The sequence below is a fragment of the Martes martes genome (genome assembly GCF_963455335.1).
Source record: "Martes martes genome assembly, chromosome: 16".
Classification (NCBI taxonomy): Eukaryota; Metazoa; Chordata; class Mammalia; order Carnivora; family Mustelidae; genus Martes; species Martes martes.
Genome location: NC_137904.1, coordinates 23,343,281 through 23,413,347, shown reverse-complemented (window position 1 = coordinate 23,413,347; position 70,067 = coordinate 23,343,281). Strand labels below are relative to the sequence as shown.

The 70,067-nt window shown below is 52.6% G+C and overlaps 2 protein-coding genes across 3 annotated transcripts in view; both read left to right on the top strand.

The window, feature by feature from the left end:
* The first annotated feature begins 20,345 nt into the window (after positions 1-20,345).
* On the top strand, positions 20,346-43,606 carry SLC13A2 (solute carrier family 13 member 2). 2 transcript variants are annotated; one of them, XM_080826567.1, is made up of 12 exons: positions 20,346-20,509; positions 35,146-35,274; positions 36,217-36,353; positions 36,468-36,682; positions 37,445-37,622; positions 37,735-37,857; positions 39,624-39,842; positions 40,063-40,151; positions 40,412-40,533; positions 41,660-41,821; positions 42,434-42,571; positions 42,877-43,606. In XM_080826567.1, exons 1-12 carry the CDS (start codon positions 20,408-20,410, stop codon positions 43,042-43,044), a joined length of 1,782 nt encoding a protein of 593 aa, XP_080682693.1. In that variant the 5' UTR covers positions 20,346-20,407; the 3' UTR covers positions 43,045-43,606. The 2 variants fall into 2 exon arrangements, with proteins under 2 accessions (XP_080682693.1, XP_080682694.1); XM_080826568.1 differs by having other exon boundaries at positions 20,354-20,509; positions 37,484-37,622.
* Positions 43,607-65,715: 22,109 nt separating this feature from the next.
* FOXN1 (forkhead box N1) overlaps positions 65,716-70,067 on the top strand; it is a 14,188-nt gene continuing 9,836 nt past the window's right edge. The window contains exons 1-3 of the mRNA XM_080827469.1: positions 65,716-65,961; positions 66,353-66,811; positions 69,157-69,270. Coding sequence (XP_080683595.1) covers positions 65,839-65,961; positions 66,353-66,811; positions 69,157-69,270 — 696 coding nt within the window. The 5' untranslated portion in view covers positions 65,716-65,838. The remainder of the gene's footprint in view (positions 65,962-66,352; positions 66,812-69,156; positions 69,271-70,067) is intronic.

The following is a 70,067-nucleotide window of genomic DNA, read 5'->3' as shown; positions in this document are numbered from 1 at the left end:
TCCAGAAACTTCCTTCTCAGCACACACACATCCATCCCCAGCTTCCTTGATCACAACTCCTCTTTGATCACAACTCCTCTCAACCCCTCCAGACCTGACTGCCAGTATTTCTCCTCCAGATCCTGTCAGCCTTTGGTCCATCACCTGCAATTTTCAGCACCCCCGTATTAGGCACGACCAGAAGATAGGCTATTTGTCATTGTCAGAGAGAAGAAAAAGAAGGAGGAGGAGGAAAAAGGGAGGAGGAGAAGGAGAAACAGATATTTCACAAAAGACAATGTTCAGATGTTGGATAAACATGAAAAATTGCCCATCTTCACTTGTCACCAGGGAAGCACAGACTGAAGCCACAACATAGTATCACTACAGACCTGATGAGCTCAAAGGAAAAGGAAATAATATCAAGCCTTGACTAGGGTAGCCAACCATGTGGAAACAACTCAAATATGTGTCAGGAGAGCAGAGAAGTTGTGGGTATTCACAGAAGCAAATATTAAAGAGCAAGCACTACAGATCCACGTGACAACAGAGTGAAAAAAATCAGATACAAATGAGTACGTACTGTGTGAGTCCACCTATGTGGCCTTCAAAGAGCCAGTAAGACAAATCTATTTTGTTAACTGTCCGCACAGTGGTTCCTCTTGGCAGGGTGGTGGCAGGAGGTGGTAACTGGGAAGTGGTACTGGATGGCGGGAGGTGGTAGCTGCGAGGAGCTGCTAACGTCCCTTCATGTGAGTGGTGGTTACATGGGTTCGATCTGTGGCAAGTCACCCCACTGCACACTTACAGTTTGTGCACTTTTCTGTATGGATATTTTATCTCAAGAGAAAAAAGTGTTAATCCCCTTTCCTCTATTACTTTGATGTCTCTCCATTTTTGCCTCCCAAACCTCTCCTCCCCCATTCTCCTTGACACCAGTCACCCACTTGGGGTCTTTTCTTTCCTCCCTCTCTCTTTCCACCACTCTAATCTTATTATCCTTTCCCCTCTCCCAGATAAAATCACATCATTCCTACAAAACTCCCCACACCACCTCCTTGCTTCACTCATTGATTTCTCTAGTTTTCACACTGAGGCCAGGGGCTGGAGGGAAGAGAGATACTGACAAGGTAGTCCTCCAGGGACAGGGGAGAAGGGAAGAAGCTGCAAATAATTTTGACATTTTGATAATTTGCGTCCTTTTAACAAGTCAGGAGTCGGGGCATCTGGGTGGCTCAGGCAGTTAAGCTTCTGCCTTTGGCTCAGGTCCAAAGGCGGGATCAAGCCCAGCATAGGGCTCTCTGCTCAGTGGAAGACTCCTTCTCCCTCTCCCACTCTCCCAGCTTGTGTTTCACCTTGCTCTGTCTCTCTCTGCCAAATAAATAAAAAGTCTTAAAAAAAAAAAAGTAAGGAGTCATGTTCTGATGTTTAACACCCTTATTGAGACCTTTCTACCAGTTGCCTTTTGTTTGTTTTATTTTAGGCAAAAGGAGAAGTTATTGATTCATCACAGAGTAAAATGTGGGGGTAGCATGCTTCAGGCATGACTTGATCCAGAGGCTCACAGACATCTTCCAGACCAAGTATCTTTCCATCTTACTTTTGTTTTCCTTGGTGCTGATTTCACTGATGAAGGCTTTGCACACCTGCTAGCGGCAGCCCTCAGCTTAGATCCCGAGGGGTGCTTCTCAGTCCACCCCTGGAAGAAATAGAACTCCTCTTCCAACAAAAGTTGCTTCCGGCAAAAGTCATCATTAGTCATGGGTTATGGACCTGTGAATTCACCTCCTCATTTAAATGCATTTATAACCCCCAAAATCAATACCAGGCACTTTCACCGTGCTTTCAAGGTCATTTGTACACATGTGTGGAGATGAAAATTTTGAGTCACCCATGGGGACTGCATAGTGTGGGCGGGATAGTGGATTAGATATGTTTTCTGTAACCAGTACAACCCAAATAAAGCTTGGCAACCTTTGTTTCTCTTTTGCTTCCAAAACAGAAGAAAAGAAAAAAGATTTTTGAGTCACCGAGCACACTGGTTCCCAGCTGAGATCCAATGAGCCAACACTCTCTTGTCTTGCTTTTGCTCATCCTGTAAATAGCTGCCCCTTTTACAGTCTATTTAGTGCTGTGTTTTGGGCATTGCTGTGCTTTTTCTTGCTGATTTCACTATTTTAAATGGACCCAAAGATAACACTGATGTACCGTCTAGTGTTCTGAACCACAAGCAGCCTGCCTCTAATGTACCTTAGGGAGAAAATGCATGTGTTAGAGAAGTCTCCCTCATGCATGAGTAATAGTGCCATTGGCTGTGAGTTCAACCTTAGTGAATCGATGATATATTAAATAGGATGTCTAAACAGAAACATATAAATCAAGATTATGTATTGATTGGTTGAGGAAAATGTGAGCAGAGGCTTATAGGAACCTAATCTTTTATTTCCCCTAAGAGCAAGGGTTCCTTATTTGCTAATTTGCTGTTTCCGCTAACTTGATAGAACATAATGATCCCAGATAAAGAGAACTGAATGTACTAGCATTAAGTGTCTTTAACCAGGCTGGAGGGGTGTGCTGTGAGTACATCACCTGAGCAGGAGGAGGGAATGTTCTGATTGGCTAGGCCTGCATCATCCCTGGATCTGTCCAGTGGAGACTGCTTCACCCCAATTGCAGAGGCTGAATGGGTGAGGGTGGACAGGTTCCCAAAAAGGAATCAAAAGGAGAGGAGTGGAAGCAAGGCAAACAAAATGACAAATGCCCACTACTCCCAGCCTCTGTTTTGAATTCTGTCTTACCTTACAGACCGCAATTTACATTAAATGATTGGGTCAAAAGTAGGAGTGAGGTAGGTATGAATCTATTGGCAGCAATAGATACTGATTAGCTAACTTAAGCAGAAAGGCTCTGGAAGGTCATTGAGGACTTCAGAGAACTGAATTCAGGAGGAATTTAGGAGACTGGAAAACCAGGCTTGGAAAATGATGGAACTGCAGCCATGGCTTGCCCCAAGAACTGTCGGGTTGGGACCCAGCTGGTCACTGCTGTGGACAGGACACTGATAGACATGGACCTTGCTGTGAAATACCACGAGTGGACATTGATCCCATGCACGGAAATACACTCTGCTTCTCTTATCACCAGACATAAAACTACATAAGTGGCAAAGACTGTAAACTTGGTTTACTCAGTACCATTCCAACCTGTTTCTCTCTTGCCTTCCTATATTACAGAGGCCGGAAGAGTTTGCACTTTCTAGACTCCCATGCAACTGCAGTGATCTAACCTCCCTCCAGCACAGGAGAGCAATGAGCTAGGGGTCCGAGGCTGGGAGTCTGGAAATTCTCCAAAGCACAGTGGTGCACCTATCTTTTACTTTTGGGGAGTAGCTAAAGATGAGGCTCCAGGGTTCAAACTTCCCATCAGCATGTGAAGCAGGTACCATATTTTTAAAAGTCTGTTAGCCCTATATTCTCATATACCTCTACCCTCTTCTACTTACGTCAAATAAATCAATACATATACAAATTCAATACAAAATTCAGAGGACTGGCTGAACATTTATCTATGCTGATTAGAGGCTAAGAAACCCATGGGGCGCCTGGGTGGCTCAGTGGGTTAAGCCTCTGCCTTTGGTTCAGGTCATGATCTCAGGGTCCTGGGATCCAGCCTCGCATCGCATGGGGCTCTCTGCTCAGCAGGGAGCCTGCTTCCCACCCCCACCCCGTCTCTGCCTGCCTCTCTGCCTACTTGGGATCTCTCTCTGTCAAATAAACAAATAAAATCTTTAAAAAAGAAAGAAAGAAAGAAACCCAGAGAATAGAATAAAATTTGAAGTCTACTATAGGTCTAATCTGGAAGCTGGGAGCAGAGTCTAAAGAGAATGAAAAGAGACCATTTTTGAAGAGACATGGGCTGAGGAGTTCCCGGAATTCAGAAGGACACAAACCCTCAAAATCATAATAAGTTCAATTTAGGATAAATGATCCCCAAAGCAGGTATGGGATGGAAGAAGGAGCTGAATGCCAATAACGGGCAAGAAAACGTGTCAAATCAAAGCAAGCATTAACTGTATGTACAAAGCAATCTTATGATGACAATGTTTAATTTGGGAGGAAGGTTGTAAAAAAAAACCACACACAAATCAAATAACGAACGACAGTTACATGTATGAGAGGAGGGAATGATTGGTGTTAAGGAGAATGGTAGAGATACTGAACAATTCTCGATTTTATTTTTTTAAAAGATTTTATTTATTTATTTGACAGGCAGAGTTCACAAGTAGGCAGAGAGGCAGGCAGAGAGAGGGGAGGAAGCAGGCTCCCTGCTGAGCAGAGAGCCTAATATGGGGCTCGATCCCAGGACCCTGAGATCATGACCTGAGCAGAAGGCAGAGAGAGGCTTAACCCACTGAGTCACCCAGGCACCCCTAGATTTTAAATAAAGCATGCCTGTTAAATGGTTCACAGTCTTAAAAAAAAAAGGGAAATAAGAGTTTATAACTTCCACATGAGAGAGGGGGAGAAGAGGTATTGATTTTGAGAAGTTACTTACTTCCCGGTTAAAATGCAGATCCAACATATACAACTAATCTCACCTACACCAAAGTCCCGTTGGCAGGACAGTCATTATATTTGAAAAGATAACTCGCTTTTCAAAAGTAAGGAAGGGGGTAGAATTCAAGAGGAGGGAATACCAACAGCAACATTCCCAAGACAGTCAGCACGTGAACCAGGTGACGACAGAAGAGAAGCAGTAGAATTCTGAGACGGCAATATGGGAAGCAACCATATTTTCACTGTAGAATCCTCCAAATCGTTCCTAATCAGAAACTGCAATTACATCTGGAATTGGAGAGGAGGTAGGAGGGAAATTTAAAATAAGGAGAATTGGGGAAAAGCTAAGCAGTCAACACAAACCCAGCAGATGAATGGGGGGATTATTCTTAGTCAAAGGACGAATGAACAGTCTTTGCATGGAGGATGTCTTCTGCTACAGCCGAGAACTGTACTGAAAGGTGGAATTATGTATTATAGCCAGGAATTACGCATACATGCTGAAAGCTGAGACCTCCATGCATTCCCCCTGACTGGGTTCCCAGAACGCTAGAAGTAAAACCTACAGCCTCTAGGCTGAAGATTAGAAGAATCTTTTCTGAGTAACCTGAACAGCAAAGAGTAAAGATCAAACGATAGAAACACTTTGGGATTTCCAAGCAAATGACCGATCCAGGTCACCGCAGCAAAACTTACAGTGGACTGAGATCATCCAAACTGCTCTTTGTTTCCCCACTCTTAGTCATAACCAAATGCATCTGAGATCACCAGCTTCCAAGAAAAGCCTCTAACATTGATGACAGAGACTAAAGCAAACAAACAAACAAACAAACAAAGACTCGGAGGAAATAGGAACTATTTCCAGGGAAAGAAAAGAAAATTCTAAAAAATCCCAATCATGAATATCATCAGAGATATGAGAAGATACTGTGTCCATGAAGCAGGAACAGGATGTTATGTACAAAAAAAAAAAAAAAAAGGCATTAAGGAAACAAAAAACATGAGAGTAGAAATGAAAGCTCAAGAGGAAGTTGAAGAAAGCCCCAAGACCCTAAAGGAAAACAAGAAAACAGAAAATATGAAAGAAAAGATCATAAACTTAGAGAGACTGCCCAGAAACCCCCAAAATCAAATAACCTCAAAACAGAAAATAGAGGAATTTTTTTAAAGATTTTTAAAATTTTTTAAATTTATTTGGCAGACAGAGATCACAAGTAGGCAGAGAGGCAGGCAGAGAGAGAAGGAGAAGCAGGCTCCCCGCTGAGCAGAGAGCTGATGCGGGGCTCGATCCCAGGAGCCTGGGATCATGACCAGAGCCAAAGGCAGAGGCTTAACCCACTGAGCCACCCAGGCGCCCCAGAAAATAGAGGAGTTTAAAACATCAGTAAATTATTTAAGAAAATGTCTCAGAATCGGGGGATGTGCGCTTATATATTGACAAAGCCCACACAATACCTGCACAATTGTTAAAAAAAGACCCACTCCAAAGTACATTATTGTCACATTTTAGAGTCTTAGAGACAAAGAAATGACCTATAAGTTTCCAAAGAGGAAAAAAAACAAAACAAAACACAATTTTCTTAAGAAGGCCAGAAATCAGGGGGCACCTGGGTGGCTCAGTTGCTGAAGTCTGTGACTCTTGATCTTGAAGTCAGGTTGTGAGTTCAAGCTCCACTTTGGGTGTAGAGTTTCCCTAAAAAAAAAAAAAAAAGATCACAAGTAGGCAGAGAGGCAGGCAGAGAGAGAGAGGAGGAAGCAGGCTCCCCGCTGTGCAGAGAGCCCGATGCGGGGCTCAATCCCAGGACCCTGAGATCATGACCTGAGGGAAGGCAGAGGCTTAACCCACTGAGCCACCCAGGCGTCCCTGACTTTATTTTTTTTAAAAGATTTTATTTATTTATTTGAGAGAGAGAGCACAGAGGGAGAGGGGGGAGGAAGAAGCAGACTCCCTGCTGGGTGGATAACTGGTCACGGGGCTCGATCCCATGACCCAGAGATCATGACCTGAGCCAAAGGCAGACACGCTTAACCGACTGAGCCACCCAGGCACCCCCAGAACGACTTTAAACGTCTCAAAAGACTCACTCGAAGCAAGAAAACAATGGAGAAATGACTTCAAAATTCTAAAGGCAAATGATTTCCTACCTAGAATTCTATAACCAACCAAGCTGTTGTTCCAGTGTGAAGGAGCAATCGGGCATTTTCAGATATGCAAGTTCAAAAAGTTTACTTCAGGGCTCGCTTCAGCAGCGCATATACTAAAATTGGAACAAAAAGTTTATTTCATATATCCTTTCTCAACGAGCTATGGGAAGTTGTCCTCTACCAATAGGAGGACGTAAATTAAGAGACAAGAAACGGATACATGAAACAGGAGATTCGACACCGAAGAGGAAGGAAGGAAATCTCCAGAATGATGACATAGGGAGATTCCAGGATGACAGTTGTGCCCCAGATTATAAAGGGCAAGCCCTGGCCCCATGGGTGGGGTTATGATCACCCTCAATAGAAATGCCTCGTGAGTCACCCTATTGAGGGTGGTCATGAACACGCCCTCTGCTGGCCAACGTGCGCCACCAAAAGAAGGAAGTAAATCAAAGAGGAAAAGCCTATCACCCAGCTCAGGAGAGAGGCAAAGGAAACACCAAGAAAACCACAAAAGAAGTCCCAGGCAGATAGCTGTGCAGCAGGGCTGGAGAGCCACTAGCCTAGCCTGAAGGAGACTGGAATTTCTCCAGGATGGAGGAGAATGAAGATGTCCAAGAAATGATGTGAAAGTGACTAATCACCTACTGTGAATAGCCTTCGGGAAAACTGTAGTTAAGAAGAGGCTTTTAGGTGGCATGAGAGGGTGAACAATGTGTACAAAGACAACTATGCTAACAAGGCACGTATTAACTTTAATAGAAATAAAGGAAACATAATCATCATACACCACAACGCCCAACTGTGAGTATTTGCATAAGCATTCTAAGGTAAAAACTAAATATTGATTCAAAATTTTTTAAGATTTTATTTGTTCATTTGCCAGAGAGAGAGACAGAGAGAGAGAACAAGTAGGGGAAGCAGCAGGCAGAACGAGAGGAGAAGCAGTTTCCTCACTGGCAAAGGGAGCCTGATGAGGCGCTCGATCCCAGGACCCCGGGATCATGACCTGAGCCAAAGGCAGACGCTTAACTGACTGAGCCACCCAGGTGCCCCTGACTCAATTTTAAATTATAATATAAACAGGGGCGCCTGGGTGGCTCAGTCAGTTAAGCGTCTGCCTTCGGCTCAGGTCATGATCCCGGGGTCCTGGGATCGAGCCCCTCATTGGGCTCCCTGCTCAGCGGGGAGTCTGCTTCTCCCTCTCCCTCTCTCTCTCAAGTGAATAAATCTTTAAAAAATTATAATATAATCACATTTGATTTGAGAGAGCTAAATATTCTCAATATAGTTGTATTATACTGAAATGATTCTCTAATGGGAAGCTGATGGATAACTTTCAAAATTGATGAATAAAATATGATGTATGGGTCACCGGGTGGCTCAGTGAGTTAAGCATCTGCCTTTGGCTCAGGTCAGAATCCCGGGGTCCTGGGATCACGAGACCTACGGTGGACTCCCTGCTCAGTGGGGAGACTGCTTCTCCCTTTCCCTCTGCTGCTCCCCCTCTTTGTGCATGCTCTCTCTCTCTGTCAAATAAATAAAATCTTTAAAACAAAATAAACTAAAATATGGATGTATGCATTCTCTTTAGAAATAAGGATTATATAAATGCTCAAACAAATGGCTAAAAGATTTAAAAAGGTCTGATGCTAAGAAGGGATCTTAGGGGAGTGAGAAGGAGTGGGACCAGAAACTTCTATATTTTTTATCCTTTCAGAATATTTGGCTGTATGAATGTATTATATTGTATTTGGCTATTGAGATGTGGTATTTTGATAAAATAAAAATTAGCTTAGAAATGCCATTTAATCCTAAAGAGACCAGGAAAACATAAAAACAAAGCACAGAAAAATCAAGAAAAAAGTAATTTCGAAAATAAGAGGAATATCTCCAAGTAATTGATTAGAGCAAGCAGATACTAAATCAGAAAGCATACAGCTGCCGATTTGCATAATACTAACAACTGACTTAACCTGACTGACATTTATAAAAAACACAATCTACAACAGCTGTGAAATACACCTTCTCTTCAAATACACACAGGATGTCCACCAAGGTAGACCACAATCTGGGTCATGGTCTATTTGATTAGAATCAGCAAGTTTCAGAAGAATTCTGTTTTAAAGATTTTATTTTTTAAGTAATCTCTGCACCCGACGTGGGGCTCAAACTCATGACCCTGAGGTTAAGACTTGCACGCTCTTCCAAATGAGCCAGCCAGGCAGCCCTTTGGAAGACTTTTTAAAACAAGGGGGTGGGTAAAGTCAACATGATGACCCTCCCAGGGAAATATATAGCTTTAAGTGCCTATATTGGGAAACAAAAGGGTTTATCCTAAACTAGATCTTAAGCTAAGAAATTAGAAAAAGAACAATGTGGGGCCCCTGGGTGGCTCAGCCATTGGGCGTCTGCCTTGGGCTTGGGTCATGACCCCAGGGTCCTGGGATGGAGCCCCACATCGGGCTCCCTGCTAGGGAGGAGCCCGCTTCTCCCTCTCCTCACAGCTCGTGCTCTCTCGCAATCTCTGACTCTCTCTCAAATAAATAAAAAAAATATATTTTTAAAAAACACAAAAAGCCCTTCATATAGACAATTAGTACCATCATCCCGTTGGAGACCAGGAAATCAAGGTCCACAGGAATGAAAATGACAGGCCAGAAGCAGGGTGCAGGTGATGCTTGCGCTGCAGGACGTGTCCCGCGGATGGGAGGCACAGGAGCCGGGCCTGGTCTGGAGGTGTGGGACCCAGCCGCTACCAGGAAACCCCACTGGCTGGGCCTGCCTACTCTCAGCGGTCCTGAGCCAGGGAGCTGCCCTGCAGCATTCCTGAGGACTCTGAGGCCCGGTTTGCTTGTTATGCAAAGCAGGGCCATAGTCTGCCGGAAGGCCAGGGCCCAGGACAGTGGCCACCATCAGTGGCACCCAACATCTCCAAGGGGCCCAAAACCTTACCCTTAACTCTCAGCTGGGCATGGGTGCCAAGACCCCCCAAGCTGCCTTCCAGGAGCAGCCTGGAGAGACTGCAGGCCTGGCGGAAAGGGTTCTGAGCTGGGGAAGCCAGTAGAAAGATCTGGATCCAAGTCCTAACTTGGCTACTGACTACCTGTGAGGTCTCAGGCCAGTCACTTCCCGAGTTGGCCCCTCTGTCCAATGAGAGTAATACCAATCTCAAGCAGCATGGTAGAAATAAAATGTGAGATTGAATGTCAAAGTCCTGGCTAGATCCTGGTCCACATGATGGGGTTCTGGAATATAGGTGAGGCGGGGTGGGGTGGGGTCTGGAGCCCATGGCCGAGGAAGAATTCTCAAGACAGTCTTGGTGCAAAAAGGTGGTTTCGTAAAACCATGGGGACAGGACCTGTGGGCAGAAAGAGTTGCTGTCCCCCAGAGTTGTGAGGGGTGACTGATTACATATGTGGGAGTTGGGGGACATAAGGAAAAGGGAGGTTTCACAAGGATGTTAAATTCACAGGAGGATGTTAGACTCACAGGATACTGGAGGCCTTGCCACTGTCAAGTTGAGGTTGTTTTTCCCTCTAGCAAGGTATTAACATTAAGATAGTGGGTGGGCGGGACATCTGGGTGGCTTAGCTGTAAAGTGTTTGCGTTCAGCTCTGGCTCAGGTCAGGATCCCAGGGTCCTGGGATCGAGCCCCACATTGGGCTACCCACTCAGTGGGAAGCCAGCTTCTCCCTCTCCCACTCCCCCTGCTTGTGTTACCTCTCTCTTTTTCTTTTTTTTTTTTTAAAGATTTTATTTATTTATTTGACAGACAGAGATCACAAGTAGGCAGAGAGACAGGCAGAGAGAGAGGAAGGGAAGCAGGCTCCCCACTGAGCAGAGAGCCTGATGCGGGGCTCGATCCTAACACCCTGGGATCATGACCTGAGTCGAAGGCAGAGGCTTTAACCCACTGAGCCACCCAGGTGCCCCTTGTGTTGCCTCTCTTGCTGTCTCTTTCTCTCTCTCTCTCTATCTCAAATAAATAAGTTAAATATTTTTTAAAAGGTAGTTGGGGGGCTTCCCAGAGGAATGTCACACGTATCCCACCCAGGGGTTGGGAGAGGGGGTTAGGTCGCAGCGTGTCACTTTGTGCTTTGTCCTCAGCTGGGCTTCTGCTCCCTCATCACATGTGGAGTGTGAAGGGTGTCAAGGTTGGGGACACACGGAGGGAGGTCCCATCTCCCCTAGAGACCTGTATGCTTTGCAAATTCAATAGTGAGGAGCTCTCTCTTGACATCTTGTTGAGGGAATGAGGTCAGTATGTGGGGGGAGAGGGGGTTCTGGGTGTTTGATAAAGGAATCCAGTATCTGTCAGCCATCACGGTCTCTGAGGACTCTGTTCTGAGAAAAGTGCTGGGCTACACACTAAACAAGTAACCAAAGGGGGGCAAATTGGATCCTGGCTCTGCTCACCGGCCTCTCACCATCCAGTGAAACACACCAGGGACAAACAGTACCACCAAAAGTACCGTCAGCGCGGGAAACCAGAGCAGCTAACGGATCCCCAAAGGAGTTCTGGGGACCGTGGTCAAGAAGAGCCATGACAGGGTGACAAGTGGGGCCTGGTCTTGTGGGATGGGGAGAGTTTTCACGGAGTGGAAAGGGAGGTGGGCAGCACATTCCAGAAGATAAGGCTCTATTGTGCCTCTATTGTGGGGGCATGGGGTGCCCTGAGGATGTTCAGCCTTGGAAGGGTATTTGCTCCCCGCTCCCCCCGCATCTGCAAGGCCATCCCCACCATCCCCATTTGAGAGCCCAGCAGGAAGCAGAGACTTAAGAGGAAAGGGAGAAGGAAGGCAACCTTGGCCTCCTTCAGGACCTCCTGTGCACCCCGAGTCCTCTCTCAGAAACCCCACACCAACCCTTCCAGGCAGGTTTTTCTTGTGCTCATTTTACAGGTGAGGCAATTGAGCCTTGCAAGGACCACACGCTGGTTGCGCAGTTGGCGAGGGTCACAGCTGGGATTGGCAGCTGGGTCCCGAACCACAGCCCCTCCTCCCTACCCTTGGGAGCTACTTTCTAGGCTTTGAAAAGTGGAGAATTCTTTCGCAAGAGGGGAAGATGGTTTCTCCCCAGGAGGACCAGTCAGGCCTCTCTCCTCTTCCGGGCAGTCTTCCAGATGCTCTCGGAGTCAGAGAGTTCTATGATCCAAACAAACACTGTCACCAGCCCTATACCCTTATCGCCACTCCCCACCCAGAACAATCTGATTAAATACTGCTGTCGTCAGTAAAAGGTCTTTTATAAAAAAAAAAAAAAAAAAAAGTCTTTGCTTTCCTCTAGCACAGCCTCCTTGCGGGACAGAACGTGCTCCCTGCCTCCCAGCCTTCAAGGTCAGGACCGAAGGGAAACTTTGTTACTGTCCCATCCGGGAGAGGCTTGATCAGACAGAGTCCTGCTACATTTGTCAACAAGTAATGATCCCCTGAGCAACTAAACTGAAGTTGGACCCTAAGAGAGCCTTGGTTCCTTGATCCTGACACTCAAGGGACCCTGGGGAATGGTTGTGTTACCCAATACTAGCCACCAAGAAATAATAATGGCTGCCTTTAGGGAGTCCCCACCTCTGTGGGCCTGTTTGCCCACCTCCTAGCTCTTCCCACCACCCAGCAAGGTCAATTCAAGTGTTCTCCTCTGGCTACATTTTCAGTTTTTCTGCTTTATAAAGACAGAACGGAAGCTCAGTGGGTTGTTCTGTCCAAAGCCATGACGGGACTAAGCTTACAAAGAAAGGCAGGATTCAAACCTAGGTCTGTTTGATTCCAAAACTCGGCCATGCTCCTCTGTAAGTGTTCCCTGAATGAATGAATGAGTGAATGGATGGATGGATGGATGAATGAATGATAATGAATGGACGGGATCAGGTTCAGAAACCCAAAGATTGGAAGCCAGCATTCGTCTTACCATCTCCTCCTGACTCCGTGGTCTCTGCACAATGTTTAGATAGGTGAAATCAAGTTAAAACAAATGCCAAAAGAAAGTTTAAATGAGAAAACAGGTCTCAAAAGAGCTGGGTATATGTATCTAAGGACGTGGACAGCAGAGTGAAAAGGCACCCTGTGGAATAAAAGAAAAATACTCTCATATCAATATTTGACAGGGGATCAGTATCCAGCATAAATAAAGGACTCCTACAACTCAGCAGCAACAAAAACAACAACAAAAACCAAATAACTTGGGGCGCCTGGGTGACTCAGTGGGTTAAAGCCTCTGCCTTCGGCTCAGGTCATGATCTCAGGGTCCTGCCCTGCATCGGGCTCTCTGTTCATTGGGGAGCCTGCTTTGCCTCTCTCTGCCTGCCTCTCTGCCTACTTGTGATCTCTCTCTCTGTCAAATAAATAAATAAAATATTTTTTCAAAGATTTTATTTATTTATTTGACAGACAGAGAGATCACAAGTAGGCAGAGAGGCAGGCAGAGACAGAGGGAGAAGCAGGCCTCCTGCTGAGCAGAGAGCCCGATGTGGGGTTCGATCCCAGGACCCCGGGATCATGACCTGAGCCGAAGGCAGAGGCTTTAACCCACTGAGCCATTCAGGTGCCCCTAAATAACTTGTTTTAAAAATAGGGAAAGGGGGATGCCTGGGTGGCTCAGTGGGTTAAGCCACTGCCTTCAGCTCAGGTCATGATCCCAGGGTCGTGGGATCGAGTCCCGCATTGGGCTCCTTGCTCGGCAGGGAGCCTGCTTCTCTCTCCAATTCTGCCTGCCTCTCTGCCTGCTTGTGTGCTCTCTTTCTCTCTCTCTCTCTTTCCCTCTGACAAATAAATAAATAAAATATTTAAAAAAGAAATGGGGAAAGGTTCAATAGATATTTCTCCAAAATATACAAATGGCCAACAAGTATATGCAAAGATGCTCAACATCACTTGTCATTAGGGAAAGGCAAATTAAAACCACAGTAAAACGAGACATCACCTCATCCCTGTTAGGATGGCTGCCCTGAAACAGACAAGCAAAAAAACAAAGCAACAACAAAACACAAAAAAAGAAAATAACAAGTGTGGGGAAGGATGTGGGGATATTGGAACCTTGTGCACTGTTGGTGGGAATGTAAAATGGTGCAGCCACTATGGAAAACAGTAGAGAATTTCCTCAAAACACTGAAAACAGAATTAACATGTGACCTAGCAATCCCATCTTTGGGTATTTAGCCAAAAGAACTGAAATCAAGTTTGAAGCGATGTTTGCAGCAGCATTATTCACAATAGCCAAGAGATGGAAGCAACTGTCCAAAGATGAAGAGATAAATAAAATGTGGTATATACATACAATGGAATACCAGCCTTGAAGAGGAAGGGAGTTCTGGCCCATGCTATAACATGGATGAACCTTCAGGACATTCTGCTAAGTGAAATAAGGCAGTCACAAAAAGACAAATACTCTTGATCTCGGGGTCATGAGTTTGAGCTCCACATTGGGCATGAAGCCTACTTAAAAAAAAAGAAAAAAGATGACAATGCAGGCAGCAACCTCTTTGACCTCAACCGCAGCAACTTCTTCCTAGGAACATCGCCAAAGGCAACAGAAGCAAGGGCAAAAATGAACTATTGGGATTTCATCAAGATCAAAAGCTTTTGCACAGCAAAGGAAACAGTTAACAAAACCAAAAGACAACTGACAGAATGGGAGAAGATATTTGCAAACGACATATCAGATAAAGGGCTCGTATCCAAAATCTATAAAGAGCTTATCAAACTCAATACCCAAAGAACAAATAATCCAGTCAAGAAATGGGCAGAGGACATGAACAGACATTTCTGCAAGGAAGACATCCAGATGGCTAACAGACACATGAAAAAATGCTCCACATCACTCGGCATCAGGGAAATACAAATCAAAACCACAATGAGATACCACCTCACACCAGTCAGAATGGCTAAAATTAACAAGTCAAGAAATGACAGATGCTGGCGAGGATGCGGAGAGAGGGGAACCCTCCTACACTGTTGGTGGGAATGCAAGCTGGTGCAACCACTCTGGAAAACAGTGTGGAGGTTCCTCAAAAAACTGAAAATAGAGCTACCCTACGACCCAGCAATTGCACTCCTGGGTATATATCCTAAAGATACAAACGTGGTGCTCCGAAGGGGCACGTGCACCCGAATGTTTATAGCAGCAATGTCCACAATAGCCAAACTGTGGAAAGCGCCTAGATGTCCATCAACAGATGAATGGATAAAGAAGATGTGGTATATATACACAATGGAATACTATGCAGCCATCAAAAGACATGAAATCTTGCCATTTGCGACGACGTGGATGGAAATAGAGGGTATCATGCTTAGCGAAATAAGTCAATCGGAGAAATATAACTATCATATGATCTCTTTGATATGAGGAAGTGGAGATGCAAGGTGGGGGGGTTTGGGGGGAGGTAGGAAAAGAAAAAATGAAAAGATGGGATTGGGAGGGAGACAAACCATAAAAGACTCAATCTCAAGAAACAGACTGAGGGTTGCGGGGGGGAAGGGGGACGGGAGAGGGTGGTGGGGAAATGGACATTGGGGAGGGTATGGGCTATGATGAGTGCTGTGAAATGTGTAAACCAGACGATTCACAGACCTGTACCCCTGGGGATAAAAATACATTATATGTTTATTAAAATAAAAAAATTAAAAAATAAATAAAAAATAAAAAAAAAAAAAGAAAAACTGGGGCACCTGGCTGGCTCATTGGTTTAAGCCTCTGCCTTCAGTGCAAGTCATGATCTCATGGTCCTGGGATCGAGACCCACATCGGGCTCTCTGCTCAGCAGGGAGCCTGCTTCCCCCTCTCTCTCTGCCTACTTGTGATCTCTCTCTCTCCCTGTCAAATAAATAAATAAATAAAACCTTTAAAAAAGAAAAAAAAAGTAGCACCTTTAGAACCAGAAAGTGGAACGGTGGTTGCCAGGGCTTGGGGAGAAGGAGGTGGGAGTTCTTGCTTAATGGGTATAGAGTTTCAGTTTTGCAAGATGAAAAAGTTCTAGAGACTGGTTGCAAAACAATGTGATTATACTTGACAGGACAGATCTGTATGTATAAAACTGATTAAGATGGTAAATTTTACCTTATGTATATTACATTACAATTTTTGAAAAGAGCGAGCCATGGAAACTCAGAAGACAAGGGGACAGGCTTGCTGCTCGGTAATGCAGGGGGGAGGTTCTTGGGCTGACTGTATCCAAATGAGTCTCAGGTTAGCATCAGAACATTCTGTAGATTCTTGCCCAGGCTCAGCTTCCAGAGGAGGTGGGCAGGGCCAACCCTGGAAGGGGGATTCCCTATTGCCTCTTCACACTCTTGATGGTGGTAAAAACCCATTGACTTCTTTGCCTTCTCACCTGACCAACGGCCCCCATCATCCTATTGAAAGATCCAGAGAGCAGCTCCATAACAAGATGGTAAGAGGGCTTGACTCTCTGGCATGAACCTTATAAATTATCACGTGGGCACCCTATCCACCCACACACCCAACCATCCATCCATCCATCCATCCACCCATCCATCCACCCATCCATCCTTCCAACGTATTTGTTGGATATTCGTTCAAGAGGCTGAAGAGGTCTATAGGGACAGTCATACAAGACAGACCCTACCGTCCCCAAACTCAGAGCCTGGTGGAGGAGAACAAAATGCAGTGTCCTATGTGCTTGTGTGGTGATAGTGTCTTCAAGAGCACTCAGCAGGGACCTGTTCCAGTTGGTAATGAACGTTCGCAAAGGAAGTTCAGTCTCAGGCTGAGACTTGAAGGGTAAACAAGATTCAACCAGCCACGCATGGAGAGTGAGCCTGGGAGAGTATGCCTGAGAGAAGCAAGAACATAGGCACCTGCCCGAGATCTTAGTAAAGGCAGGGCCCGGTGAGACTCTGCAAAGAGTGGAGTCATGGCAGGAGTGGTGAGAGCTGAGGCAAAGAGGGGAGCAAATGAGATGGCCACTAAAGGGCCTGCTTTTTGGATGCCTTTATCTGCCTTGAGTCCTCCCAGGACCTACACCCCCAACTTATGCACGCCTTATAGCACAGATAATGCATGTCAAGGAATTAGCAATTTCTCTGGAGCCTTCCAGCACAATGAGTAACATCTAAGGAATGACTTGACGGGGTCTTCGGTCATGAAGGTTTTCCAAGACCACTGACTCATCAAGACCCCTGGCCGCAGGGCTTAAGTGACTTCTGGAGGACACCTAAAGGCTCGTTTTGTTCCTGAATTACTGAGAAGACACATGTGCTGAACCACTTCCCATAATAAAAACCCCAGACCCCAAACAAAGACGAGACTCACTCTCCTTCCTCTCCAGGTCTCCCTGACACTTTGTCTGATCTACGCTTTCCCCACATCTTTAATAAATAGTCTCATTTCCTCTTGGCTCACGTATGATTTCTAACCTGCGCGAAGCCAAGGACCTTCTTGGCTGGTTCCGCGGGACCCCCTCTGCGTCCTCAGCCCCGGCCAGCCTGCAGCACAAAGATGGGGTCTCATAGGGTCATGGAAGCGCCTTCTGAACAGTCCGCAAGGTGCTGTTGGGGGATGGGAACAGGTAAAAGATGAAATGAACATGCCCCGTCGGAAAGACACTAGAAGACAAGGGCCTTTGGAGTCAGATTCTAGGTCTGGGATTCTCAGAGCTCTGAGCAAGTTGCCTGCCCCCCAACGCAGTGTAGGATCCCCTCCATCTCTCCCTCCTGCCCCAGGGCAGGCTAGCCGCCCAGGAGGGGCCCTTCCAGGGCTGAGGCCCATATCACCTTTCACCAGGGGGCCTCAAAAAAGCTGCAGTGTGCCTTCCTACCTTGCTCCCTGCAGTCCTTTCTGCCCAGGAGAACGCTCACGCCCCGTGCTTCCACCGATGGTCTGACGACCACCCTCCACCCTATCTTCTCCCCTTTAGGCCAGGCAGCTCCAGCTCTTATAACTCATTTCTGGGGCTCCCCGCCACATCCAGCCTTTCCCACCTTTCCGGGACCACTTGGATTGTGCCCTTGTTCAGTTCAACCCCCAGTTGTCTCAGGGCCTTTGTCTAAATGCCTGGCCCTGTGTCCTGGTCCAAACTTCCTAAAAGCCACCTTCCTAAAAGCCATCCCCAGCCTTGGCTCTCTCTCCCCAGTGTATCTGCCCCTAGATTCTGAGGATAGGCTGGTTCTTGTAAGTCGGGGACCACCTCCTGTCCGGCTAGGACCTCCTCAGCAGTTCTCAGGCGGCCCTCTCCAGGAGGGTCAATGGTCCAAGTGCAAGGTCAGGGCTCCTCCCTGAGATCATGCAGAGGCCTGTCATGGGAAGAGCCCCACAAAGACTGAAGAAAGACAGTCATGGCATCCTGTCATGGATTGCTTACATGCACTAGGAGGCACGGAAAAACAACAACAACAAAAAGAAAAACAAAAAAACAGAGTTATTTGCTGCAATCATTGAAGGAAATGGAGGGTGGTGCAAAGTGGGCAAAGCCTGGGGGCGGGGCCCCGTGGCTGCGACCACCAGGTGGGGGGAAGGTCCTCCTGTTGTAAGTGTTGAGTGGAGACTCCCCACTGGTCTCAGCATGTTGCCTTGTAGAGGACCTGATCACTGATGGGCCCTGGCTCCTGGGGACACCCCCCCTCCCCATCAAGCTGCTGTGGGTCCTCGAAAGACGCTCGGGGAGGGGCCTGAGGGTCTATGACTTTGAAGGGCATTGCAAGTGTGAAGTGTGGGTTGGGGGTTGGGTTAACTGGGTTGCAGAGGACACACACTGGAGGCCCAGCCCCACTCCCGGCTCCTCTAAAGCCCCGGGCTACAGAAGAGGCCATCTCTGCACGGACACAGAATTCAGGTATTGTCTTGGGTATCTGAAACCCTTTGTCCTGCGCCTCCTGACTGCTCCTCACCTAGCCATAAGCAGGCGGCAGGTTGGCTGAGTGGGAGGGAAGAAGCCATAACCCCTGACAGGGGTATAGGGTGGCCGGTCTGTCCTGTCTTATGGCAGCTTCCCACCAGGCTGCCCTCAGCAGTCGGGTGACTTGATTCCCTCCATAGCTCTCTGCTCTCCTCGCAGAGGACACCAGGGGTCTCTCCCCCACAGACCTCACTGGCTCCAGGAGGATCTCACTGGCAAACCAGCCCAGGCCAGGCCATTCGCTGAACACCCTGGAAGTGTGGCGATCGACTCTCAGTCCTGCCCCCCGCAAACCCATACTCCAACCACAGAGAACCTTCTGTTCTCTGAACTCCACCACAGTTCCGCCTCTCTGCCCAGGCTGTGTTTCCATCCTGAAACATTCTCCCTGACATCCTGCCTTCTCACCCAGGCACACACGGATCTTCAACATAATCGTGGAAATATGGATCGAATTTCTCCTGTGTGCAGTTATGGGCTGGGGGAAGGGTGGCAGCACCGGGAGACAGAGTTTCTGGGTGGACAGACTCCAGCCATTCCTTGCAACCCTCAACCTGCCCCCTCCAACACAAACACCTTATGCACACTCCACCCTCCGGGCCTTAGCTCATTCTTCCCTCTGCCAGCGATCTTCCCTTCAGTACCTGGCAACCAAATTAAATTCAGCTTCCAAGGTTTAGCTCACACACCCCACGCTCCTCGTTCTCTCCTTTCACCTGGTGCCCCCGGATGGGTTTAGACCTCCCCAGGGCATTCAGAAAACATGTTTGAATTCTGGCTGGCTCTGTGTCCTGGGACCTCAGTTGTCCCACCTGTAAAATGGAATAGTCACATCTAATTCATAGTGTGTTTTGTACAGAGTAAATGAACCAGTACTCGTACTGGTTTAGCTCGTACTAAATGCTAAACAAACATTCACTGTTACCAGCACCATCTTAATTACTGCGACCATGGCACTGAACACGGGCTGAGTCTACAGTTGGTGCCCATACTTGTTTGGTGAATGGGATGGGTGAAGGGATGGATGGATGATGGGTAAATGGAGAGATCAAGATCTCTCTGGTCTTCTGTGGCAGTTTGGGGTTGGGGGTGGGAGACCAGGAAGAACTTTAAAAAAAAAAACCTAACCTTTTCTGATCAACATACCATAGGTTGTCTCACTAATGCCTCATAATAGGAAGTTATTCCAGCAGAACAAGGAAGTGGATATTCAGAGAGGTTAAGCCAGTGGCTCAACGTCACACAGCAAATAAGAGACAGTCAGGATGGGTAACTTTGACAGTTTCCTTTGACAGTTTCCTGGATACCTGGAGGGAGGAGGAGGAGGGCTTGCTTCAGATTGGCTGGGCTTGATCTTAGATTGGAAACCCCTGGAGGGCAGGGCGTCTCTGGAGGCCAGACTGCCTCGTGGGGCTCAGTAGGAACCGCTCTGCGGATAACCCGGCTTTGGGGGAATAAAAGGAGAGAGGGGAGGTTGAGCTGGGGAGAGGGCCTGGGTCTTGCCCCGCAGAGGCTGGGTCTGGGGCTTCCCAGACACCTTTCCTTCTCCAACTCCTCCAGCCCTTAGCGGCCTCCGCACCCAGAAGGAGTTAACTTTGGGCTTAACTTCTTGAAAGAACCCGAAGCTTTTATTCCTTGATCTTGCCCGCTCCCTTTCTTTGCAAAGTCCTCCTGATCTTTACACCTCCAGCAGGTCCCTCCTCCTTACTCTCACCTCCTGGACTCCAAAACAGTCTGATTGCCAGGGTGGGTCAATGGTTAACACTCAACCAGCTTTATATAAATTTGCCCTGGCCTGCCGCCTACCTGCCGCATCGCTCCTTTGGCTCCCTGGATCCCGGAGGCGGTGGTTCCTGAAACCCTCGCGGGTCACACCATGGCCACCTGCTGGCAGGGCCTGTGGGCCTATCGCTCCTACCTGCTCGTGTTCTTCCTGCCTATTTTACTTCTGCCCCTGCCCATCCTCATCCCCACCAAGGTAAGCACTCGGGGTTTGGCTCCAAAGGGGTGAAGGAAGGACGGGGGAGGGCAGTCCAGATGAGCGCTGGGTGTCCTTAGGACCAGCGTGGTTTAGTCATCCCTCCCTGTCCTGGAAGTGAGGCTCTGACCTCGTGGTCCTCCTGAGACTGACGGTTAAGAGGCCAAAGGGGGATTTTTTTTTTTTTTTAAGATTTTATTTATTTATTTGACAGAGAGAGAAAGAGGTCACAATTAGGCAGAGAGGCAGGCAGAGAGAGAGAAGGGGAAGCAGGCTCCCTGCCAAGCAGAGAGCCCGACGCAGGCCTCGATCCCAGGACCCTGAGATCATGACCTGAGCCAAAAGCAGAGGCTTAACCCACTGAGCCACCCAGGCGCCCCAAAGGGGGCTTTTGTTTGGCACCCAGGAGTAGCCGCCCAAGGGGAATGGCTTTGGTGCACTTGAAATCTGCTGCCGGGGAGACGGGAAGCCAGTTCCATAAAAGTGGGTGCAGGTGGAGGCAGCTGGGGTTATCTGGCTACCGTGGGCTCCCCCAGCCCTGCCGGGCTCAGTGGGGTGGGAGCGGGGCTGGCTGCTGGAGAAGGGTGGAAAGGGTGTAGGAGGAAGCTGGCTTCAGGCAGTTTGTGCCTTTAAGAGTGTAAACAGAGGGGCGCCTGGGTGGCTCAGCCGGTTACGTCTCTGCCTTCTGCCTCCTGCCCTGGTCATGATGCCAGGGTGCAGGGATCAAGCCCCATGGGGCTCCCTGCTCAGCAGGGAGCCTGTTTCTCCCTCTCCCTCGGCCATGTGCGTGCACGCACTCTCTCTCTCTCAAATAAATAAAACCTTAAAAAAAAAGAGAGAGAGAGAGTATAAACTGAAAGAGAGAGAGCTCACCCTTGATCCCAAGGGCTAAGTCAGCTGAGGGAGAGGGGCAGGAATTGGACAATGGACGGGACCCTGCCAGTGGGCGCCGTAGACAGCATACCCTGGATGGAGGGACAGGTGCCACAGCCTCCTGCCTCCCTTGGCCAAACAGCAGGAACCATAACTTTGGCTCCCATTTATTGGAGCCCTCACCACATGCTCTGGACCATGCATCCAGTCTACCTTCCTCTCCTCTTCCCCCTCCCCTGACAGACCCTTCCTCTCACCTTCAGTGGCAAGCCTGACTGTCCCATTTTACAGATAAGAAAAGTGAGGTTAAGTCACTGAAACCAGGGCAGATCCTGGTTTCACAGAGCTTGGCTATAATACACTTTGGGGGCCCCCTTGTAAGTAAAAAAAGATAAAATGATGAATCTAAAATTATAGGGCTTTAGGGGAGGGTCAGTTCAGGAGGAGGGTCCTGAAGCTCAAGTTTGCCATACAAACAGCAGGTGGGCAGGTCACAGAAAGTGGCAGAGCTGGGGGTGTGGTTGAGCACCAAAGCCTAGGCTGTCTTCTCTCTACCCTGCTGCCCCCTGAAGGCTGACACAGGATCCCCTGGTCCAGCCTCCACCCCACAACCCCAGGACTGCCCAATGAGCCATTTTCATCCTTTTGTCACCAAAAGGGAAATCGAGGCAGGCTTTTTGTTCATGGTATCACAAAGGGGTGAGAGAATGGGGATGCCGTGGCACAGCTCCGGAGCCTCTGACACTTGGTAAGTGACAAAGCCCTGTCTGACCTTCAAGGAGACTCTCATCTCAGGCCAAAGCCAGTGACCTCCCTGTGCTGGGGACCCGTCCGATGGGTTTTGAAACAGGTTGGGCTTTGTGTGTAAACTGCAGGAGGAAGGACAGACAGGGATCCTGATTCACATTTCCCTCCTCAGGAAAGTACAGACCAGAAAGATTCAGCAACTTGCCTAAGGTCACACAGGAAAGCCCAAGTCAGAAGAAGCAGCCAGGCCCCCTGGCAGGAGGGCTAGGGGTTGGGAGCACCGCCCCCCCACCTCCGCCCGTGTGCCCTGGGCCGCACCCCGCCCTGCTGCCTGCTTTGGCCTCACAGATGGTGCTGACCCCGGCCTGACTCGGAGGAACTGTTTCCAATCCTACCTGTGGAGTCCAGGCCCTCCACAGAGGCCCTGGAAACCAGCTCCTCTCAAGGACTTTGCTCCTCTCATATCCCCTCCCCAGCCTCATCAATTTTTCCCTCTCTCCTAATCTCTGCCATCAGCATACAAATGTGCTGTAATCTCTCTCACTGTGAAAAAACAAACAGACCCTCCTTGAATCCCACATTCCCTCCACAGAGGCCTGCTTTCTCTGTCTCTCGAGATGGAAGGTCTTGGAATCTGTCTGCACGGCATGTGTCTTTCCTTAAGACACCTCCAGTCTCCAAGAGGCTACCTTCCAAGCCCCCCTTATTCCCACTCCCCCGCCCAGGTGACTTTGGCTATCTCCATGCTGACAACTCCCCAGTCTTAAGCCCAGCCCTAACCTCCGTATTACCTAGCCAACACTGGACGCTTGCTCCTGATTCTTCTCCAAACAGCGTACGTTTCCACACAGACACGTCCAAAACAACACGGCTTGCCCATCTTTCCCAGCTGGTTCTTCCTGCCGTCTTACCCAGATGTGGTTCAACTTTCTACTTCAGAGCATTTCTTTTTTTTTTTTTTTTTTAAGTAATCTCTACATCCAACATGGGACTCGAACTCACAACCCCGAGATGGTCAAGAGTCGCATGCTCTCCCCGCTGAGCCAGCCAGGCGCCCCTAGAGCCTTTCCCGATTCCTCTTTTCCCTTCATTTCCAATTTCGCCAGCAGGTTCCTACTGACTCGAGACCAACGACATACTGAGTGGAAGTGCTTGCCACTGCCTCCCCAGTGGGTCCAGGCCGCCATCATTCCTCTCCTCTCCCTCTCCCTCCCCAGACCATCCTTCACCCAACCACTACCTGTGGAAGCCCTTCTACAGGCTTCTCATCAAACTCGAAATAAAACCCAGACCTCTTAGGGCAGCCAGGAGTCCTAGGGCTGCACCCCTCAAGACCCCGTGGTCCCCAGCGCCTCATATCTTCCCTTCCCTCTCATTCACTCTTCTCCAGCCTCACCAGCTTTCTCCGTGCTTCTCACGTTGCTCCTCTCCCTGCCTGGAATGTTCTTTCCCAGATGACTGCTTCTCACTCGGGTTTCAGCCTCAATCTACCTGCTCAGAAAAAGCCTTCTCTGACCGCCGCTGGTCACATACTATTAGGAAGCCCTGTTGTTCTAAGTAAAGGGCTTTCCCTAACTGAAATGATGCACTTGTTTATTTTCTATTTATTCTCTGACTCCCTATGCTAGAAGGTAGGCTCCATGAGGGCAGGGCCTTTGTCTTCTTCCATGCAGAATCTCCAGGACCTGGCACATAGTAGGTGCTCAACAAAACACATGTTGAATGAATGCATGATTGTGGGCAAAGAGGACCCTGTGTTGAATCCCTGCTGTCTGGAGTGAGTTCCCAAGCTTACCTCCATGCCCCTGAGCCCCTGAAGTGGGAAGACTGGGGAGTTGTCAGGATGGAGAGTTTGATGAGTCCCAGACAAGGCTCAGACGGATGTCTATATTGTAACAGTTGACATTTATTGAGTATTATTTCTGTGCTAGTCATGATGCCAAGCATGATTCAAAGCACTAACCCATTTACTTCTCACAATAACCTGTGAGTTACTGTGAGGGGACTATTATCCCATTTTACAGACATATCAACTGAGGCCCAGAGTAGTAATTTGTCTGAAGTCCCAGCTAGAGAAAGGCAGTCTAAACTGGAACGTGGCTTTGAGGGTCTCTGCCCAAGGCTGTCCAGGGATACAGGCTGGTGGCCCTATTGTGAGTCACCTCTTGAGCCATCTACCCTCCCGTCCACCCTGCCATCAGCCAGTGCTCCCACTGGGCTGCAGTCGGGGAAGTCTATTGAGCTCCTAGGGCTCTGTGCTAGAGGTTACTGGAAAGGAGTACGGGGTTCTGTCCTCAGGTTGCTGTCAGAGGAACATGTGTTTACACAGAGGTATAGCAAAGGAGCTCAGAGAAGGGAGCAAATTCTTCCCACCGAGTCAGCGGTGAACCCAAAGCAGGTGTTGTTTGAGTTGGGCCTTGAAGGCTGAGTGAGATGCCAACAGTCGGAGGCACCCATAGACTGCCAGCCGGGTGAAGGCGACCACAGGAGTAAAGGTGTAGGGGCTGGAATCATAGGGTGTGTTCCAGAAATACCAATCCTGGAAATGCTCGCCATCCTCTGGTGGTCCCAGGGGAGGAGGGACGGTGGGGCCCGAGGTCTCCTCACTGCTTCCCCCAGCTCAGCCACCGGACAGTGAAGGGGCACTATGGATGGGCCCAAAACCTCATACCCCCCGTTCACTTGCCCGCTCACTTGCCCATCAGGGAGGAAGTACTACGTCCCACGGACTGTTTAGGTGCAGGGGCTGGAAAGACACGAAGAAACATACACTGTGAGAACCGACTGTGACTATGACTTAGGGACGGGCTGCTTGGGATGGGGTGTTCAGGAAAGGCCTCCTGGGGCGATGATATTTACCCTCGGACCTGAATGACAAGCGAGGTCCAGTCAAGCACGGCTCTGAGCAAAGAGCTGTCCAGGCAGAATACGCAGTGCAAAGGCCCAAGGCCAAGAGCAAGCTTGGCAAAGCTGGAGGGAAGATCAAGGCCAGTGTGACACGGGGAGTAGAGCAAGGGCAAGACCGTGTACGTTCAGTTAGAGAGGCAGGGGGAGGTCAGCCCATGTGGTCAGCCCTGCAAGGCCACGGGGAAGGAGGGTTTTTAGGGTCAAAACTGCAGGTTTTGACCTTAACCCCAACTCCGCCTCCCACATGGGACCATCTGGAAAAACAGTCTCCTAGGGGCACAATGTTTGCCAGGACAGAGCTTAGCTAAAATCCAGATTGTAGTTACAGGAGGAACAGAAGGCAGAAATTCTTAATCTGAATCAGCTGCTCTCCTAGACTAGACGCACGGTATGTCGTGTTGCCCACGTGAGCTTTAAGACCCGTGTAACTAAAATACCCTAACTGCAAGCTATTCCTGAACCCCAGGGACAGAGCAGGACTCAGATGATTCACCGTGGGCATGAAGACTGCACGTGGAATCTGGACCTCGGTGCTGGGGTTCGCCTCTATCTTTTGAAACTTCCTGGCTCTTGATCAAGAAGGCAGAGCCCAGGGAACAAAATAGGGATTTAGGAGCCAGACAGATGCGGGTTCAAATCCACACTGTATGTGACCTCACCAGCCCTCTCCTCTCTAAGGGACTGTGTGAAGATTAAACGAGAACCTGTGGACATAGGGCCCCTGGTACCTGGGGCCCCGTAGATGGTGGTTCCCTGTGCATTCTGCCTCTCATCTGAACTTTTAGCCCCTGAAAAGCACAGCCAGCCCCAGGCACCTGACTTCTTTTCCAGAGATGACTTCTGTTCACAGGGGCTGTTGTCCCAACAAGGGGGCCTTGATGTCCCCACCTGTGAATCAGGAAGGTGAGGTGCAGCCGGTCACGGACGTGAGACAGTGAGGTATAGTCCCTAAGTGTAACCACCACCTGGAGACAGACTTTCTGGCCTCTGGGGGGACCTGGGAGTAGGATTAGAAGAACCCAGGGCGCCTGGGTGGCTCAGTGGGTTAAAGCCTCTGCCTTCGGCTCAGGTCATGATCCCAGGGTCCTAGGATTGAGCCCCACATCGGGCTTTCTCCTCAGCCCAGAGCCTGCTTCCCCCTCTCTCTGTCTCTGCCTGCCTCTCTGCCTACTTGTGATCTCTATCTGTCAAATAAATAAATAAAATCTTTAATAAAAAAAAAAAAGAAGAAGAAGAACCGAGCCTCCAAATCCAGCGGGATCCCTGGAGGAGAGAGAGAGAGAGACTTTTCCCCAGTCTGGACTTTGTTCTCAAATTATTAGATTATGTCGGTGCCCGTCAGCACCTGCTAGGTGAGGGTCAGGAATGGGCAAACCCGGTAGAATCTTCCATGGTAGTTTCCTGCATAGAATCCAGTGGCAAGGTCCATCGAACGCACGGAGTGTGGAAATGCTTTGCTCACAGTCAGTCTTGCCTGCAGTTTTGCTCTTCTGTGGACCCAGGCAGACCTGGCCCCCAGCCCAAGAATTCAGGACTCTCCCCCCCCCACCCCCCCAACGTTTGTCTTCTCTGACACTCAGAAACCCATTGTTTCCCTTTGGCTGCTTAGAGCAGAAGATGACGCAACCAACTCATTCAGACTTGAGTGCAGAAATAAACAAAGATCTCAGGAGTGAGAGCAGGCGGAGGAAAGGCAGGCAGCCAGCCACCAGCGCTCACTGCTAGCAGACCCTCAAAGGTGGGTGGGGACGGGAATGCTTTACCCGAGGAAAGAGGAGGGTTCAGGGGTGCCCCAACCAGAGGCTGTTGGCAAGGGAAGCCGGAGGGGCCTAACAGATGGCGGGCAGGCCGTGTGATTGGTTAGGGATGCGGATTTGACTCTCACCAGTTGGTCCGGCACTGGAAGTGAGGGTAGAGAGTAGGGGCAAAATGGAGGAAAGCCGGCCGTCATTGAGCAGATCCGGACTGTTCGGGCCACCAGCTCTAGAGGCTGTAATTTGGCTACCCGGGCTGGTCGCTGCAGACTGCGGGACATATTTTTATATACGAACTGGCTGTCATCCCCTTTGCATATTCAGTCTCTTGAAAAGGTTAGGTATTTAGCCTGGACCTACTATTCCTGGAAAGAATATCCGGCAGCCCGGCCTGCTCTGCGTCTCCTGTCCCAGGTCCCTCCAGCCCTTGGGCTCACTGTAGTGTGTCTAGACACCCAGAGCAGGCACGTGGGAGTGTTTGCTTCCCTTTCCTCCTACTCAAGATTTTGTTTACTTATTTGAAAGAGAGACAGAGACAGAGAGATAGCAAGAGAGAACGCAAGCAGGGAAGAGAGGGAGAAGAAGGTTTCCCACTGAGCAGGGATTCCAGTGCGGGCAGGACTCAATCCCAGGACCCCGGGATCATGACCTGAGCTGAAGGCAGACGCTTGACCAGCGGAGCCACCCAGGAGCCCCCCAGTTTTCATCTTTAGATGATGTATTTATTTAATTAGATGTATTTAATTAGATGATGTATTTATTTAATTAGATGACACACTGACATCGTTTGACATTGGACAGTACCAAAGAATGAAATGGAGAGGTCCTGCTCCCATCCTTGTCGCTGGTGCCCATCCAGATGACAGCCTCAGTGGCCAGTGCAAGGACTCCTCATCCCTGGGAATCTGTGGGGAGAATTCAGGAAGTCAGTGAACTTGGGTGGAAAGAAACCCTATATTTTATGGTCAATAACATCTGAGGAAAATTTAGTACTTCCTTCTGTTATGAATGTAGATAACAAATGACAATAGTATTAACCATATCTTTGATTTGGCCACCAGGAAAAAAAAAATCACAGATATTGTTACATTTCATTAGATTCATTATATCTTTCTAATTCTGATTCCCATATATATATATATACACACACATATATATACACACATATACATATATATGTATATATATAGAGAGAGAGAGAGAGACACTTGTGCACATATTTTTATTTTTTTATTTTTATTTTTATTTTTATTTTTTTGTGCACATATTTTTAAAAATCACATAGAGGATGGGGTGCCTGGGTGGCTCAGTTGGTTAAGCATTTAACTCTTGGTTTTGGCTCAGGTCATGATCTCAGGGTTGTGAGATGGAGCCCCTCGTCAGGCTCTGTGCTGAGTGTGAAGCCTACTTAGGGTTCTTTTTCTCCCTCTGTCCCTGCTCATGTATGTTTTCTCTCTCTCCCTCTCTCTCTCTAAAATAAAATCTTAAAAAATATATATATATATATCACATAGAGTAGCATTCGTGTAACCTGACAGTGTAACTCTCTCCTCTTAAAACCCTTTAAGGGCCTCACTTTTCACCACTGTCTTCCAGATAAAGCCCTAGATCTGCCCTAAGGCAGACAAGGCCTTTTCCAAGCATTACACCCCTCCAAGAACGCATCAAAATCTCTCATGCCTCATTCTGTTCCCTTTCTGCTCCCTCACTCACCTCAATACCTTTTGCCCACCTGCCCGCCGAACTCCTATTCATCCCTCAGCACCCATTCAGCATCCCCTCTGGAAGCCTTCCTCAGCCCAGACAGATGGAGGCTCAGGGAAAGGCCCCTTGTCCTCTGGAATCCCACTCTGGTCTCACCTTTGCCATGGTTCTTGGCTGGCTGCCACCTAGTACGTCCCCTCACTCCCAGACCTGGGAGTGCTCACTGCCAGCAGCATCACTCCTCACCAGGGGCAGGGAGGTAGCAGGAGTGGCCCCCTTTGTGCCAGGCCATCCCCCCTCCCTGGGTTAACCTTCAGTCACCAGGGGGAATAAGTCACGATGCTCTGAGACTAAAGGCATGTTTGCAGCTGTGCAATAGCCATGGGCTGCTCTGTGCCCATCATGGGTAAAGGCCATGATGCCCACAGGTCCCACACCTTGCCCGCACCCTGGGTCCAGAGTCTGCCCTGGACTCTGGCACTGTCATCTCCATGTGTGCCTCATGAATCCACACTGGTTTTCCGGGAACCGGGGAGAACATTCATCTCCCAACGCCAACCCCACCAATTGCTCACCGCCATCAACCGTCCTTTATGACATGTTCACATCCTTTATCCTTATAATAGCCCAGAGAGGCAGGTGTTTCTTTTATTCCCATTTGCAGATAAGGAAACCATATAAAAGAGATAAATGTGTGTACAGCTGGAAATGATCAGTGTTGCTTACAAAAAAAGAAAGAAAGAAAAAGCTGAGAGAGGTGATGTAACTTGCCCAAGGACACAGCCATTAAGCTGGGCCTGGGCACGTGAGTTTTCTGACTTCTCACCTGTGTTTCCCATTACAAAAGAAGCAAGCTACCAACCTTGGGGTTTGGAAGCCCTCTGAGTATTTATCTCTGCTGTCCTCTGTTGGCTTTGCAGGGCAGCCTGCCCACAGTGGGCCTAGGGGCCAGCCCACATGGGGGCACCCAGAGTCCCAAAGGGCCAGGGCTGGGCCTGACTCATGCCTGGTGCTCTCATTCATGCATTCCTGCCCATTCTATGTAGGTGTCTTATGGGGTAGGCAGAAACAGACTCGGCCCTAGCTCCCTAGAGACTATGGTCTGATGAAAAAGGTTGATGTTCATCACGAAATTCATGAAACAAAACATTTAATTATAGCCTGTGATGAGTGCTAGGCAGAAGAGGTACAGGGGCTTCGTGAGTGAAAACAGGGAACCCATAGAGGATTCCCTGAAAAAGGAGTACTTGAGTTGAGATCTTGAGAATGAGTAGACATCAACTGAGCCAAGTGCGAAGAGAGGAAATCGTGTGTGCAAAGGCCCTTTGGCTGGGAGAAGGATGGAGCATTTGAGGAACTGGAAGAGGGCTGGTGTGGCTGGAGCAGAAAGCAAGGAAGAGAGGCTCAAATAAGCCCCAAACTTCTCCTGAGAGCAGTGGGGTACTCTGAAGGGATTTGAGTTGTTTTGAGGTGAGCGTGTCCATGTTGGAGGATTGGAGTGGATTAAACAGACTTGTGACTCAAGATTGCTCTGCTTGCAGAAAGGAGAAGGGATTTCAGGGCAAGAGAGGAAGAGAGGTGAATGAGGAGACCTTGTAGGATTCTTGGTGACAGATGCTGGGGGCTCGGACACAGCCGGTGGCCAAGAGCTGGAGAGAAGTCAATGGGGGCATTTGAGGTATATAGGACCAGCAGGACTGCAGACCTGGAAGGGAGAGGGTATTTGTCTAATGAGTGCCTGATGAACAGTTGAGGGGCCCAGGGCTTGCCCCCAGGAGCTCCCAATAGCAGGGACTTCCTGATGTAGGGGTGGGTGTGGCACAAGTGGGAAAGGAGGATTTTGCATCCAGGCCAGCACCCCCCAAAGAGCCAGGGGTAACACCCAGAGGTGAAAAGACTCACTCCCTGTCCTCAGCAGCCCATAAACAGATACTGAGAGAGGAGCAAATCCTCAGCCAAGGCACAGAGCTGGGGAGCACCTCCCCTGCCCACCTGGGCAAGGGAGAGGTAGTGACAGAGGAAGGGAGCAAGAAGTATTAGCTGCCGGGGGGGAAAAACTCTTCCCCACTGCTAGCTGAGCCACCGTGGACTGCAGTGCAGGCTATGTGTGTGGGATTGATGTGTGGGGTTGTACAGTGCCAGCTGCCCTGGGGAACTGCCAGTGGCCAGAGCGTAAACTGACCGGGTCCCACACCATAGGCTGCCAGCTGGGCTTGGCCAGCCCAGGTTCCTCCCTCACCATGGAAGGAGCGACAACCACTGCCCCATGGAGATGTGAGGAGGAAGTGAGGGAGAAGGGACACGGAGCGCCCACCCAGCTCCACAAGCTTGACCTCTACTGATTCCTCGCTGTGGCTCACACTGCATCGCTGGGGCTCCTAGAGACCCCTTCTCCCACCCAGAGAGGAATTCCACTTGGAAATGGACCTACAGGTGTAGAAAGTTCCCAAGGAAATTCAGGGAAGCCACCATAGTTAGGGCTAGGTCATTTTTCTCTTTCCCTTCACCTTAAGGCAGGGATAAAACTGGGGCCCAAGGGAGCAAGAGCACCTGGTTGTGAGGGACCCAAACAGAGGGGGTTGGGCCATTTGCTGCTGATAAAACCCAAAGGCAGAGAGATGAGCGGTGGTGAAATGAGGAAGGGATTTATTTCAGCAAGTCCATCACAGGTAAGAGAGCGGACTAGTGTCTCCAGGAAGGTCTCCAAAGTGCTGAAAATACATGCTGGTTTATATGGGGAAAATGTGGGACAAAGGAAAGGTCCCACAGGTGGGCAGGAAAGGTCAAGTTGACCACCTTCTCGGGGTCAATCATGCAGTTTCCTGTGGCTGTCAGGGCAGTCCCTGCTGTTGCTTGGGGGGTCACTTTGGTTTCCGTCAGGGTTGCTTTGCCTGCATTTTTTTGGCTTGAGATAAGAGATAAGCAGAAGGAAGAACTTAGGGGCATCTGGGTGGTGCGGCCAGTTGGTCATCCATCTCTTGGTTTCGGCTTAGGTTGTGGGTTCAAGCCCCGTGTCAGGCTCCACTCTCAGTGCAGAGTCTGCTTGGGATTCTTGCTCCCTGTGCCTCTGTCCCTCCCTGCAGTACTCTTTCTCTCTCTCTCTCTCAAATAAATATTTTTTTTTTTTAAAGAAGAACTTAATTAGAAAGTACAGACTGAGGTCAAAATGGAGGTAGCTGAAAACCTCATTCAGGGATTTTTTTGTTTCTTTTTTTTTTTTAAGGTTTTATTTATTTATTTGGCAGACAGAGATCACAAGTAGGCAGAGAGGCAGACAGAGAGAGAGAGAGGAGGAAGCAGGCTCCTTGCCGAGCAGAGAACCCGATGCGGGGCTCGATTCCAGGACCCCGGGATCATGACCCGAGCCGAAGGCAGAGGCTTTAACCCACTGAGCCACCCAGGCGCCCCGATTTTTTTGTTTCTTAAAGATTAATTAATTTGGGGTGCCTGGATGGCTCAGTTGGTTAAGTGTTTGCCTTTGGCTCGGGTCATGATCTCAGGTTCCTGGGATTGAGCCCCACATCGGGTTCCCTGCTCAAGGGAGAGCCTGCTTCTCTGTCTCCCTCTGCCTGCCACTCTCCCTAACTTGTGCTCTCTCTATCTCTCTGTCAAATAAACAAATAGAATCTTTAAAAAAAAATTAATTAATTTATTCATGAGAGAGAAAGAGCACAAGAGGGAGGGGCAAAGGGAGAGGGGCACTGCTTGGAGCCCGACCCGGAGCTCCATTTCATGACTCTAAGATCCCGACCAGAGCCAAAACCAAGAGTTGGTCACCTAACCGACTGTGCTACCTAGGTGCCCCTCGTTCATGGACACTAACCCATTTCTGAGCTATGAACACCTTTGGCTGTCTGGGGAAGACTATGGACCCTTCTGGAATAGTGCTTTAAAATGCCCAAAATAAAACATATGGGATCGCCAAGGAAACCAGTTACTTTGAAATACAGTACTAAAAATATGAAAAAGCCAGTTGCAATTCAGGAATATAGGTGATCATTCATGCATTAAATAAGATCTGGCATTGATACAACTACCATGTCAAAATGAGTGATGGATAGAAACAGTATTTCAAGATACATTTTGAGATAACAGCATCAACTGATCTGTGGAGCACATAGCTGATGGCTGATGGCCACGATCAAGGGCCTTTGAGACAAAATCAGCCGCGGTACCCCTAACTGCAACATGGCTTCAATGCCTATGTTTAGAGCCCTAGTTAGATGTTAGCGCAAAGATGAAATAGTTTTCCCGCAGATTCCTTGGAATTCCACGCCCCAGTTAAGCACCCTATGACCCAGGAAGAACAGGTCAGTCAGCAAGTTATGCTACAGCTGGACAAGACTGCCCAGGAGGATAGGATGGAGACACGGGGCTAGGGCCACCTGGGCCAGAGAAGGCTTCTGGATGGGACTTTGAAACCGTTCTTGGGCTTGATCCAGAGACAGACTGACGGACGAGGAAAGGACTCCGGGAAGTTGTAAAGGGGTAAGGGAGCCATAGACGAAACACACTGGAGTTCATGGGGGCTGGGTTAACTATTAACAGCTCTCTCTGCGGGCCAGGAATGGGGTCTCAGATGGAGAAGGTTTGGGCTTTGGGTTTACTTGCCTGGAGCCTGATGGCAGGAAGTGGCAGGCCCCAGGGAGGACAGTTCTGTTGGAATTGAGAGCCCCAGCCCATCCCTATCCAATCCGCTAGTCACAGCGAACCTGAGGCTGGAGGGCACCCCACAACTAAGGGATTCAGCTCAGGGCAGAAAGGGAAAGATCAAGAGCCAAATGGTCAGGCTTCTTCACTTGCAGACGTGTGACACGGAGACGCTGGCTTCATTTATTTGTGCCTTTGTTTCTTCATCTGTGGGATGGGAACAATAGTCAGTCATGACCTCACCGAGCCATGAAATGCGACAGTCACCCGAAGCACGGGGCGCCCAAGGCCTGGCACGGAGGAGTCCTGGGGATACATCTGCTGTTGTCAGCTCGCTCCTCTCTAATCAGCACTGACCGCGCACCCCAGCCCCCTCCTTGTCTCCGGCCAGAGAATTCTGAGTCTGTTGGGGGGGTGGGGCCGCCAGGGTCCAGAAGGGGCCGGCCTGCCCTTAGCCCCAGGCGGGTGGGGGTGTGCAGAGATCAGTAACTGGCCGCACCATCCACGCAAGTGAGAAGGAAGCAGCTGAGAACAGCAAGGTCAGCAGAACTGGCCTCCTGCTGGGGGAGAAGGTGGGGTGGGTCTCCGGACGAAGGTCAAGGTGGCCCCACCCCTGGGGCTGAAGAGTCCACGTCCAGGGTGAGGAGAGCTCGTGGAAGTTTCGTGATGACAGTGGGGACTGGGCAGGCTGCAGGCTGTTCCATTCCAGGCATTCCTAGAGCACTGGGGAGACGCCCTTGGAGTTCTTCAGTCTGGATGCCTTGCCTGGGTTCCAGCCTGGCTCTGCCACTCCCCAATTCTCTGTGACCTTGAGCAAGCCACTCACCCCCTCCAGCTTCTCTAGATCCTGGGCCCACCACACCCACCTTCAGGGCTGCTTGAGTTACCCAGGAAAACACCCAGCTCCTAAAAGTTGCCCCATCAGCAGCAGCTTCGTCTTCCCCCAGGGATCCTCCCCAAGCTTCAGGGCACTAAGGGGAAGAGATACTCTGGGGTGAGCATCAGGTGAAAAAAACAAGAGGTCAGGGCAGGCCTCCCGGCCCATTGTCCTGGCACATCCTGCAGCCCCACAACCCCTTTCGCAAAGAGTGGGCAGGAGCCCCAGAAGCCTCCTTCTAGCTAATGATTCTCAGGCCCTCCCTGCAGGGGCCCCAGGACCCTGGAGGCTCTCTGACTTCCATTTCCACCCCAGGTCCCCTCCCAGGTCTGATGTCTGGCCTCTCCAAAAAGAAGGGAGCACTTCTGGTACCCAAAGACTTGCAAGACTATGATTCAAGGTCCCCCCACCACAATTTCCTGCACAGCTCAGGGCTGGGGGAAACTTTACGTATTCTATAAATGTGTATGGCAGCTCCCGGAATTGTGTGATGCTGGGGTCATCCCAGGCTTGCTGGAAAGGAGACCTCCCACTATTCCAAAACTTCCTAGTGGTTCATTCATTCAGAAAAGTTTTGCACTGAAGCCTGCTGGGTCCTGAACTCCAAGCACCCAGATGCCACAAAACTGATTCAGTCCTCACGGAGCTCCCTTCCGGGAGAGGAAACGAACATTTCATTGCATCATTATACAAATAATTCTCACAGGCTCTGATAAAGCCGGGGAAGGCCAGGGGGCCAGGCAGAGATCTGCAGCATCCAGGCCTCAGTCCCATCTAGATGAGCCCCCCATCGCATCTAGGGGATCCTCACTTTGGCCCCCTGCAGTCCCCTCGGGCTGGGTGGGGCCTGATAACCAACTCTAAGTTCTCCAGTCCCTCCTGTGTGGCTGGATTACAGCGCGTAGCCTCCCCAAGATCAAAGACAAGGTGGTGATTGCCTTGCTTTGTTTTTTATTTCCATTTTGAAATGGGACCTTGGACTCAGGAATCAATGACTGGGGCTTCTGCAGACTCTTCCTACACTGTTACCAATGGCCTGTTTTCTCTCGGGGCCAAAAGGTGACATGACTCTGGGACACAGGACCACCCTTCCAACAGTTCTTCTGTTCCCCTCCTGCCCACAGGAAGCCTCCTGTGCCTACTCCATCATCATCATGGCGCTCTTCTGGTGCACTGAGGCTCTGCCCCTGGCTGTCACCGCCCTCTTCCCCATCATCCTGTACCCCTTGATGGGCATAATGGATGCCTCTGAGGTAAGGATCCTGGTATGGAGGGGGTCTGGTATGGAGGAAAGCCTTATCACAGGCAGGGCACACAGAAAAGGAGTCCTTGCCTCTGTTTGGCAGGTCAGGGAGCACTAAGGGAGGAGTCAGAAGATGACGGGGTTGGGGGGGGTGCATTCTAGAAATGCCGAGGGCATGGTCGGTGTTGAGGGTTAATTCAAAGTGGATCAGGTATAGGCCAGGGAGGTGGAAAGGCCTGGTGACCCAGGAAAAGGAACCTTGAAAGTCAGCTAAAGAACGTGTATTCTCCTGGGTCAACAGCTCTGAATCGCGAGCACGTGCATCTCGGGACCACATGCAAGGCTGGTGAAAACACAGACTGCTGGGCCCCAACTCCAGAGCTTCCGAGTCAGGAACTCTGGGGCAGAGCCTGAGCATTTTGTTCCCAGCAAGCTCCAGATGGGGGATGATGCCCCATCTAGGAGAGCCACTGCTGTACTTTCTAGAATCAGTGCTAAATTCTCTATCTCCCAGTCAATGGCTTGAAACATGACTGGAATCAGGCTAGATTATCTCCCACTCATTTCTGAGGGAGAAAGAAGGGGTTTGGCAGGAAGAGAGGAACCTGGTTAAATTCTTTTTTTAAGATTTTATTTATTTATGTGACAGAGAGAGAGAGAACACAAGCAAGGGGAGTAGCAAGGGCAGAGGGAGAAGCAGGCTCTCCACCAAGCAGGGAGCCCGATGCGGGGCTCGATCCCAAGACCCTGGTATCACGACCTGAGCCGAAGGCATATGTTTAACCACTGAGCCACCCAGGGCCCCTGGAACCTGGTTTGTTTTCAATGGAAGATAATCCAAAGACCATTTCCACTTGGTTCCTGGAGCCCAGGAGACCAGCCTGTGTTTGTGGGAATGTCAGGGGGCATGGGAGAGACCCCTTCCTGCCTCTCAGCTGTCCCTGCCTGCTAGGTCTGCCTCGAGTATTTTAAGGACAGCAACATCCTGTTCGTCGGGGGGCTGCTGGTGGCCATTGCCGTGGAGCACTGGAACCTGCACAAACGCATTGCTCTCCGTGTGCTCCTCATCATTGGGGTGCGGCCAGCCCTGTGAGTTCCCACAAACCAGGACTGGAGAACCTGGAACGGGTGGGGTGCTGGGGATCCAGTCCCTGAAGGGACAGCGGGACGCCAGCCAGCAGGTCCGTCTCTGTCTGTCCCTAGGCTGCTCCTGGGCTTCATGCTGGTCACAGCCTTCCTGTCCATGTGGATCAGCAACACGGCCACCACCGCCATGATGGTGCCCATCGCACGTGCCGTCCTGGACCAGCTGCACCAGCCACCCACAGGCAAGGACGCAGAGAAAGGCAGCAACAACCCTGCCTTTGAACTCCAGGAGCCAAGACACCAGAAAGAAGTGACCAAGTTTGATGAGAAAGGTGAAGGTCAACCCCGCTCTGCCCCCACCCCTGCCCCCTCCATCCCAGCTCTTGGTGGTGGGGGGGGGGACCTGGGGTGACATTCTTGACAGGGTGGTCATCTCAGAGCTTTCAGGGAGAGAAAAGGGAGACGTGCAGCGACCAACTTGTCCTGGTTTGCCCAAGACTGACCCTAGTTTTATTTTTTTTTAATTTTTTAAAGATTTTATTTATTTATTTGAGAGAGAGAGAGCACAAGCAGGCAGAAGGGAAGAGGAAGAGGGAGAAGCAGACTCCCCGCTGAGCAGGGAGCCAGATGCCGCACTCATCCCTGGACCCCCGGGGATCACGACCTGGACCCCCGGGGATCACGACCTGAGCCAAAGGCAGACACTTAACCAACTGAGCCACCCAGGTGCCCCTGTCCCTAGTTTTAAAATGAAAAATCCCACATTCTGAGGATCTCTTCCATGCAGGGCCAGATGAGATGCTAGAGGAGGAGGCAGAGAGCTGGACTCTGGGTGGGCTGTCAGGGATCCAGGCTCCCTTCGTCCTGTGTGCTTCGGATAATCCTCTTTTGGGCTCTGTGCCTCAGTTTCCCCCTTTCAAGAGAGAGGTTGGTCCAGATGGTGTCTGAGGGTTGACCCAGCCTGAGGGCCCAGGGAGTGCAAGCCCTCGCAGACCTGGACTGCAGCCTCGCCCCCCTCGCCCCCCTCCCTCCCAGCCGGTCTGGGGTGCTCATGGACAGCCCCACCCCCAAGCTGAGCTCTCCTTTGTTCCCAGATAACGGGCAGGTCCACCCTATCCCTGCCGCTTCCTTAGAGCCAACCGCACAGCCACAGGAGCAGGTCCGCTTCAGCCAGGGCATGAGCCTGTGCGTGTGCTACGCGGCCAGCATCGGGGGCATTGCCACACTGACTGGCACCACGCCCAACCTGGTGCTGCAAGGCCAAGTCAACTCGTGAGTAACTGGGGGCGGGGCCGGGGGCAGGGAGGAGGGGTCTGCGCTTGCCCTGGGAGGCCCCTGGGGCAAGGTCGTGCGACAGACTGCGTCCCCCCATCCCCACCCCCAGGCTCTTCCCCAAAAACGGCAACGTGGTGAACTTTGCCTCCTGGTTCGGCTTTGCCTTCCCCACCATGGTCATCTTGCTGGTGCTTTCCTGGCTGTGGCTGCAGATCCTCTTTCTGGGGTTCAAGTAAGTGGTGGCAGAAGTGGAAGCAGCCCAGGGGCCTGCCCTTACCCTCTGGTAATCTGGTAGCCGTTTCCACCAAGGGTATAATTACCTTCCCATTGAGAAGGCCTCTCCCTGCCAAGGCCTCTGTATGCCCTTGCCCCCACCATTGAGGGATTTACTGCACGGAGACTATTACTCCATTTAGCAGATGAGCAAACTGAGGCTCCAAGAGTGGTGTACAGCTAGATTTGCCAATGCAGAGGCTGAAAACTAGGTCTCTTGATGCCCAGGCCAGATCCATCCCATAATGTTCCACGGTCCTTTGGTTAATGCTTAAGGAGCACACAGTGAGCACGGTCAGTTCCAAAGGTATTTTTGTGTTCCTTCTGGACATCTGGCCCTGTACGAGACACTGAGAATACTAGGAGATGTTAGGTGCAGCCCCTGTCCTTGGAGCTTGTCTAACACAACAGCGAGAAGCCTGGGCTGAGGACAGTTGAGATCCCAGAAGGCCCCTGTGGGACATGATGTCTGAAACCAAATCTTGTAGAACGAGAAGCCAGCCAGATAGGGAATGGGGTAACGGCACTCCAGGTGGTAGCAACAGCCTACACAAAGGTGCAGACGCAAGAAAGAACATGAGAGAACTCGAGTTCTGTTGGTTGAAACATCAAGATCAAAAAGCGGTATCAGGAACTGAAGCTGGAGAAGTAGGCGGGGGAAGATGACGGAGGTCCTGTGTGCCACATCAAGCGTTGAGACCTTGTCCTTGAGGCCAGGAGTAGCAAACAGGTTTTATTCTTAACTTCCAGCCTTGGGTTACGGGTAGTGACCAGAGAAGTCTGAGTTGACCATCCGGTCAGACCTTGCTGGAGCTCAGCTGGAATTGAGTCTGAGATCAACTGGTGATGTCTGCTGTCAGTGAGGGAGGAGAGTAGTGATAAGGGTGGTATTGTGGTAGGAGTTATTGGCCTTCCCTGCCCAGGGGGTGGTGTCGGGGGCGGGGGCAGAGAGGATGGAAGAGGGGACATGGAAATGTTTTTAAGTATTGTTGCTGTACTTTGGACCACTCACTTGGGCGGGTGCAAGACAGCTGGATGCAGGCTGGGGGCTGGTACGAGGCTGGGTGGTGGTCAAAGACGCCCGCATACGCAAGGCATCATGGGACATTCAAAGCTGTGCTAGGTAGATGGTCTTTGCCGCTGAGGAGTTCACGGTCCATCAGGGGAGTTGAGATTTGCCCAAGTGAAAAATTAAAAGTCAACCCAAGTTACGCAAGGGGCACGCAGAAGTGGGTGGCAGTCTCCTCAGCCTCCAAGAGTGGTGTGGGTGGGGCTCAGGCTCCCAGGGGATGCCGAGAAGCAGGTAGGAGAGGGAGGGAAAGATTTCCCGAAAGGCCACTGGAAGTGGGGAGTGGAGAGTCCTGGCCAGAAGGAGTTGTGGGGCCAGGCCTCTAGGTCCTCCTCACTCTGGGCAAGGGAGGGCTTAGCGCAAGACAATCTCTGGAGGGAAAGGGGTCAGTGGGGCAGATGGAGCAGGGCTAAGCATGGGGAAACCTGCCCCTGGAGTCCCAGCCTTGCTTCTGCTAAAGAAGAACCATGACCCCACCCCACCGCACCCCCCCCCCAAGTCTTCTGCTCTTCTTCCAGAACCTTGGGTGGGGCCAGGGCCAGGGTGGTGGTGTAGCAATCCTGCCAGGATCAGCGTATCACAGGTGCTCGAGTCTCTTGCTTCCCTGCCTGACACGGGATCCTCAGGAGCTACCCCAACTCCCCCCTCCCCCACAGCTTCCGGAAGAACTTTGGTTTTGGGGAGCAGGCACAGGAGAGAGCGCAGGCAGCCTTCCGCGTCATCCAAACAGAACACAAGCTACTGGGCCCCATGAGCTTTGCAGAAAAGGCTGTCTCTGTCCTCTTTGTCACCTTGGTGGTACTGTGGTTCACCCGAGAGCCGGGCTTTTTCGTTGGCTGGGGCAATCTGGCTTTTCCCGACCAGAATGGAAACAGGTGAGCATTCTTGGGGAGAGGGGGATACGTCTGGGGCTCACCTGGCTAAGGGAGGAGGGAAGGGAGTAGGGCCCCTGGTGCAGGCCCAGAGGGGACATAGTGGGAAGGACTTGCAGGGAGGGCTTTGCACTTCTGTGGGAGGGGCTCCTCTCCACCGCTGTTCTACCCTATGACCCTGAGCCGCCCTGAGTCAAGCTTGCCCTCCTTGCCCTTCCCACAGCATGGCATCTGATGGAACAGTGGCCATCTTCATTGGCGTAATTCTGTTCTTGGTGCCCTCCAAGATCCCAGGGCTGACTCAGGATCCAGGTAAGAACCTGGAGTGGGGCAGGGAGGGGCCTCTGGGCAGCCCCTGCCTTCCAGCATGGAATGCGCCTTCAACCACACTTGATAGGAACAGTCAAAGCCCAGAGAGGCTGGGATGACTTGCCAAGGGTGCAGGGACTCAGGGACAAAGTAAGGATGCTGCATGCCTTGAGCTCTGATAGGGACCCACAGAGCGACCCAGGGGGAGGGGAGGAAAACCCTGTCAGCTCTCGGTGACCCGTCCTCCTCTGCTTGGGAAATAGAAAACCCTGGAAGGCTGAAGGCCCCTCCAGCCCTCCTCAACTGGAAGACTGTAAATGAGAAGATGCCCTGGAATATCGTGCTCCTGCTGGGGGGCGGCTTTGCTCTGGCCAAGGGCAGCGAGGTGAGAAAGCCCCAGCCCCTCGCCGGCCCGTTGGATGGGGACCCTGTGGCAGGGAAAGAGGCACCCTGCTTCCATCCCACACTTAGGATCCTCCTGGTGGGTGGAGCCTTGGCAGCAGCAGGAGAGACAGGTTAGAGATCCGTCTAAGGGAGGGGGAGGAAACACAAGCCATAAGGACCTCCGCCTGTTAGGGTTCCCAAAGCCAAAGGGAAGGCGGGCTCCCCTGGTGGGCAGGGACTATTTGTTCTCAGTTCCAACCCCGTCCCGCCTCACCCTCTGCCAGGCGGAGAATGCAACGGCTTTAGGGAGTAGCGAGCGTCGAGGGGACGCAGTTGGCCCGCTGAGGCCACCAGGGGGCGCCATGATCACACCCGGCCGGGCTCTAAGGACCGGAGAGCGCAGCATTCCCCAGAGCCTCCAAGCAGGAGGGAAATCCCTGAAGCTGCCTGCGCCCCTCTGCGCCTCCGTGTTCTGGCTAAGCTCATTCATTGTGCAGGCAGGAGGCAGCTTCCCTGGGTCAGAGACTCCTGGATCTGGGGTTAGTTCTCACGGACTGTGCCAGGCACTGTGCTGCCTGCTTGGTGGGCAGTATCATATGAGATAAAGTCCCAGCGCCCTGGGACTCACAGTCTGGCAGTACGCTTGTGGACAGGTAATGAATGACCTTGGAGGCCTCATGACCCTGTGAACTGTCCCCATTCTCCTGCCAGCCTCTTCCCAGCAACTACCCAGGGCCCTCCGCCCTTCTCTCTCCTTGCCAATCTGCTGGGCTGGAGGAGTCCAGGAGAGGGCTAAGGATGGCCAGGGAGCTCCCAAGAGCCTTTGGGAGAACAGGAGGAAAAGGAATTAAAGTATTTACTCCCACTAAGCCCCAGGCTTCCCAAGAAGGCCCTTTGGCGCCGTCTCCTAGCTTCTCATCTGACCCTTCTCCCCACACCCAGTGTTCTTCGGAATGCTAGAGGAGCCTTTTGGTGCTGGCTGGGTCTTATCTTCCTTCCCAAGCAGATGTGAGTCTGAAGACTCTAGAGAGATAGAGGCAGGAGCAGGACCCTCCCAGACCCCCAGCAGGGGACTCTGGAGCCCCAGGGACCCCAAATTCTCACACACTATCTTCCTCTGCCCACAGGAATCAGGACTATCCGAGTGGCTGGGGAAAAAGCTGACCCCCCTAGAGAATGTGCCACCTCCCGCCATTGCCCTCATCATCAGCCTCCTGGTTGCCACGTTCACCGAGTGCACCAGCAACGTGGCCACCACCACACTTTTCCTGCCCATTCTGGCCTCCATGGTGAGCTGGTCCTTCAGACACACTTCTTTCCAGCAGCCCTCCCGCCCACCTCATCCAGGGGCCCCGCCTGCAGGTCGGAGTGACCTGTCTCCTCTTGCTTCCGGAAGAAGACCCCTGAGCTTCCCACCCTTCCTCAGACTCTTTGGCTACCTCGGGCCCCAAGGCCCTCTGGCCCCTGACTCACTCCGTCCCTGGTGATGTCACCCCTTGAGTATCCTGATGGGCCTCATTGGTGGCCTCGCCCACCTCCCCGGCCCAGCCCCTGTTCTGGTCAGTCCTGAGGTGACAGGTTGAAATGACTCCCTGGAGCGTCCCCAGCCCCTTCCTCCCCTGGCGCGTTCCCACAGCCTTTGATGACACCCTGGAGCCCCTTTGAGATCCGTTTTATGGGCCCCTCCCCTCACCACGCCCCACTGGGCAGGGCCGCACACTCATCCCCTCCAGAGAGGTCAAAGGGCCCTTCCCAGGTCACCCTAGTGCCTCCTGGCAGAAGTGGTGGGTTCCTGGCCAGAGGATATGTCGTTGGTGAGGGACGCTGTCCTCCAGAGAGGGGAAGCAGGAGAATCGGGAATGGGGACTGGGATCAGTTCTGCCCACTGTCTCCCCATCCAGGCTCAGGCCATCTGCCTCCACCCTCTCTACGTCATGCTTCCCTGCACGCTGGCCGCCTCCCTGGCCTTCATGCTGCCCGTGGCCACCCCACCCAATGCCATCGTCTTCTCTTTCGGGGGCCTCAAAGTGTCCGACATGGTGAGTGGCAGTGGGGCCTGAATGCCTGTGTGCTCCTTCCTGCAAGGCACCTGCCCCCGGGGAGGTGGACTCAGGAAGAACAGAGCCCGAGGTCCTGAAAGCTCACACGGGGCTTCCTTCTCCCGCCTTAGCACCAGGATGAAAGCAAGGGACAGGGACCTTGCTTAGTGCTGTAGGTCAGACCCACAGGGAGACTTCTCAGGGAGACTTTGGCCAGTCAGCTCCCGAGCCCCTAGGAGCCCCTAAGGGATAGGTGCCGGCCCAGCTCAGCGACCGGTCACTCAGACTGGCTCTCCTGCCACCAGGCCCGGACAGGATTCCTGCTCAATATCATCGGAGTGCTGGTCATCACGCTGGCCATCAACAGCTGGAGCTACCCCATCTTTAACCTGCACATCTTCCCATCCTGGGCTGACAACAACACGACCAACTGCCTGGCCACCCAGGGGAACGTCACAACACCGAGCCCCTAGACCCAGGGATGGTCTGGCTAAGACCAGGGAGACCTGCCTGTCTGGATGCCTCTGGGCCAGGAGGGGACACGTGCAGGCTCTAAGTCAAACATGGAGAGAAAGGCGCGTATACACGGAACCTCGTGCGCGTGTCTGTGAGGAAGGGGTGTGTGTGCTCTGTGCTGCATTTCTGAGGAAAGCGTGTGTGTGTGTGTGTGTCTGTCTGTCTGTCTGTCTGTGTCTGTGGTGTCATGTGAGGATGCCCGAGGGGGTTTCTTGTGTGCGCACACAACCCCTGGTGTGCATGCTGGGTGGGGCGCACGTCTGGGTTCTCAGACCATACGACGCGCCCTCTCTAGCACTTCAGGTCCTCATCTCCCCCACTTGGTGGGTGACCAGCCCCCTTTGCACTGTATTTATTGAAATTTGGGGGTGGGGTAACCCGGGGAGCAGGGCCTACCAGCAGTTGTCATGGCAACGGTCCCTGGGACCAGCCCAGCTACGAGGTCTCCCTAGCTTCTCAGGTTTGGGGAGAGGGACGGAATATTACCCCCATTAAAGTCTTTTTTTTTTTTTTTTTTCAGTAGAGTCTGGGCTGGTTTTCATGGCACTTTCTGGGGCTGGTCCATCACATGGCTCAGGCCCCAGGTTGGGGAGTGATGGGAGGGGACTTGGCCTCTGTCCTGTGTGGTGGCCCCCTTGGCACCTCTCCCACCCGAGGGAGAAGGTAATGGCCAGGAACCCCTGCCAAGGCCGACTGGAGTGGGCGCAGCCACCCAGGAGAGCAGCACTGACATCACCGGGCCTGGCTAATTGGGAGCTGCCAGTCCCTGCGTGTCTTTGGGAAAACCGGCCTCCCCGTTCCCAGAGCACTCCCTGGGCATTTACATAAAACCCTCTCCCTCTGCCAGTTCCTCACCGACCCTTCCTCCAGCTCGAAAAACCAGTCCCACCAGACCAGGGAAGGCAGACTGACCCATGCTAGGTGTCCAGAAAGAGGGACCCTCACCCAGAGAGGGGGCCGGAACAAGAGGGATACAAGTGAGACACACAGGAACAGGTTCAAAGTCGGCACGGACTACGGAGTCCAGGACCAGACAACGCTCTGGGTCATTCTGCCTCCCTCCCTGCCAGCCCCCCTCTGCTTCCCCACCTTCCTGAATTCCTGATGCCACAACCATCATCCATTCTAGGAGCTCAACACCCCTTCCTGCCTGCAAGTTCATCTTTGTATCAGTCCTAAGTCTCTCGCTGGGACCATGGCCCGTAAGCCTTGAGTTCATCGGGATGGAAGTTTCCAAAAGTCTCCTCCAAGTTCCCTCCTGCTGCAGCAGGAGAGAAAAGAGCAATTTTCCAACACTCTCATGCCCGCTGACAAAGGGGGCTGAGCTGCAAAGACAGAAAACTGGAAAAGACTCAGTTCTGGATTCCCCCTCAGCTGGGCCGTCACTCAGTCTTCCCAGAGCTGGAGGGTCGAGCTCCAGACGGGAGGGGGCTGCTGCATGTGGGAGAGCATGGCTGTCCCCAGGGGACAAGAGAGTCCTGACAGGACCTGGCAGACATCCAGCAGAATGAGGAGTGTCAGGCAAGAGGCTCCACCCCCAACCCAGCCCCCCAGGCTGGCATTCCTCACTCAGGAAGCACGGTCATAAATCATGGCTCCCACCCAGACCCGCACTAGGACCCCCCCTCCCCCACAACCCGGGGCCCTATGCTCTGGCACCCCCCCAACAGGGAGTGGTGGGCCAACCCCTCCAGAATGGTGGGATTTTTCCAGTGACTACCCCACAATGCAGTGGGTGCCTAAGAAGCAGCCCCAGCTCATCTCCAAGGAAGGCCCTCTGCTACTACCTTCTTTTGGATTCTAGTTGGGTGCCCACAGTAAAGTCCTCGCTGGGGAAGAGGAAGGTGTGCTTCTCAGCCCCCACCCACTGCCCCCTGCTTCCCTTCCTACCTTCACTTCCCCCTCAGTCCTGCTCAGAGAGGGCCAGATGGGGACTGAGGCCACACAGCAATCCCCAGCAGATGAGGACTGAACCAGCCCTGCGTTCTCTGGGGACAAGGCGGGCAAAAACTGGGGTGACGGTTGAGGGGTCAGGGGTGGCGGGTGCCCTGGCAGAGTGCAGAGCAGCCCCCCCCCCCACCGCCGGGTGTTTGGAAACCTTGGCAGGCAGGAAGGTGGACACAGGAGGCAGGTAGCACCTGTTGGCTAATCACCGTCATTAGCGAGGCAATAAAGTGGCACGGACTGGGCCAGCCTTTGAAGGAAGGGCCTGTCAGCCCAGGTCTGGTTTTTGCAGCCGGCCCTAGCCCCTCGGCACCTCCTGCACACACTCGGGGCCGTGGCAGGTGGATGGGGCCCCATGGGGACGACGGGCTGCACCCTCTCTGCCTGGGCACCTGCACCCTTTCTCCCGTGGCTTCCAGAAAGGGAGCAGGGGGTGGGGGCAGGGAGGCTCCGGGTGTCTTCTAGAGGCTGAATTTGCGCAGTGCTGGGATGCAAGAACTTCTGTGAGAGCGAACTCCCTGTTGCTAGAGAAGAAAAGTGAGGCTGGAAGCAGCCCAAGGACAGTCTGCCTGCCTGATGCCGCTGTGTTCCCGCTTCCTCGCGCAGGGCCAGGCCCAGGGACGGTTGTGTAAAATGCATGCATGAAGGCATGAATGTATCAGAAGCATAGGGGGACTTCTTGCCCCTGGAGGTGACATGCTGCCCTCAAAGCCCCTTTCCAGGCTGCTGGGCATGGAGTGCTGTGTGACCTTGAACCAACGTTGTCTTTAGGCTCAGCCCATAGGCCCAGATTTCTCAGCCATCTCTTACTTTTTCCCCTGCCTCTGTCCCCTAGAGTTCTGGGAGTGTCCCCTTTGCCTCCCTCCTCCTGCCAGCCAGCCCCAATCCCAGAGGCAACTGGCAGCCAAAGAGAGCGTGGAAGACCTATCAAGCCAAGTTTTCAAAGAGAAACTAGCCGGGTGGAAAGGGAGCCTTAGTTAGGGAGATGGAGAAGGTGAAAGGAGTGTCATTGATACCACCCTCTGGGTTCATGTTGACTTGGGCCTTAGGTCAAGGGCAGCTCTGGGGTTTAGGGTCCTCAAACCCAGAAGAGGTCCCTTGGGAGGCTCAGGCCATGACTTCTCTATCTCCCCAAAGTCCCCGATGGAAGGCTGGTTCCTGCAGGCTGGAAGGTGATATGGTGAAGGGTACAGGGTGAGGGGTGGGGTAGGACTTGGATGGCTGAGGTTCTGGTAGGTGCCAGCCCAGAGAGACGCAACCTGGTCTGGGCTCCATTATTCGTGGTCAGCAGAGCCGTGAGGTTCTACTAGGAGCAGGCAGTCAAAAGGGTGAGCTGACAGCTTCAGGGAGGGGAAGGGGTGAGGAGGGGACAAAGAAGAGTGTGGGGACAAGAGCATAGAGCAGCCTGATTGGAAAGACCGGGACAGGGATTCCAAAGAGTTGCTCTTAAGGGCAGGTGACCTACACACATGTGTACACAGAGCCACAGACTCTTAGGCACAGAACAACTCACAGATACACACACAAACGTGAGTCCCTGCATACACACAGTTACACACACACATAGACACTCCTGTGCAAAGTTACAGCCCTTCGGAAGCCCAGTCATTCACAAAAACACAAACACAGCTGCAGACATATTTCTGCACACACACACACTCTGGCATCACTCTTCCCCAGCTCCATGACCTTGCTTCTTAAAGCAGGAGGGATTAAGACTAGCGAGGAGAAGCCTGTCCTTCTCCCCCAGCGGGACTCTAGCCGTGTCCCTCCCTCCCTCCATCCCGGACCACCCTCCCCCAACCAAGCTCTCAGCTTGGAAACTCCCTGAATTTCCCAGAGGGTCAGCCAACCAGAACAGGCTCAGACCTCTCAACTGGGTGCCCCAGCCACACACCCTCCACAACTCTGGCCAGTGCTCCTCTGCCATCTACATCCAAGGAGCTGCCTGCTCTCCCCCAGGAAGCCCACCCGGATTAATCCCAGACCTCTCCAACCCTTCTTTGACATGGGGTCCTCAGGCCTCAGGGCCTCCGGGCAGCTCCACTAGGGCCCAGTTCCTCTGCAGATGGTCTTACATGTCTTCCCGGCCAATGGAGTGAGACTTGGAAAGCATGGGAAGTGGCAGGCTCAGTCTTGGGGACCCATTTTGGGGAGACAAGTCCAATTCACACAAACAAAAGCAGACAGAAGATGGCTAGTCCGGATATGGAGTACACAGAGGGAGCCCCTCCTCCATCACACTGGGACTCCCTACGGTGGAAACACCCCCCTTTCTTCTCCCTGGGGTCACCAGAGTCTCACTTGGGATGGAAGCATGGCGGACAGCAGCATCAGGGATTTCCATCCCTCGTTAGGGCTGATACTGGCTCAAAGCAGTCCAGCCCTGGGCAGAGCTCGGCAGCCGGAAGCAAATGGGTTCTGACCTCCAGTGTCTGGAGAGACACAGCTTCCCCTGGCCCCTGTCTGTTTCAATACTCAGCCACAGTCCATCCAGGGCAGAGCTCAGCTATACCTACAGGCCCTGAAATGAGGCTGCTGGAATGTGTGAGATCAAACGTCCAGACGGAATTCCTTTCCAAGGAGAGCAGAGCCAACACTGCAGCCCCTAGAGCTGAGGTTAGACACCAGGACAGACTTTCTAGGTCTAGGACTGAACTCTGAGGAGCCGATGTGATGAGAGAAGGAGAGGATGGTCCTGTCTGGAGGTGGAGAAGAGAAGAAAGACCTCACAAAGCCCCCTGCAGTCCGAAAACACTGGAATTCCCAAGGCTCCTACTTCAACTCCCAGAAGGACTGCAATGAGGAAGTAGTACTTCTCAAAAAGAAACAGGGACCCAGAGCCCGCACCCAATCCTGGGGCAGGGGTGGATCCTGTCTCCCAAGGGGGAAAAAAGAATTCACCTCTTCATCAGAAGCAGAGTCTGTAGGAAGCTGAAAACCAGTCTCTCCTGGCATCCCATCAGAGCCCCTCCAGGACCCTTGGCCCCCGAATCAATGTACATTTCCTTGGTTTTTAAGGAAGTTCAAAATCTTTTTCATTTGTTTATTGGCCATTTGTATTTTACCTCTGAATTGATTACTCATGTCCTTGGCCCATTGTCGTATGATCATTTGATTTATTTAGAGGAGCTCTTTATATATTATTGATTAATTATTTGTCTGTTATATTATGTCGCAACACTTTCTTCCAGGCTGGTTTTTTTTTTAAACATATATAATTTAGCTTTGTTTATGGTATATTTTGTTCTAATGAAATTTGTAACTTCTACCTGGTCAAGTCTATCAACATACTCATTCATGGTTTCTGGATTTGATGCCATTCTTAAAAACTGCCTTCTCTACTCTGTAATTATTAAAATGTTTTCTATATTTTTAAAATGTATGTGTACGGTTTCATTTTACATTAGTCTTTCATCTACCTAAAGTTTTTAAATGAATAGTTTTAAATGAAGTAGGATTTAACTTTATTTCTTTCAAATGGAAAACCCAAGGGCACCATGGTGACTCAGTCCTTTGGGCGTCTGCCTTCAGCTCAGGTCATGATCCCAGGTTCCTGGGATGAAACCTGCGTTGGGCTCCCTGCTTGGCGGGGAGCCTGCTTCTCCCTCTGCCCCTCCTCCTGCTTATGCTGTCTCTCTCTCTCGAATAAATAAATAAATAAGACCTTTAAAAAAATGGGAAACCCATTATCCTAAGTCCACTCATTGAATTTTTTACACTTTCCTGCTGCTTACAACACTTGTTTTTATATGTTCAATTCTCAAAAATTCCCATTCATCCCGGACTCTATTATCTTCCATTAATTCATTTGCTAATTTGCACCAAAATCACACCGTTTTAACTGCAGAAGTCGTTATAGAACATTTTGAAATCTGGAAGGCAAGTTCTCCCTATAGATTATCCTCATGTATTAAATCTTCACCAAAATTTAGAATCAACTTGTCAAGTTCAGGGGGTGAAAGATTAGATTTGGTCTGAACTACATTCAGTTTATAGATTATTTAAAGCAGAACTGACGTCATTACGATATTATACTGACCTTTCCGTTCAGGAACGTGATTGCCTTTATATTTACTCAGGCTTTATTTTATGTCTATCAGTAAAGTTCTATTGTTTTCTTCACGGAGATTTTATGTACTTCTTATTACGTTTATTCGTGGGTACTGTCTAATGTTATTACTATTGTGAATAGGATCTTTTGTCTCCTTTTATTTTCCACTTGGCTATTTTAGTTGCATAGACATGGTTTTGGGTTTTCTGTATGTTCTGGTACTTTACTAAATTCTCTCATTAGTCCTAATAGCTTTTTAGGTGATTCTCTAAAATTCCTAAGTAATCACATCATCTGTAATTTTTGAAGGTTTTGCCTCTTCCCTTCTCATATTTATGTACCTTATTTCTTTTTCTTATCTTATTGTGCTGGTTAGCACCTTCAGAATAATGCTGATTGATAGCAATGAGAGCAGCTTCCAATTCACAGCTTTCATGGTTCTCTGTGCACAGGGAATCCATATGGAAATACCCATAAGTCTAAAATAATAATTAGCCTCATATACACCAGAGCGGAGCAGTAACAAACACACTAGAAGGTCCAGACAGCTGTTCTTTCATTGTGAAACTCCCATTTTTTATTAGGTTAAGGGAACAGAGCTTTGATTGCTAACATGAGCCCCAGAGAAAGATGTATTGAGTCAGGGCCCCTGTTCTAGCCCCAGAACACAATTCCTACATCCAGGTGAGCAAACCAGCACAGCCTCAGTTCCCACCCGCCACCACTGGGCCTGGGGAAGAGAGAGGGGGCACATATTTATTGAGAATCCACTGTATACCAGACATTGTGCTAGGAACTTTAAACATGATCTTATTTAATCTTCGCCACAATTCTATGAGTAAATAATATTATTCCCTTGTTAACAGATGAGGAACCTGAGACTCCAGTGGTAAGTATGGAGGATAACACCACTAACCATCACTCACAGATGGGTTCATTATTATCTACCTCAGCGCTCTCTTTTCTGAAATGATTGTTCCCTGCCTAGACCAGGGAGTCTCCAAATGTTTAAGTCTGGTGGCAGATGACCGCCACCATCCCCCAGCCAAGGTTAGCCTTCGCTCCCTCCTCAGAATGAGATGGAGAAAGTGGGGAGGAATGGCCCTCTCCAAACCCTCAGGCCAAAAGCTAAACCCCAGGCATTACTGGGTGGCAGATCACTGCTAGGTCTTTGGACACTTCAGCTCCAGAAAGAGATACAAGTGGGCTTAGAAACCAGGACAAGTGGGGAAGAGAGAGGAGAGAAAGAATGCCCAGGGACAGGAGATGGGGGTGGGGCAAAGAAGATGGAAAAGGAAGCAGTGAGAAGGAGATGGGGACAGGACCTGAGGCAGAGGGTGGGGGGAGCAGAGGAAGGACAGGTTTCAGAGGGGAGCAGTGGGGACCAACTCCAAGGGCTCGCCAGGCACCCCACTGTCTGTGTGGGCTCTGAGGGGCCAGAATCAGGGCCACAACCATATGCGTTTCTTCTTCCATCCCCCAGAACATAAAGAGTGGCTCTGGGATCATGATACAGAACCAAGGGCCAGCTCCCCCCACCTCCACCTGCACAGACCCACAGATACACACACAGACCAGGACTGCTGACCCAAAGCACAGACACAGAGGGCCTACCAGAGGACACAGACAGGGGCGCTTGGGTGGCTCAGTCAGTTAAGCATCTGCTCAGGTCATGATCCCAGAATCCCAGGATCGAGTCCCACATCGGGCTCCCCACTCATCGAGGAGTCTGCTTCTCCCTCTGCCTCTCCCCTCACCCCCCAACCCCCGGCTCCTGCTCATGCTCTCTCTCTTACTCACTCTCTCTCTTAAGTGAATAAATAAAATCTTTAAAAAAAAATAAAAATACATTTTTAAAAATTAAATAAATAAATAAATAAAAAGAGGATGCGGACATAAGATCTAGACCCCCACACAGACACAGGGGAAGACACTGATGCAAATGTATGCCACTCCAGGAGACAGGTGTACAGACACCTGGAGAGACTCACATGTCCACAGACCCACGGAGGGAGCCGCGTGCATATCCACATCAGGGTGCCCACGCCCGCGCGCGCACACACACACACACACACACACACCCCCACAAGGAGACACCCTGAAGGTATCCGAGGGACTGGAGAGACAGAGGGTTGGACTCCGTAGACGGATAGTTCTCTGCAAGTCTGTGTTTGAACCCAGCCCTTGAGGGATCATGGCCACTGCCTGGTCCCATCAGGCCGCAGAGAACCCCAGGCTGCCACGCAGTGCCGCTCCCCAGGATCCCTTTGCAGGTTCCGTGAACATACGTGTGGTGGCCCAGCTCTCCTGACACATGTGTGCATGTCCCAACGGGCCTGTGCCCCACCCGTGGGGGCTGACATCCCCTTTCTGGGGTGCAGGTGGGGGCCACGGGACAACCCCCTCCTCCACAGGCCACAGGCTGTGCCCGCTGGCAGAGACTGGGGGCCGGGGCTGGCCCGGGCAAAGGGAGGGGTTGGGGGGAGCCGGGGTGCGGCTGGGGCGGGCGCAGGAGCCGGGACCTGTCAAACGAGAGCCAAGGAGCAAACGAGCTTCTTAGTCACCTTGCTCTTCTCCCCGTTTTGGCAGCAGCCCCTCGGGGCAAGGGGAAGCTGATATCATAATTATTGGCTCACCCAGCAGCTGCCTCCCCTCACCTGATGTCAGCACAGACCCAGGACGGCCAAGCTGACGGACTGACAGGCGGACGGAGCTCCTGGCCCCCCAGACCCGGGCCCCCACGCCGACCTGCTTCACTGAGCAGGTAAGAGGAGACTGGTCCCAAGTCAGCCGTGGAGGCCAACAAGGCAGGGCCAGAGCATGTGGGGGTGGGAGTTTGCCTTTTTAACGGGCCCTGGGAGAGGCTGGGAGCCCCTGGGTGCTCCCCATCTTCTCACTGCAGCTGAAGGGAGACTCAGGAAGAGGGGTGAGTGCCTGGAGGACAAGGAGGACCCCCACCTCGCGTTCTTCCCTCTCGTCCCTGTCCCAGGCTGCCTAACATCAACCCTTCTCACTATAGTAGGGCTTGTAGTTCTGGGGTTGGTTGGATTTCGTGTGTGGCTCTGTGGCTGGAGAGGCCAGGCTGAGCCACCCCCGTGCTGGGGAGAAATGAGGATTCGGCAATACTAGGACCGGAAAACTAGAGCTGAAAGACGGGGAGGCAGATTCCCAACTGTAGTGGCTTTCTGGGGGAGAGGGGGAGATCCCGGCTCCGGGGGGCTGGGTGATGCCAAGGGGCTATGTTGATCCAGACATCGCTTAATGTCTCTGGGCGGCTTGGGCTGGGGTCTGGACACCTGGGTGCTGGAGGGAGGCCTGGGATGCAGAAAGGAGATGGCACAGCTGGTGGAGAAGCAAACAGGTGGCAAACAGGTGTTGTGGCCGGCGCGGATGCGGAGCTCAAGGCAGAATCCCCCGGAGGTCTAGGAACACCTTCATCCCTCAAGACCTCTGCGATCAAGAGGTCTGGCGAGCAGACCTGGGATGAGCAGGCAGCTCTAGGACCCTTGAAGGGTAGAACTGGGAGTCTGGCAAGCAAAGGCTCTTAGGGAAATGGCTGGAGCAGCAGGAAGCCCCCCTCTGGCTCCCAAAGCTTCTCCCCACCCCCTACCTGATCAGGTAAGGTTCTGGCATTCCCCGGGGAGTCCCCCAGGCCCTCCCTAAATGTCCAAAGAAGCAAGTTAGATAAAGCACAGACTCTAACAAGTGGGCATGTTTGCCTGTTCTCTCTGCACCTACGAGCACGGGGGGGGGGGACGTTGGTGTGGGGGAGTATGTGTGTGTTTGTGTGTGCATTGTGTCCAGACCCAGCTGGCCGGCAGGAAAGGACCTGGGTGAACAGGACCCGGCCCAGAGAAGTCCCCTCATCCCTCTCCCGGCCCAGTTGCCGCTTAAGTCCCATGCCAGGCGGGACTGCCCTCCTCACTTTCTAATCCTGCAGGAGGAGGCTCTCGCAGCTCCGTCAAAGTCAGGAAGTCTCCACTGCTCTGCTTGACCCATAGCCTTGGGTCTCCCACTGATGAGGCCCTGCTCCTCTGGGCTGACTGGAGGATGGCCTTGCACTCCAGCCCTGTCCCCATAGGGATTGGCTCAGGTCCTTTTGCCACCTCGGTCACTGCCAGACCCACAAGACACAGGCGGTAGGAGGCCATCCCCCACTGATGGGGGGTGTGACATCTCTTGTCCTAGACCTTCTCTTGTGTGGGGGGCCAGGCAGGGCCAGAGGCAGGCTGAGGCTGGGGAGACTCGGGATCCTCAGGGCCCACGGTGCCATGGGGAGAGGCGCATGTCCTCCCAGCTCCCCGCCCAGCCCCGCCCGTAGTGCCTCTGTGGAGCTCAGCTCCCGGCTCCGGGGCCTGCTGAGGCATGCTGGCCCCCCAGGCCCGGCGCCTCGCTCACCTCCCAGGGCCAGGAACCTGTTCTCCCGGGAATGCCAGGGAGTTCTCAGAGGACTTCATTTCCCAGGGGCTCAGGGAGCCCCAGAATCCTCTCAATTCTGTTCTCGGTTAGGGGAGAGAAAGATGGGGGGTCCCTGCTCCCCAAAGATAGCCCCCTATCTTTGTCTCATCTGCAAACTGAGCCCACCACCTTGCCCCCTACCAATGGCCTTTGCCATTCATCGTGAGAAAGGGAGAAGGCTCGGGAAGTGAAAGACAGAGAGGGGAAAGCCCACCAGGGACACGTGCCTTCCAGGAGGCCATCGGATGCCAGCCCTCACCCACACCCTAGTCTCAGGGAAGGCCTTTCTTTACCCCCAAGGAGAGTCCCATCTGCCTTCCTTCCCATGGGCTCTGTCCATCCTTCACAGCCGGGAAGTCCTCCCTGATGTCTAACTCCCTCCCTGCGGCTTGTGTCTTCCTGCAACAGCAAAACCCCACCGCGTGCACAGGGCCCAAGCATGTGGCTAGAGACTGTTACTAAGGCACACTGAAACGTCCCGAGACCTGGTGTACGGGAAAGGACAGAAGGACGGCCCCACTGCCCTTCTCGTGCTCTTTCCAACCCCACACTCTGATGAGATGGGGATTTTGGGAGCCACTTCTGCCCGCCTCCCCTAATCTTCCCCCATTACAGAGGAAGGCAAGGGACAGGGGTCCCGCAGGCATGCCCTCCCCTCTTCCTTTCCCCATCACAGCCCACCACCCCGGCTAGGCCTGCAGGGAGACTCCAGCAAGCCGAGACTGGCTTCTGCAAGCAGGAGAGATGGACGTTGGGCTTCATGACATGTTTCAGGGTCATAAACTGAATTTGGCTGGACTGTGTGACCACAGGAGGTGGTTTCCTGAGTGGAGAGGCAACCATTGATCTGGGATGGGTGTGGCTGGGCTGGCAACGTGCCCAGGAGCAGGGAAATGACAAGATAACCTCTGGGAGAGTGCATTTCAGAAGCATCAAACATCCCTGAATAATTTTGGTCTTTCCGATTTACTGCCCCTTCCTCCATCTCTGTGCCCATCTCCAGCCTTAACCCCCAGCCTCCCCCTAACACCTCCACTCCCATCCACATCCCCAGTGTCACCTCTGTCTCCACAATCCCATCCCTCTCTTCCCCCTCTACCTCACCTCCTCAGCCCCACGTCCATCCTCAACCCCAAATCCATCTTCCATCCCCACCTCCCTGGAATGGATCTCTCCATGCACCAGAGATCCCCCTCAAAGTCCAACACCCCTCAGCCTCATCCCCACCAGGTCCCGCCATGTCCTCCCCCTTCTCCCAGTGTTTAGGAAAAGCCCAGAGCAATGCTACTAGAACAGAAAGGACTGGATGGGGTCATCCCCGGAGAAGTCCTCTACTTTCAGAGCCTGTCCAGGCCTTCAAGGCTGGATGCTGGCCAAACAATAAAAATGAGGACAAGTGCAACAAGACGAGTTGAGGTCTGATGTTCAGGTGGACCTCTCTGCATTGCAGGTGGGTGGCAGGCAAGGGGGAAGCTGGAGAGACACGCCCAGAGGGCCCCAGAGGGAGGTAGCAGCAAGCTTTCTTGGGGGGCCTCAAGTATAACCAATCCAATTAGGCATGGCCGGTCCCAAAGCGGAAAGATGGACAGAAGCTGAAGCCAGAAAGCCTGCCGGGTTGTTTAGGAACGACTGCTGTCGTGAGCATCCCTGGGTCTCTACCCTGCCTGTGGTTCTTGCTTAGTCAGCTCAGAGTAATGGGGCCGGAGAGAGAATTAGCTGAATCGTGATCACTCAAGAAACTTGACCCGAGAGCCAGCTGTGAGTCACAGAAAGAAAGGGAACCCTTGCTGTCCTGGCTACTCTGGGAGCTCACTGGGGTGGGCACCCCCCCCAAGAACCAGAGAGTCCCCTGGGAGGTCTGCCCCTAACCTCCATGCCGGGTTCATGGAAAGATGGCTCATCAGTCAGCTTGAAGCCCTCCTCCTCTGGCCTGGAACTACTGCTTCTGACAAACGACAGCCGGCTTGGCCACCAACACACACACACACACACACACACACACACCCCTAGCATGGGGCGTGTCCCTGGAGCTGGATTGCCCGGAGACACTTGGAGTCCACCTACACTTGTAAATTCCATAGCCATGTCCCACACTACACCAGTCCGTCAGTCTTGGAAGCCATAGGATGTGCTCACACACACACACACACACACACACACACACACACACATATCACCAAGCTCAGAAAACCCAGGGATCAGACTCCCCCTTAGCAGAGCCAGAGTGATCTTAGCAGAGCCCAGGCAGCAGGGCTCACTGTCAGAGACGTCCCTGACTCCTTCCGGGAGGGGTGGCTGGAGCCCACGTGGGCCCCCTCCCAGAGCATGTGGTTTTGGACAGGAGGCTCAGCCTCTCTGAGCCTTCCCATGAGCATGCCCGATCTCTCCAAGGTGGGAAGGGTTTTGGAGAGAAAGTTCTTTGGGCTGAAAATGCCAAGCCCTGGGGGGGACCTGGGGATGCTCAGGGGAGAAAGGTGGGGGCTGGAGCCCGCGAGCTAGATGCGTTCAGAGAAACACCCCCAGAAGGAACTGCTTCTCTGCATCCTTCTCCTCAGATGGGCAAGGGAGTGAGTGGGCACTCGGCTGGCTTCACCCAGCCTGGGGGAGCCTGGAGGAAGAACCAGCACCCAGATACCTGCGTAGTGGAGAATAACCCCTTCCACAATCCCTTCGGTTTCCTCATCTGTCAGATGGAGAAGGACTTGGCTGGATGAGCCCTCCCGTGCTCTTTTCTCTCCAGCTGGGTAAACTCAAGCAGTTAGCTTGCTGCCCACCTTGTAGGAGCGCGCACGGGCTCTGGATGACGTGGGGGATGGGACGCACCCTGAAGAATTTGTCTGGTACTAGATCTGTATTATTAGTAGTGGTGACAGAATTCATACCCGTGATAATAGGCTGGTAATAATGAGCAGGCCTTCTGAAAATGTACAGGGCACAAGAGGCCCCTGGCCCAAGGGAGGGTGGGTGTCCCGAGCCCCCACTAGTGTGGGTATGCAAAGAGGGGCCCACCAACTGAATGTGAGCACTCTTACCTTCCCCCACGGGAACACCCTGGGAAGGGCCAATGGTTAAAGGGGGAACGATGTCGGCCCCCAACCCTTTCCTGAAATCCCATGGGCCCAGGACCTCAGGGGAAGAAGCAGGAGCCCCAGAAAAAAGGGATGTCAGTTTAGCTTCCTCCAACCATTTTGATTTTCCGAGTCCTCAGTCGGTCTCTGGGATAGCCAAGAGAGTTATGTAGGGCAAAGATGATTCCATTTAATACAGGAGGAACTGAGGTTCGTGGCCGTGCTAGCCCATGCTGATGGCAGAGCTGGGAAAGAACACTTCTGGGGTCTTTGGTCAGAAGGACTCCCTGTCAGGGAGGGAACAGGGGGGCTTGGTGGGGCGGCCGGGGGCTTCTGAGATGATAATGGCCAGGCTAGGGGGATGAGGTAAAACAAGGTTGTAGTCATCCCTATCAGTCTCCCAGCTCAGATGCTCAGCTCCCAATCCCACCATAGCCCATCAGCATCTCAGCCAATTATCCATGAAGCCCGCAGGATGCCAGGGACAGGACCATAGTTTCACTGAGTGACTTCTTATGGGGGGACTTCTGAACATAGGACTGTCTGTAGAGCTAATTGGTGGTCAGAGGCTGGCAATGTGGTCCTATCCCCCCGCCCATTCCTCCACCTCCTCAGACAGCATGCATGGCTGGAGGAAGCTTGTCATAAGGGTGAATGAGGCCATATTTCATAATCTGTGAAAAATCCTCCTGTTCCTTCCATCACTCCCCACCTCACCATCTGCTCTTTGGCCCCTGTCACAGCTGGGAAGACTGAGGTTTAGAAGGAAATTGCTTCTCCAGAAATCAGTATCTGGGACCTCAGAGTACTGCTTTCTGCACACTGGTCCCCCTGGGGGGCTTTAGCAGGCAAGACTCCCCACCCTCCAAGAGCCCAGCTCTCTTGTCAAGCCCCCAGTGGTTCCGGGTTGCTTTGTCTATCTACGAATCCCTTGCCAAGCTTGTTCTCACTACCAGACCCAATCATGCTTTTAAAAACCCCTGAGGGGGGTGCGCCTTGGTGGCTCAGTGGGTTAAACCTTTGCTGTCGGCTCAGGTCATGATCTCAGGGTCCTGGGATCAAGCCCCGCATCAGGCTCTCTGCTCAGCAGGGAGCCTGCTTCCCTCTCTCTCTCTGCCCGCCTCTCTGCCTACTTGTGATCTCTCTCTCTCTCTGTCAAACAAATAAACTAAAAAAATCTTTAAAAAAATAAAATAAAATAAAAAAATAAAAACCCCTAAGGGAAGGTAGAGGGGAGGGGCACCTTCCTCTCTAAGTTGCCCATCTAAGGGGCTCATGTTCTTGGAATTGAGAATTTTCCTCCTCCTCTTCCTACTGACCTTGGCGAGCAAGCTGACCTTGCTTCTGGGAGCAAGATCTGGGGTGGGCTCACAGCTGCAGAGCCTGGACTCTGGGGTAGGCAGGAGGGAGGAAAATGTGGACCATGAATGACCTTCAAGAGTAAGAGTAAAAGATCTCTGGGGGTTGGGGTGTTTAGGTCTCCAGAAAGGGGCATCTAAGGAGTAGGGAGAACCCATTAGAGCCAGTGGACTCTGACGAGGTGGACAGTCTTTTCTAGGAGAAAAGGGGTCCTGGGAAGAAGTGTGTCTCAAAAGGGATGGATAGGAGCATGAAGGGTGGCATTTCTTATTTCCTTAAAACCAAGCATCCCTTCCTTCCCATCTACCCAATGAACATCCTCAGGGATGTTCCCCATCCATTCATCCGTCTGTCTCTCCATCTGTCCATCTATCCACCTGTCCAGTTTCCCATCCAGTCATCAGTCTACCCATCAATCTGTCCATCCGTTCACCTGTAGACTGCATCCATCCATCCGTCGTCCATCCATCCGTCGTCCATCCATCCAGAAAGGTCAGGCCCCAGTTGGTCTCCCCGGGGCTGCCAGGAAAGGCCTGTGGTCCTGTGGCATTTATGGGGCACGTGACCTGCCTGCCTGGCCTGGGGAGGCAGCCCCGCCCCAGCCCTCAGGCAGGGGGCCGGTCCAGGCATGTGGGAGTATTTATACCTCGATGGAGGCTCCCTGGGTGTTGCTGGGCTGAATGACTCCCCGAAGCCGTGATGGTGGCCATGGCTCCGAGCCCACTGTGAGTGCTTGGGTTCAGCTCCTCTGAGGCCAGAGCTGGGTGGCAGGGTTGGGGATGGGCCAGAGAGATGGGAAGATGTTCAGAGGTGGCCAGGGATGGTGGAAAGGAAAAGACGCCCGGTAAAGGAGAGTGGGGAAAGATAGGAAGCTGCTGGAGTCGGGCATCCACAGCAAGGCTGGGACCCACCCCGGAGAAGGGATGAGTCGGTTGCCTCTGGAGGATCCCTTGGTGGATGGCGGGAAGAACAGGGCAGGAAGACTAAGATGACAAGGGAGACTATGGTTAGATAGCTGGAAGAACTTCCAGGTCAGCCTCAGACATGGAAGGGGGCTGAAGTGCTTTCTCAGGATGGACGCACCGAGTGCCAGTCTAGGGCCAGTCCGTTTTCAGCCGCAGGGGAACGACTGCAGTGGCTCTGGGACAGCTCTGTCTTGGGGGATGGCAATAGCTCAGGGGCAGGTGTCCTTGGCTCAAGTTTGAGGAAAGCATCCCATGGGGGGGACACTATTGCTGTTTGCTCTTCTCCACTCCTCCCCCTGCTCTTTCTGTCCCTAGGCTGCCTCTCATAGCACTTTAATCAGATCTCAGGGAAGCTGACCCTTTTTCCTGAAACTGAGGCTGGGTGAAGAGCCAGAGGGGCCAGAATTTCAGCTTCTGAACCCCCAACCTGGATGGGACAAGAGGATGGAGAAACTCCCTCCTTCTTGGCACCCTCGCACTCCCAGTGTCCTGGGGTGCTCAAGCCTCGGGAGCAGCCCCCGGGCCCTTCACGGGCTCCCCCAGCTAGGTAATTACTGAGCTGCTCCAGGGGCCCCCTCCCAGTGGCCCGGAGGGCGGAGCCCTGGGTGGGGCCACCAGCAGCACCGGGGCCGGGCCCCACCTCTCATAAAACATGCTGCCGCAGCCAGTGACAGAAACCATTAAGGCGGAACTCTACCATCTCCTCCCCGCTCATAAAGGGTGGGCGGGAGGCTGCCCAGTGGGAGGGAGTGTGCAGAGAGCCCAGGAAGGGCCCTCCGTGTCCTCTGTAACTCAGCTGCCCACAGAGGATGCAGGGACAGACAGACCCTCCCAGGGGAACCTCCAACGTTGCCCCCAGCCTGACACTCTGGCTCCCAGGTGCGAGCGAGGATGCTGAGGGGTCCCTGAGCGGGGGTCGGGGAGTGTCATGGTTAGGCACACAGGCTCTGAAGCCCAGGTGTGAATCCTGGGGCGGTGGGGGGTCATATAATTTGGTGTCTGGGCCAACTCGGCTAAGTCGGGTTAAAGGGAGCCTCAGTCCCTTTGTCTCTAAAATGAGGATAATAAATCCTCTTCTAGGGTATAATAATTCCCCCCAGCTGAAACTGGAGGATTTCCTCAGGGAGGTCCCTCCGGGAGGCAGGGCACAGGCGAGGCCCTGCTGACAGCTTGTTGGACATGGGCACCTCTGGAGGCAGGACCAGTGTCAGCAACTTCAGATGCAAATGGTTGTGACCCCTCATTGCACTTATAAGGAAACAGAGGTACAGAAAGAGGAAGTGACTTGGCCAAGGTCGCACAATCAGCAAACAGGGGGTCCTCTGCCTCCTACTTCTTCCAAATGGCCTCTTCTGCCTGAGTTCTAAGGCACCAGGAGAAGGATCTCTGAGAAGTGGGGAGATGTCCTGGGTAGAGGGAGCACCGGGACTGGCTGTTTGTGAGAAGGGCACAGACCAAGGACGCAGTGATGCTCCTTGTCGTTCCTGCTATCATGCTTTCCGGGGAATTTCTTCCCATCGTGCTCCCTAAGCAGGTTAGGGAGCAGGGACTCTGCTCTGCCTTCCCTCTGACCCCAGGGAAGATCAAGTCTCCTTCTTCCAGCCCTAGCCATGCCCTGAGACATGCTTTCTGGGGAATTTCTTCCCATCGTGCTCCCTAAGCAGGTTAGGGAGCAGGGACTCTGCTCTGCCTTCCCTCTGACCCCAGGGAAGATCAAGTCTCCTTCTTCCAGCCCTAGCCATGCCCTGAGACTCCCTGAGGGTCATGGGCAGAGGAGAGGTAGCTCAGAGAGCTGAGAGTAGACAGGATGCTGAGCTACTGAACTGGTCTCCAGACCCTGTTTGGTCAGGGTTATTGTGTGTTTGGGGGTGTGGCTGGGGCTCCTGTGGCCGGAGTTTCAGGAGATGGGATTTTCAGTTTTAGCTGTGGGGCACTGGGCACGTCCCTTCCTCTCTCTGGGCCTAAATTTTCTCCTCTGAAAAATGGGATTAATGACCTTGCCCCCTCTCCTGGTGCTGTGCTGGTCAATGTTCACCAACGAGCTCCTCCCACCCCTACCCCCCAAAAAAGTCTCTGATTTGTAGTGTTTGCTAACGTCCATGGGTAAATGCTTACACCATGGTCAATCCAGGCTGATTTGACAGAACGGGGAGCTGGAAAGACATGGGCACAGTTGGCCCCTGCAAGGCCACAGTAGCTGTCCTAGCACACCACTGCCTGTTACCCTCTGGGGCAGAGGGAGAACGAAGGAGATGACAGATATGAGAGCTTTGTAAATTGCAGGGTGCTCTATAGATGGAGAGTCAGGAGGACGGTCAGTCGGTCGGTCATCCTTACAGTCGAAGGGACCTCAGGGCACAGTCTGCCTTTGAGAGCCCTGGCCCAGCTCCAGCCCAGGAAGGGAGTGGGCTGTGGATTGGGGTAGCCCACACCAAGCAACAGGGTCATGGCAGTCATTTCTGGTAGCTGCTGGGATCTGAGAGAGGAGGTGAGCTGACTGGATCTCCCCCATGGGTTTGCTGCTATTTGCACACACACACACACACCCACACACACACACATCCCATCGTGTTCCTTGGAACAAAAGCAGGTAGGATAGTGGTTAGACTCCAAGATTCCCTCTGAATGTGGATGCCAGCCTCAGGACACTGGAGCCATTGCCGAAGCCTCCTGAGAGATCCAAAGCAATAGAGCAGCCCTCCCCACCCCCCACCTTCTCTGGGAGCTTCTACGACCCCTGGCTCCATCTACCACAGGGGGATAGCTGGAATGATCTCTGAGGCCAGAGAGTCAAGGGGAGGGAAGTTCAGCCTCCACCAGTGCTGGGGGATGATGCCATGGAGACAGAGGGGGGAGTCCTCCTTCCCCCACCCCCAGAGCTCATGCTTTAAATTAACTCTGCCCCACTGCTAATTATTACTAATAGCTACTATTTATTGAGTATGTACTATGCATTAAGCTATTTACAAGCAATATTTCATTTAATCCTCCAGAGAGGTATGTATTATTAGCCCTCTATTACAGATGAGGAAACTGAGGCCCAGGGACGGAAGTGAAGCACCTTGCCCAACTGAAGCCCCACAGTTCCTGGGATTCAAATTCAATCCTCACCCTAGAGCTTCTGAACTAGATAATCCAACCTCAGGAGCACTGAGGGCTACTCCAGGGAGGGGTCGGGGACGAGCCCAGCCCCTTCCCTTACCCAATAGTGAGCTCCTTCCTGTGCTGGACAGGACCCCCCTATTTACACCAATCAAAGCCCCACTGGCTGGCCTCTTTTGTTTTTTCTTTGTTTGTTTGTTTTTAAAGGTTTTATTTATGTATTTGATGGAGAGAGACACAGCGAGGGAGGGAACTCAAGCAGGGGGAGTGGGAGAGGGAGAAGCAGGTTTCCCGCTGAGCAGGGAGCCCAATGCGATGCTCGATCCCAGGACCCTTGGACCGTGACCCGAGTCAAAGGCAGATGCTTAACGAATGAGCCACCCAGGCACCCCTGCCCGGCCTCTTTTGGGTGCATTTGGCAGGGGACCTCCGCTTTCAGGGGCTGTGTTGTCTTAGGCTAAGTCACCGAACCTCTTCTCTGGGCCTCCTTTCCTCATTTGTAAAACAGTCTGGGCTGAGGTGACCAAAAGGGTACCACTGAGTCAGGAGTGGTCCCTCATAAAACCAACCCAGAGGAAGCTCAGCACGGAGGACCATTCCAGGGCAATGGGCCTCTGAGCTCTGTGTACACTCCCTGGTTTTAAGCCTGTCTATGCGGCTTGGCCAAGTCCATGTACATCATACAGCTGTGTGTGAACTAAAGCTTTCAGTTAAGGTCTCTGAGATCAGGAAGTCAGCCAGGTCTCCAGATGATATCCTGGGACGTAGAGGCTGATGCAAGGGTGGGAGTGGGGCAGAGGCTTCAGGGGGCCTTCTGGGAAAGTCAGGCCCTCAGGAGGAGGTGCGGCCTGCTCAGATTCACTTCTCAGAGGAGCAGAGCTGGGATCTGAGCCCCTGGAGGCCAGGCTAAGTGAAGGCCAGAAGGAGAAGGCAGCTGCCTCCTGGGGGGTTACTGACTGATCTCCCCAGGCCTGCCAGGCCCGAAGTCGCAGGACCGTCGGGGAAACCACAGGCCTGGGTCAGTAAGGCCAAATGCGTGACACATGTCCTTGAACGTTTGCTGTGGGCCAGGCATCTTACACACATTGTCTCCCCTCATCCGACCCTGGGAGATAGGCCCACAAGCCCCATTCATCAGAGGAACAAGATACAAAGAATTACAGGGGTTTTTCAAAATCGAGGAGCCCGGCGGTGACACAGCTGGGACTCAAAGTCAGGTTGGACAGAACCTAAAACCTTTGCTCTTAACCACACACCATTCTGCCTCCGGAGAGGGGAGCGACCACCACCACCCCATGGGTTCCAAAGCCCAAGACCTGGGGGAGCCGAAAGGGCCCCGGCCTCACCTCTGGAGGTGCTGGAGGAGGCTTGGGAAAGCAGCTCTGGGCCACATCCAGGCGTGGCAGGCAGGCCCCAGCTGTCCCAGAACTGTCCAGGGAACGGCAGTGGGGGGGCGGGGGGCGGGCCATCAGTCATGCGGAGCGGAGATGGGCTGCCCTGCACCCCGGGCCCCATGCCTGCTCTGCTGTGGTGTCCAGTTACGGCCAGCTCCGCGCTTCCCTGGTCACGCCGCATTTAGCATTATGATTGAGCGGGTGCCTGGACATGGAGAAGGGGCGGTAGGGACTCTTGAAGGGGCGGGAGAGCCTCCCCGCGCCCACTCCACCTGGACCCCAGCTACTAGCCCCTTCTGCCACTGATCCCTGGAAGGACTTGGGGCAAATGCCCTCCCTTCCTTGTCCACGGCACCCCCCCAAGCAAAGGGAGGAGACAGCTCATGCCTCCCTGGCATGAAGATCCTAGGCTGGGCACCGTGGGGTCCCCCGGGGCACTCCCAAGAGAGCTCAGTCTGGGAAATGCACAGTTACCCTGATCTGCTTGGCAGAGGTCTCGGGTAGGAGGGAGTGAGTGTGAACCTCATGCTTTTCTTGTTGCTTGCCCCCCCAAGCTCAGCCCACACTAAGTCTGGCCCCCACCAAATGAAAAAACCATACGAGGAGCCCAGCAAACAGAACTGGGTTCGAATCCTGACTCTATTAAGAATTTGCTGTGTGATTTGGGCAAGTTGTGTAACCCTTCTGAGCCTCAATTTCCTCAGCTGTAAAGTGGGCTTAAAGTAGGCTTAAACCTTCCTTATGGGTTTGTTCTGACAAACCCATGAGAAAACTTTCCAAATCGCTTACACAGAGGCCAGCCCAGAGAGGGCCCTCAGCCAATGGCAGGCTTTATCTGAGACCACTTGGCAAAGAGGAGAACATTCCAGAGGAACTGTCCTTGACAGGTGGTGGGGAAGGAAGGCAGAAAGCTGAGGTTGAGAATAGTAAAGCTGTACTAATAAGGATATTAATAATGAGAGCGGGCACCTGGAGAGCACTTAGGATATGCTAGGCACTGTGCAAAATTGTTCCTGTGTGTGATTTCCTTTATTACAGCATTCCTCGGTGGGAGGCCCTACCTCTCTCCCCGCTCTGTAGATGATGGTGTCGAAGCTCAGAGAGCTTCCCTGACACAGCTAGCAAGGAAAGGCTTGGACCTAAGTCCTCTCAACCTCTGGGGTATGCCGGGGACAAGGTTCTGTACTTCTAGAAGTGGGAGCAGAAAGAGCCCTAAGCTATCATCTACTATCATCTACTGCGAGGCCCTAGTTTTCAAATAGTGAAACCAAAACTCAGAAAGGGCAGTGGCCTGGGGACACCGGACTGGCTCTATCACTGGACCACGTGACTCTTGATCTTGGGATTGTGAGTTTGAGCTCTGAGTCGGGGGTAGAGATTACTTAAAAATGAAAAATTTTTTTAATGAAATTTTTTTTAATTTTTAATTTTTAATTTATTTTTTTAAAAGATTTCATTCATTCACCTGTCAGAGAGAGAGCACACATACAAGCAGGGGGAGCAGAGGGAGAAGCAGGGTCCCCACTGAGCAGGGAACCCGACACAGGACTCGATCCCAGGACCCTGGGATCATTACCCAAGCCAAAGGCAAACACCTAACGACTGAGCCACCCAGGCATCCCGAAATTGAAACTTTAAAAAAAAAAAAGGTTAGGGCCTCTCGTATACATAGGTACAAGAGGCAATTTGGAGGCGGCAGGAGGATTAGCCCGTGCCGAACATCGCCCAATCGCCCAGTGGGCCAGTGGTGGCACCCTGGGGCCAGGCCAGGCACACAGGACCACCAGGCAGCCAGGTCTCCTCGAGTCCCCAGGGGCACACTGGGCATGCCAGTCCCTGAAGTGGCACCGATGACAGGGCCCACCTCTACGGAGGGCTCGGTCACCTGCAGCATGAGAAGTGTGAGGGTCGGGGCTTGACCCACTCTCTCCAGCCCCCCTTCTCTCCAGACCGGCCACCTGCTCAGCCCCTGAGCAGAGGCAGCTGGCAATGGTCATCTAGTCTGGTCCCTCCCTGGGAGATAGGGGACAGAGGCAGGGTCTCAAGGGGACCATCCGCAACTGAGCTCCAGAGAAGCCAACTCTCCCTCATGGGGAAGGAGGTTGGGATAGGGGGTAAGGGGTCTCCCACCTGGTGTGTTTTGTTCTCTCTCCATCTTCCCTCTGTACATTCTTCCTCTCTCTCTCATTGTTTATCTGCTTCCTTCTGTCTCAAGTGTTTCTCTCACTGTGTCTGTTTCTCTGCCTGTCTGTCTGTCTGTCTCTGTCTTACCAGATGTCTGGCTGGAGTGAGGGCACCAGCCCAGGGATGGGGTGGGAGTAGAGGGTGTGAGCTTGGGGTTGGTCACCCCAGGACCTTGGTCCTCACTCTCATCACAGCCGGCTTTCTTCGAGGCCAGGACTGGGTGATGGTGTCGCTACTCCCGCCGCAGTCTGACGCCACACTGCCCGGGCCCGCCAGACTGGAGGGCGAGCCCCAGGGGGACCTCATGCAGGCACCGGGCCTCCCAGGCTCCCCTGCCTCACAGAACGTAAGTACCCAGCGTGTGGGCCCAAACACAGCCCAGCAGCAGCTGGACCAGTCCCCCCCACCTCAGGGGACCTCCTGGGATCTGCCTTGTCCCTTCCAGCAGTGAGCAAATTACCCAGTGACTCCAAGATCCAGAGGGTTTGGATCCCCACCTCTGCTTATCCCTCTGTCTGGGGCTTTCCCAGGGCAGGGCTGTGCATCCCTCTGACCTGGGGCACCTCAGATCCAGGAGCAGAGTGCCCTCATCAGATTAGGGCTTCCAAGGGCAGTCTATGTCTCCTCGATCATTTGGGAGTCCCCCAGAGCTCAGCCGCAGACCCCATTACCGTAGCCCAGAGTAGGGTCCTGGTCCAGCCTCTACTCACAGGCTCTCTACCCTCTGTCCACCCCAGAAGCTTGCTGGCTTCAGCTGCTCATCATTTGTGCCCGACGGCCCCCCAGAGAGGGCACCCTCACTGCCCCCACAGAGCCCCAGCGTCGCATCACCAGGCCCCGAGCAAGTCCACTGCCCAGCCGGCCCGGGCCCGGGCTCCTTCCGGCTCTCGCCCTCAGACAAGTACCCCAGCTTCGGCTTTGAGGAGGGCCCAGCAAGCAGCCCTGGGCGCTTCCTCAAGGGCAGCCATGGGCCTTACCACCCATACAAGCGGCATTTCCATGAGGACGTCTTCCCCGAGGCCCAGACCACCCTGGCCCTCGATGGACACTCCTTTAAGACCCCGGGGGCACTGGAGGCCTTCGAGGAGATCCCCGTGGATGTCGGGGAGGCTGAGGCCTTCCTGCCTGGCTTCTCAGCAGAGGCCTGGAGCAACGGGCTCCCCTATCCCAGCCAAGAGCACAGCCCCCAAGTCCTGGTGAGTACCAGTGGCCGGTGGGCATCCCACCCACCCCAAGGGGTCCTAATTACCAGAAGCCCAAGATGAGTCCTCTGAGATGAAACTCTGCCTTCCCTTCCCAGACCTTCCCCATCTTGGACTCAGGGTCTGTGGGCGCCAGGAAAGCAGCGAGCTCAGAGAGCTGGGGTCTCAGCTTCCTTGTGGCCTCCAGGTCATCTGGGGGAGGGTTGTGTGATGCTGACCTGCCCTGGCCATGGAGGGGCCAAGGTGAGGGGAGGCAGGAGGTCAGGCTAAGGAAACTGGCAGCTCCCCAGAGGCTCCTGAGTCAGGATTCCCATGTGTGACTTCTCTGTTTAAGAATCCCCAGCCAGACCTACCCACCCATATGCAAATGTGAGAAGAAAAACACATTCCAGAGACCAAGAGAAAGGGTTTGGGGAGGAGCCACAGAGCACAGGGTTCCTTCTCCAGCATCAGCATACACGGGTTGAGAGAGGGCTTCCGGTATCTCAGAGGACACTTCCGGGCCCTATTCTTTGCCCAGAGAGGGTGGCCTGGGTATATTCAGAGAAATACCTTGAAAGAACCTTGGAAAGTGGGGATGTCCTTCCACAGTCATACCCACTAGTTGTGTGATCTTGGGCAAGTCACTTAACCTCTCTGGGGCTCGTGTAAAAAGAGGAACAGCCTCCTAGTCTTGTTGCCCTAGGAAGAGAAAAGTTAGAGGGGGGTTTAAGGGTCCCCGAGATAGTGGGCACTGAGTGGGCTTAGGCTGGGTTGTGCCTGCTTCAGATGCTCACCAGCTCTCCTCACCTCTTATTCTCAAACAGGCTCCCACTCCATCCCCAAGCCACCCCGACAAAGCCTGAAGGGGTTGGGTACCTACCAGTAGCGGCCAAGACAGGACCCTTGGTTCTGGGGCCCTTTGGATGGCTTCTCCTCAGGCCCATTGAACGTGACAGTCACTCACGGTGAGGGTGTCATATTAGCTACTGCCCCCCAAGTCCACTCGCTGCCAGCCCCTGGGCATCATGCCAGAGGCTTTCTCTCAAGTGCCCCATTTAATCCTCACGACAACCCTCGAAAGACTTCCCACTATCCCCATTTTGCAGCTGAGGAAACCGACATTCCATAGAAGTCAAGTGACTTTCCCAAGGTGTCCTTTGGCCCTATAGGAAGTGAGGCTGAGATTTGAGCCCACTCCCTTCCCCCCTACGCAGTGAAGAGAGGCTTGGGCCCAGAGAACCACAGCTAGCTGGTTGACTCACAGGGTGACCTTGGACACGTCCCTTCCCCTCTGTGGGCTCAGCCCCATCATCTTCCAAATGAGGCGGTTGGACCTCGTGCTGTTGGCCCTTCCAGGCCTGAGATTCTATGATTATGCTATCTCTGCATCAGCAACCCCAGGGCACATCCAGAAAGAGCCGACAGTTGATTTGATCCTCAGGGCCCAGATGCTGGTTCCCCGGGCCCCCCGGAAGCCCAGGAAGAGTGGGCTTCTTCACCTTCCAGTACCTAGCCGTGCACTCCCTCTGACTCTACTCAGGGTAGAGCCCCGTGCTAGTCTCTGGAGGCCCCATAGGGAGCTCACTACCCATGGAAAGCCAGAGCCTGGCTGCCAGCAGCTATGGGTTCTCTGTGCCAGGGTAAAACAGCCATGGGGCTCAAGCAGACCAGCAATGAGAGAGACTCCCCAGAGCAGGCAGAAAAGGCCTTTGAGTTGAGGATGGCCGGGAGATAGAGTGGGGAGGACTCATCAGCCCCCTCCAAGGAGCCTGCCAGAGCTCCTCTGCGCTTTGCCAAGGAGGAAGGGGCAGGGCTTTGGGTCACCAGCTGGGCCAACCTGTCTGGCCACTTCCTGTGCTCCCCCTACTAGGGCTCTGCAGTGGGAATTCTAGAGCAGGACTTTTCCAGGTGTCCTTCACAGGCCTGCTCCAGGAGGCTGGCAGCTCTGAAAGCGAGCAGATCCCAAGCCAGTCTTGATGCGTGGGATCAGGCCCCGTATCTTCACACTATTCCAGAAAGATCTCTGACCCTACCCCACTTCACTGTGACCATTGTCAAATCTCCCTCAGTACCCCCCAACCCCAACCCGGACAGCTTGCCCTCTGCCTCTCACCTGAAGAGAGGTGCGGGGTAGGGATTCCAGCCCCAGCTCCACGGCTAACCTGCTGAGCTCCCTCAGAAAAATCCCTGACCTTCTCTGTTCTCCATTTGGTCTCTAGGACTAAGCTTTGGGGCAAGCAGAGTAGAGGTTGCTTTCGTGTAAGTTTCAAAGCCACAGAAGGGAGGGAGGAAGAAAACTAAGGCCTCACCTGATCATCTGGTTTTTTTTTGTTTTGTTTTGTTTTTTTGCGTTCCAGCAGGGGTCAGAAATCAAGGTCAAGCCCCCAGCTCTGGAGACTGGCCCTGGGATGTACTGTTACCAGCCCCCCTTGCAGCACCTGTACTGTCCCTCCCAGCCCCCCTTCCATCAGGTGGGTCAGGGACAGGTGGGCCCTAGGATACTATGTGGTATGAGGTGTGATGGTATGAGGCGTGGAAGTGAGTGTGCATGCCTGCATCCCCAGGGAGGGGCTGCCTGAGTCCAGGGCCCCCTGGGTGGGGGGCCAGGGCCCCATGGGGAAAGAAGCAATCGTCCTTCTCTAGGAGGAGGTGGGGTTCATCTGAGAGTTGCAGAAGGAGAGTCTCAGGAAAGAGAGTGGGGCTGAGAGTGGGGCACGGCCCAGATGTGAACCAAAGAGAGAGAGAGGAGAGCCCAACAAAGACAGGGGCCAAGAGAAAAGGAATGTGTGGGGTGACTGAGCAGAAAGGCAACAATGGGCTCCCACCTGGGTCTGCCACTGTCTTACTATGGAGCCCTGTCCCCTAACTTCCCTTTCACCGAGACAGGGTAGGACCAGGCATGGAGGTGGGGGGACCTTCCCACCTGGAAGGCTCCACGACCCCATCATCTCTGACTCTCCCCCCTCCCCCACCCCACGGCCAGCCTCAGCTCCTTTGACATGGCCAGGATGCCAAGTAATTGCCCCACACTGGCATGGGATGCAGGTTTTTAAAAGAGGGAAAGAAAAGAGCCCCAGAGCTGCCAGGCAGATCCCAGGAGTCACCGGGCAAGACGGAGCAAGTGGCTGCCCAGCGCCCAGCTCCATCCACCTGCAGCCTGGCGCTGAGACAGGCCCTGCCTGTGGAGCAGGTTCTACTCCTGGCTCTTTAGCTTTGCCCCTGATCTTGGCCAAGCCAGGGAGGCAGGCACGTTGCGGGGGGAGGGTGC

Coding starts and splice junctions, on each gene's coding strand:
- SLC13A2 (XM_080826567.1), top strand. CDS start 20,408: ATGGCCACCTGCTGGCAGGGCCTGTGGGCCTATCGCTCCTACCTGCTC. Junction 37,623..37,734: donor CTGCAAGGCCAAGTCAACTC/GTGAGTAACTGG, acceptor CCCCACCCCCAG/GCTCTTCCCCAAAAACGGCA. Junction 42,572..42,876: donor GCCTCAAAGTGTCCGACATG/GTGAGTGGCAGT, acceptor TCCTGCCACCAG/GCCCGGACAGGATTCCTGCT.